Raw genomic sequence first — 60,948 nt, forward strand, 5'->3', positions numbered from 1 at the left:
GTAGGGTTTTACACTCCTTTACTCCTTTTGGTAGGGCATTCCACATTTTTGATGAATAGCATGAGAACGAGTTCATTCCCTTTGTTGAGCCAAATCTGGGTTGAACATGATTCGTGGAGCTGCCTCTGGTGTTATGATCGTGGACTTCATTAACGTTTTGGAAGTATTTTGACAAATACAGGGGGATTCCAATGTTGGGGTGTATCTTAAAGATCAGAAGTTCATGAGATTTAACCAAGAAAATCCAACAGCTCTTTGAAATTGTCAACCACCATAACAACTACTTACCTCGCTAGTCGCTACATATAAAATCAGTAAAAATCAGAACAGAATACTGACCTGCTTCAACCCTGTACAGATTACTCTCTTACCTGGAATGATTACTCTAATTGTTCAATAGTGTTGAGGGAGAACTGCTAAGAAGGAGAAATACCCCTTTGTAGTTCTCCTCGTCCCTCGTCATTCCTGTTTGCTCAGGTGTGTCTCCAGGTGTCCATGCGGATACAATTAAGACATTTGGATCTTGACGAAACCAACAACATGAGTGATCCTGGGCCTTGCTCCTTGGTCGCACACTGACCTGCGCAGTTGGATGTGGTGAGGTGCCACTTTTAGTCCATGGGCCTGGTGAGATCTCGGTACCATTTAAAGAGGAAAAACATCAATTATCATTTTGTTCGTCTGACATCCAGGAGTGATAAAATACGTGTGATGGCAGTTTCAGAAGAGTAGCTGAGTACCGTTTTAGGGGGTATACTCTGAATATGCAAAGCAAAACAACACTTTTCCTCGCTCTTTGTATGTAAATAAGTAAGGAATGCTAAAAGAAAATTCACCAACGCTTTGTTTTATAAATAAAACAAAAAACAGATGACACCAATGGAAAAGCCATATTTTATTCCTGCTATTAGATCAGAGGAAAACATGACACACGAGAAGCCATTGTGGTGATAAGGATTCACATCACCACACATCGGTTTTGCACATATCCCTTACAGCAGTGTTTCCCAAACAGTGTAGGGTCAGGACCCATTTATGGCTTGTGAATAAATATCCCTTTATTTTTCGTTGCCTACATTTTGTTTTTAATTATTTCATTTTTCCCAAATTAAAAACATTTTTTTCCCCAAAATAATTTCATAAATATAAATAAAAAGTCAATCAATTAGAAATGATTTTTTTTTTAAGTAGTAAAAATAGCCACTCAAAAAGGTCACAGCTTGTATCTGCTATATTTTCACTAGTTTGGGTCCTGGGGAGACATCAAATTTCTCTTTTGGGTCTCAAGCTAAAAGGTTTGGGAACCACTGCCTTACAGTGAAATAAACGACACTCAAAACATGGGGATAAACAAGACAGTACACTATTATCAAAAACGCAGCCACATAACTAGGGAAAACTTGGGACTTTCTCTCATTGTTTTTGCTTAATGGTTCTGACATAACCGTATTTCAACTGTGTACTGGTGTCAAAACATAGCATACTGCTGGTGTATGTGTAGTGTTTTATTACATATATTTAAATGCTGGCTTCTGTGCTTTCGAATGCTTGATAGTGTTTTTTTTTTGCATTGGTTCAGATATTTGAGTCCTGCTGCTGATCTACAAGCTCACAACGCGTCGCACTGAGCTTGTAGATCGGCTATTTTCAAATATTTAGTACTTTTACTTTTGGTACTTTAAGTACATTTTGATGCCAATACTTTTGTACTTTTACTCAAGTACATTTTGAATTCTGGACTTTTACTTGTAACATTTTTATATTGCAGTATTGGTACTTTTACTTAAGTAAAGAATTTGAGTACTTTTTCCACCACTGGATATTTGAGTCCTGCTGCTTTTTACCCTGCAATGATGTTGGGTGGAAACCTTGCATGTTGCTTGTTCAGGAAATTAGGGGTCAAAGAAAGAAATCTGTGTTCCAATGAATCCAATGGACTTTCGAGATTAAGTCACAAGATCTAAATAATCTTCATAGGTTAAATATTTATAAAACAGGGTGACAAATTTATGAAAAAAAAAAAAAAAAAGATGGCATGTTAAGGCGAGGTTTCCGCCCGACAGCGACCATGCTACTTGAAAGCTGGTGGTAACGTGTTAATTTCTACTAGATCAGTGGTTCTCAACCCCAGGGGGGTCCCCACAGGTGACAGTTAAGTGACCATTTAAGGAAAAATAGGGAAAAAAACTGAAAATAAAAGAGGAAAGACCATTACTGCATCAAAAGCAAATCAACAAACTATGCTATAAAAACTGGTCAAACATTGGCCAAATTGTCAAATAATGTAATAAAGAGGCAAACATTGTGAAAATAGTCAATCTACAAGCTCACAACGCCTCGCAACGGCTATTTTCACAATATTTATCTATGGAATCGAGTCAAACTGAATGTAATTCAGCCTCAACTCCTACATTCCAAGTGCTTGTCAGGGTGGGGGGGTCCACTTCCTGAAAAGGTTGAGAACCACTGAACTAGATTACTAACCAGTGAAAACCAGTCTGCAGATCCACTGATGCAAGAAGAATGTGCAAACAACCATTAACAAAGCATTCCTGTACACAAACCAGATGACAAGGCAAGGCAAGGCAACAAAATAACACAAAGACAAAAGGTAACACATCGCTGACTGAGTACTGGCCATCTTATCTGAATGACAAATGCCAAATCATGGCTCTGATGACAATTAAATCTAATTTATATGCTTGATAAAAATAAAAACATTTTTTGTCATATAACAAAGTATGAATTTGGCTTTACTCCCTGAATCAAGATACTTTCCCTCAATAAGGCTTGGGCAGAGCTTACCTCAGTAGAGTTATAAACACAGACCAATCAGCAGACATTCAATAGCAAAAAAACATTAAGGATAGAAAGTTAAAAAATAATTTAATTTAGTATACTGTAGTAATTAAGCTCACACTCGCATACAAGTGTTAATTGATAATAAGGAAACAAGACATGTCAGTTGAATGCAGAAAAGTGAGATAAAACCCAAGCTCTTCTCATTTGAAAGGTTTTGTTACACCCGGTCCCATTTGGTTTAAGGTTCCGTGTTAGAACCTCTTAACTAAAGATGCAATGAAACTCAAGGAGCAACGGATGCAAATTAAAGTGTATAACAAAACAAAAAAAAATGTCTTGATCTTTGGCTGTACTGGATACATTCCCAATAAAAAATGTCTTATGTCTTAAACATACATTTACAATCATACTGGAAATAACTAATGCCGAAATGTTACAGTGTGTGTGTGTACAGTATACATACCGTTTATGTATGATTTCATGTATGTGTGAAATTATATAATATAATTTCACAATGCCATTATGTTCTATTCAGATTCCCTGAAAGGCTCATTAGTTAAGAGGATGCCACTCCCACCGTACTTGTTGAAAAAAATGACCTATCACCATTGACAGCAGCACAAACATCAAAGGGAAACATAATAAATACAATCAATAGGAATAAAGAAAATTAAAAAGGAAAACAAATACCTTCCTATTAAACATGCCCATTCAAATTGAGAAACTCCACATTGCGTACCAAACCGTTTCTTTAAGTCGTCATCTATCTAAATGGATAACACTAGACCAAAACAACAAATACTGTATTCAACAGTTTAAGTAATAAATAAAGTTAGCGACATTGCTACGAGTCAACATGACAACAGGTAATGCCTAATTCACGCTCCATCTGCATGGTGGCGGCACTCCGAAAATAGCCTACCTCCAAGCTCGTAGGTATATTTTTGGCGAGCGACGCCACCAGGCGAGCAAGTACGAATCAGGCTTAACCCATTCAAACCGGGAACGCATCTGTGTCATTTTAAGATTTCTTTGGCCATTCAAAAATAGCAGATCTACAAGCTCATAGCGCGGCATTTTTTTTTTAAATCGTGCAAAACTTTGAATATATTTTTTTTTAGAGCAAACATTTGTTAAATGTCTCAACAAATGTCTTCATTTTCCTGAAAAACTATTGCTGCTATATTAGTGGTGCTCAAACTTTTTCATGTCAAGGACCCCCCAAAATTATATTTTTTTGCCCGCCGACCCCAATCAAAATGTTTTGTTCCAGGAACCCCCCCCCAGAAGCAAAGATTTCAGTTACAAATGTTCGCTTTAAAAATATATATATTCAAAGATTTAAAATAGCAGATCTATAAGCTCATAGTGCGGCACTCGGTGCCGCGCAATGAGTTTGTACATCTGTTATTATTTTACAGCCAAAGTATAAAATAATGGTTTAAGTAGTTACACAGATGCGTCCCCGGTTTCAATAGGTTAAGGAGGATGGATGGATGTAGGTATGTATGTAGGTAGACAGACTGACGGAAGGCGGTTGGGAAGGAGGAAACGTCTCTCTGTGACAACTGAAGCAACGAGAGATTAACCCGGTGCAAAACGGCGGATGCTTCACTCGGGAACCCCGTCTATCGTCCCCGTCATCTTTTCTTCATCCTCACGTTTGCCGTGGTGCAGTCTGGCGTAGGTCACAGCATCACCCCTGAGGATACGAGAAGTGTGTGTGTGCGTGTGTGAGTGTGAGGGGTGGGTTGGGGGTTCAGGAGCAGTGATAGTAAAAAAAGAAAGAAAAAGGTTATGTAGAAGGAATAAATAAAAGGTGTTAACAATAAAGAGCATGTACGACAGCTTTGGTTAAAACACAATATTAATCATTATGTTATTACTGGCTCCTGCTTTTCAAAAGTTAAAATGCATGTTGTAGACCCATTAGGCTTGTTATTAGAACCTCCAAGCATTACAGGGTATTGCATGTCTTATTAATTGATATAGGGTGTGTTTAGGATAGGAACCCTCAGGGGAAAAGAAAACCAGGAAGACCCAGAAACAGCTGGAAAAGGTCTGTCGAGGCGGACCTCAGGGAAAAAAAGGAACATCTTGGAAGGAAGCAGAGAAGATCGCCCCAACACCGAACTAGCTGGAGGAAATTCATAAATGACCTATGCTCCCCTAAGATCAAAAGGGTTTAAGTCAGGTAAGTCAGTGTTTAGGATTAGCCATTATAACATTTTAGAGTGGGATTTCTTATGCAGGAGGGGGAATTGAGAGAATGGGAAATTCCAAAATCATTAATTTGTTTGAAAACACTCAGATAGAAAATGTCATGGCACAACTGCTGATTTTCATGATAACCACATGGATCCTGAGGTCCCTATTATGAGCATGTCACATTAGGCCAACATTCGGTGACGATAGGTGATCAATTTTACAAAAATAGCAGATCTAAAAGCTCACAACGCGTCGTGATGTGAGCTTGAAGTTCTGCTATTTTAGCTATTTGATGTACAATGAAGGATATACCGTTTAAGTGGTTACGATCTAATTGAATTATTGAATGCGTTTAATTAAGCAGAGCACTCACTTTTTGCCCAGAGAGGCAAGGCCATACAGGACTCCTGTGGAGAAGGCAATGGCATTCCCAAACAATGTTGTCAAGGAGAAACTCAAGAATATGGGGAACACCGCCATTCTGCAAATGAATGACAGTCAGACAGATGGACAGACAAGAACAGAGCAAAACAATTATGTCAATTCACGTATCATGCTTCAAAAATTAGTCATAACTCACGTAATTTGTCATATTTTGAGTAAGAGGCATGAACCATGGCCATTGCAAAAGGTGTAGCAGGGTGCAACAGTAAATCGAACTATCGAAAAATTATCAATAATAAAATAAAAATCGATTAATAATCAATCCCTATTTTGGGCAAGTCATAGATGAAAAGTAAAATAAATAAATAATACAAATTGTGAAAATAGCAGATCCACAAGCTCATACAGTATCTTTGAACGACACCATTGTGCAAAACAAAGAATTAAGTAACAACATTAAACTTTATTTTTAAGTGCTTCTCGATTATTCGAAAAAAGTAATCGATAACATCATTGCTAAGAAAATACTCGATGGTTGCAGCCCTAAAAAGGGCGTGTTCTTCTTCTTTCTTACCCACAGTAGAAGATGGCTTTCTGCCAAGGTCTGAGTTTGTCTGCACGCGCTGCTACTGCGTTAGCAAACTCTATGAACTGGCAGCAGAATGGCACCTCACACAGGAACAGCACACATGCATTTAACCTGCAAACGGGAGAGGACAGGAGAACAACTGTGAACCGTCTTCTTGTGCAAACATCCCAAACGTGCATGTGCACTCAAAACGAGACTGAACACGTGCATAGGGCATTGGTTCTCAAAGTGGGGTCCGGGGACCCCCAGGGGTACTTGAGGGGGTTCCAGGGGGTCCCCAGCTAAATGATGGATAGGAACCAAATGGACCCTTATGGGTCTGTAACTCTGAGTGTACAATCCATTTGGTTCCATTTGTACACTCTGAGTTAAATTAACATTGATTTTATAATATGAATTGGGGTTCCAGAGGTATAAATGCCATTACATGGGGGTCCGTAGCATAATGCATGTTAAACTGGTGGTCCTTGAAATTAAAATGGTTGAGAATCACTGCTAGAGAGCCGTAAAAACCTTCTCTTATTGGGGTCCCTGGCTTATATTTTCAAATGGGGGTCCGTGGGGTAATAAGTGTCAATTTGGGGGTCCTTGACATGAAAAAGTTTGAGAACCACTGGCATAGGGCATAGGCAAATCATCAGAAACGGTGTACCTCCATATTTCATAATTCTTTATTTATTTATATATACATATAAAAATGTATGCCCTATTTTATACTCGTCATCTCAGTGTCGCATAAAAGTAACAAAAATAGCAGACCTACAAGTTCAGAACGTGTCGCAGACTCACATTGTGAATTTGTGATGCGTTGTGAGATTGTATTTTTTTTTGGTGTGTGTGTTTCAATGACAAGTCCAAAATAGGGATGCCAGGTTGACAGTGGTAAATCCAGTCTGTGGGTTTCATAAATGTTAAACCAATGTAAAGTATTAACAAAGAGCTTGTGACTAAATAATAACTACATTGGATCCCATTAACCCATTAAGACCTGGAACTGTGTCCTTTTTTGATTTGAGCTAAAAAGCATTATTTTACACTTTGGGCTATTCAAAAATAGCAGATATACAAGCTCATAGCGCGGCACCGAGTGCCGCGCTACGAGCTTGTAGATCTGCTATTTTTGAAAAATCGTGAAAATGTGTGCAAATCTTTGAATATATATTGTTTTAAAGCGAACATTTTTAACTCAAATCTTTGCTTCTGGGGGTCCCTGGAGCAAAATATTTTGATGGGGGTCCGCGGCCAAATACATATCATTTTGGGGGTCCTTGACATCAAAAAGATTGAGCACCACTGATATAGAAACAAACGTTTTTCAGAATACTGCTGAGATTTAGGAGACATGTAGAATCGGCTTCAGGTCTCAATGGGTTAAAACACAGCCCCCTCCCCATGGTTTTGGATATACAGTACAGGCAAGGTTTCTGGCCAACAGTGATGAAATATAATGTATAGGACAGATTTCTACACATAAAATTAGCCCGCATGTTAGCATTTGAATGTTGTTCAATGAAATAGACAATGAAGAACTTACACCATCCAAACTCCAGCAGCAATGTTTAAGGGGCTGAAGGTTACACAGTTCCACACTCCAGAGGTGGCACATGCTATGTGGTTTGGATACAAAATATATATTAGCAATCCTCATCTGAAAAGACTAACACAACTTTTTTTCATGTACGGATTGTCATTACAATCAATTTGGCATGAAAAGAAAGGTTGGAATCTTCAGTTATTTTTTCTCTTCAGTTATTTTTTAGGAGTTTTGAAAGATGTGGGGTAGTTTCAATACTTAATAATAACAAAACCCAATGTATAATCAAAACTCTGCACTGAGTCTATATCTAACACATATATGATCTAAAACTGTTGCACAGGTCAAAAAATCTCATGATTAGCAATGGCAATAACCAATCACTAGATGCTGCAACATGCATAGATAAAAGTGTTCGAAGACATTTGTGCTGAAATAGTTCGTAATAAATCAGGTTGAATATGCAAAGAGGAAACAAAAAGCTACTACGCATTACATTAGCATCTCCTCAACACATGGCCAGGTCTCTCTCTTGTAAAAGAGAGTTATGATCTTAATGGGATTTCCTAGTAAAATAAACAAATAAAATAATTAATTAATGGAATACAAGCAACGTTACTCTGGTGTCATATGGGAGTCCAGATCATATAGGATATAGCAATATATATATATATATATATATATATATATATATATATATATATATATATATATATATACATATAGCAAAAATAGAAGATCTACAAGATCTTGCAACGCGTTGTGAGCTTGTAGATCGGCTATTTTTGTCGAACATTGCCCCCAGAATAGGTATCAAGTGGTTAACAAAAGTGGCATTTTAAGTTTTAAGCATATTTTGATTATCGCGATAATATCATTAATTGCAATTATTTTTGCCACAATAATCGTGACATGTAATTTTCATATCACCCCATCCCTAACAGGGAGAGGCATTTCCTAGCTCTCGGGCACACAGAAAACTCCTCAGTGTTAATTAATCCATTTGTAACACTAAAGACTGTAAAGATTGGTTACAGTTGTTACAGTAAATACACTGTGACTCATACCATGGATACCAGAGCTCTTGAAACAGAGCAGCTGTGTGAAGCAGAATCTGAATTTCCCACGGGATTAATAAAGGTCTGCCTTGGTGATGTGCTGCCTTTGTCTGAAATACAGCCAGTGGGGTTCAATTAAAGAACTATGACATGCTTTTCCCATAAAACATCTAGTAGGATACTAGATGTTTTATGGGAAAAGCATGTCATAGTCTCTCGCTCTCTCTGTTCTCATTTTGTCACATCTTGTCACAAGATCTTTTGAGGGTGACTGGCACGCCAGCGTCATAAACATTAAAAAGGCCATGTCACCCATGACTAACCTCCGGAAAAGCCTTTTTTCTATTTACTGTTCAGTGCTGATATCCGGTCTACAGTCCACCTACTGTATCTGGTCATCTCCACACACACACACACATATACAGTATACATGCACAACCAGACTGTTTCCGTATCCGCTCTAGACCGGAGATGCACAATTTGCACATTGCAAAGTGAATTGGTCCCAGTCTACATAAGACTGACCCATGACTACTACTACATCAAACACATCTTTATTAGCCGACCCAGGGCCAGAGAAATGCAATAAAATACAAGACCTGAGATTATAATAATGAATTAATAATAATACAAATACACTGCTGAGATACAAAAATACAAATACAAATACGTATTCGACAATACATATTTAAGATTACTAGCCAGTGTTCCCTTTGGCACACCCAAGGGTTAGGTTAGAGAGCACCAACTATGGTGCCATTTACAGTTTCATATAGATGTTGCATGAACATAAATAAAATGACTTAAAAGTGCTTGAAAAGAAAGCACATTTTGACATTTGACATCGTTATAGAAATAGATGACAAGCCACAAACTAGCACTCTTCTATAAATGAACAGGCGTGGTAGATAGCAAGCAGTCTAATCTTTTTTGATCACAAATCAAGACAGGAAAAAAAGAAAGTACACTGGGAATGTAATGCTTAACAGTTGACATGTCAGATTTTTTGCACTGTGAATAAACACAAAAAATATATATAAAAATATATATTTTTAAAAAATGAACTTTTGTTTTTGGTCAACTACTACTTACATATTCCTCCCAGAACTCCAGCTATCTTGCAGAGCCATCGGTACCACCATGTCATGCCATCATCATCGATGGCCACAGCAGAGGCAGCAGAGTCGTTGGAGGTGCTCATGGTGGTGATGGTGGTGGCTGCAGCAGCCTGACCTAACGCTAACTGTTAGCAACACTATGGTGGTGGTGGCGGCTGCAGCAGCCTACTGACCTAAAGCTAACTGTTAGCAACACTGTCAATAATTCAGATGTCACACAGACAGTGTCAGACACTGTAGTCACAGAGAACCACCCAGAAAATAGCTAACTCACTGGGTCTGTGTGAGCTTTACATTAACCTACTTTTCAAGGCACTTTATATTATATTATAATTTGATATATAAAACAAATAATATATAACTAATAATATAATATTTATATTATTTTAAAATAATATAAAATAAACGCCTGGCAGTAACGTCGCGAGGTGTTAAGATAAATGCTCTAAAAATAAATAATTAATCTTTTGTTTTGCTAAACAAAGAGCTGCTGTCAGTCCCACCCACCACAGCTGGTACAGTTGTGGCTGCTATGCTAACGGACGTTAGCTAACCAGGCTAGCATTAGCAACGCTACCCAATATTAAACTACAAGCGGTTGTTTTCACTGACGACACGTCGAAGCCGTAAACGTCTCCTCCTGCTCTCACGCACACAAACATGCCCTGATGTTACTAACTAACCACTATTAATAATATGTCGTTGGCATTAATCCTACTACGAGCGGTATTTGGTTTTGTGGTAGCTAATGCTAAATGCTAACGGCTCGCTTGTTGTTGTCTAGTTGGGGGGGTTGGTTGTGACGTTCTTCTTGTTCCTGTGTGGGAGGAGCTTCGTGCACCACGTCATCGTTTGTTTACATGTGTGAGGTGTGGCGCAGGAGAACAGGGGCACATGGGAGAACTTCTGGTGGAAGAATAAAGTACTCTGATTTGTTTTACTTAAGTAAAAGTATCAAAACTACAATATATAAATATAAATACTATATATTAGTATATAATAGAATGATTAGAAATGGGTTTTACTTTTACATATCGTCGATTCGTCGCTATTAGGTAGAAACCAATGTCCAAAACTGTTACTTTTCATGAAATGGAAAATAAAGAAACTGTGTTCTTATGGATTGAATGTAGTTATTTAGTCACATAAGCTCTTAATAAAATACATAATACATAAGTGAATTGGTTTAATTATCTATAAAACCAGCAGACACACTTAACCAATTTTGTCCAATCTGTATGGTAGAGTATGTTAATACAATATAACTTGTATGTTGTATGTTGGTTGTATGTTGTCTCCCTGCTCTTCTATTGAGACATTTAGATCGTGTCAAAGGTCATGGCTCACCTAGACACAGGATTTGACACACATTTTGACCTGATAGTCAAGATTCAATTTATCCCCTGAGCAAGCAAGTGCAGCTTTAACTAAAGCTGTCAAATAATTGCAGAGTAAAAAGTGCAATATTTACCTCTGAGATGTGGAGTAGAAATATACAGTACCGAAAAATGTACATACTAAAGTAAAAGTACCTCAAAATAGTACTTACTGTAAGTACACCACTGCTAGTAGGACATAAGGTAAAAAAACAACAACTTTAACTACTTCTTTACGGGCAAAACATTTTGGTGCTGGGAAAAGGTCATTATAAAACCAAGAGTGCATCAGTCAGAACAGAGTTTTCCTCCCTCCTTTTTTATTATTAAATATATTATACAAGTTTATTCATTTATTTACAATCTAACACACATTTCCCCCAATCACTTGCTGCCATTATTGTATCATCTTGCAAATTTTTGTGCAGAGTGGATGCCAGCACCTGCTGACCACTTATACAGTAAATAGGTGCATTTCCAAATCTGAGAAAAGGTGTAATGATTTTTAAGGTTTCTGCCTTTGTACAATCGTACATTTAGCAGCACAGCCGATAATACCTTTGAGAGATTGTGCAAACTTATTGTGTGAGGCCAGAAAGAAAATAGATGGGTAATTTCTGCCTAGAGAGGTAGATAGAGTTGGAAAAAAGTCAATTACGGTACTGCTACATCTCAATGATCAACTCTTTTCAGTCCTGTATGCCAGGGGACTCCATGGTTCTAATTGTTAGAGTCAAGCCTCCGTCGAGTGATGGCGTCTTACAAGGGGAAAAATAGACGATCTACAAGCTCACAGCGTGTCGCACTGCGACACGTTGTGAGCTTGTAGATCGGCAATGTTTTGCATAAGACCCAGCAAGCAGCCCCACTTCACTCAGACATAAGACTGGATCGTAATGGCGTCAGAGTCCTTCGACTGATCCTCCTCTCCTCCATTACTGGTTGTGGCTTCCTCTTTGTGGTGGGTGTGTGACACAGCATATAATCCAGACTTTTCCCAGTCACCTGACCAGCCTGTTCGAGCTGGGACACGATCTGCGCCACTCTTTCCATGTGCGGTCCATTCTCACTGCGCAAACGCAGCAGATCCACCTGGATGGAAGACAGAAGTCATCAATTAGCCAGACAGACATTCTTCTCGCCCACCCTGGCCATTCTAGGTAAAAAATCACAGTTAAATGTGACCCAGGTCTTTGACTTTTGGGTGCCATGGGTTTTGGAATACCAGTGCTTGCATGGGCAACTTAAACTTGCATCTTAATCAGTTTTGGGCATCATAGTTGGAGACATTTTAGAAAAATTGAATGAATATTATTATCATCATCATTATTATTGGTTAAAAGATCAATGACCTTTCGGTAGAGTTTTGGGTTGTGTAGTTACCTTGTCGATCAATTTGTTGATTTTACTATTGGGATTCTTAATGTTATACTGTCCATTGTCAGAGTCCACTTTGTTTCCGTTTGTTTATGTGCCAATTCTAAAAGAGTGACTTTGAGAGCTGTTTCACCATGCAATGTAAGTCAATGGGGAGAATATTTGAGAATATTTTTGGATTCTAAAGCAACAGAGCAACTATTGAAGATAACGCGCCAACATTTTGAGTTGTATATCATGGCAAGGCAACTACACAACCTAAACTTCTACCAAACCTCTACCAAGTTTCACTTACAACTTCCTGAGAAAATTCAAGCTTCTTCACAAAAGCTGGACTTTTGGGCGATAAGGCTGCATGCAAGACAGAAACACCGTCTCTCACTGCACCCGACATTGCTGAAATCACCACCTGTTCAAAAACAAACAAAAAACAAACAAAAAGGAGCTATCAATAATGTTGATTACAAATCAACTAATATTACCATTACATGATGCACCCTTACCTTCAGATTTTGACATACTTTGCCCTCTGTACTTATTATCTGTGAATATAGTGATCGTGCCTGTTCAACATCATTCTGGGGAGGAAAGAAAAAAAAAACGGGGGGGGGGACATTTTAGTATTCCATATATACATAATATTTCATGTATATATGAACACCATGAAAGAGGATGGACCCACCTGTCTAAGTGCTAATGCCACAGAAAAAGAATAGGCATGTCTGGGGATAAAGAACCCTTTGGATTGTCCCTCCTCTAGTAGAGTAGAGCAAATTCTATAGGTTTCTGGAGAGTTCTGAGAAAAATGGAAATCAACTCATCAATCAATGGACAAACAAAAGATAATACTTAAACAAAATTATTTCACTGGCTGTTCCCAGATAGGACATGGTGAGGCAGTGTCTCACCATAGTTATTATGCCACACATAGTTGGAACAAATCCATAATGTCATACTTTGTCCCACGGCGGTGTCTATCAGCGATAATAGCCAACCTACAAACTCACAAACGCGCCGCTTCGCACCACGTTTCGCACCACGTTTCGAGCTTGTAGATCTGCTACTTTTAATGCTTTTGTGTGATGCTGTAGTATGATCAAGTAGCGCATTCATTTACGAAAAAACACAAAAAGTTAAAATATGGAGATAAGAGGTTTTCTGCCCGACAGCAACGATATATAAGCATCATAGTTTTTTCAGAAAACTGTTTTAGACTGATTTAGAAGGCATTCGTAGAATCGGCCTCAGGTCTTAAAAGGATCCCAGAAGTAGATGTTACCATTTCAGAAAAAAACAAACAATTGACATTACTTGATTTACCAGTTTATAGCAGGTGGCACAGGCCAACATGTATGTGTCCTTGTTGAATAACACACCTTGGTTCTTCATCTCTTTTACAACATCAAGTGCCCCTGCAATGAATATTGTTCTCTTTATTATACAGTACATAGAATCACATGAAGTATAAATACTGAAGTAATGAAGTACTATTTCTATTATGCACTGTTCAGTGACCGTTAGCCTCTCACTTACTCTCGTAACATTCTTTTGTGAATAACATGTCTATGGCAATGTTGAAGGAGGTTGGGTCGTTGAAGAATCCTTTCATACTCTGTAATTAATAATATATAATAATAATACAAATGTATTTGTATAGCAGTTATCTTAACAAATGTTACACAGTGGTTCAAAGATACATTAAAAGAGAATAAGCAGACTTAATCAAATACAAGTCATAAAAATACAGTATACAGGGAAGCTAAAACCAAAATAATTACAAATCAGGACAGGACATAAACAAAGGTTAGAAAACAGCAATAAATTGTTGCATTATCCAGCATCAGCAAACATTAGCAAGTCATTTGTGACCCTGAGGAAAGTGGTAATACTGTGTGTCTGTGTGTGGGAGGCACGCTCACCTCAGTGTGTACTATGTAAACAAATGGGCCCCTACAATGGATTTTACTGTACATTAAAGCTGCAATCCATAACTTTCATGTCCTATGTGGGATTTAAACCCAGGTTCTACTGTTGGGTTGTAAGAGACAGCACCAGTATAGACTAAATTGCATTTTGACTTTGATGCAATACCAAACATCTAAATAAGATTAGAAAGATTAGACTACTAAAAAAAGAAAAACGTAGCAGACCTGTCGATCTAAAAATGTCTCTGAACGTTTGCACCCATAATAGGGATGCTAGGCTTCACGTGGTTAAAGTTGCGATGTACCTGATCAGTAAGTGTTGCGGCTGCCATCTCCTCAACTCCCAGCTCATAACACAGTCTCATAAAAAGTGGACCAAACTTAAATTCTCCAAATGCCAGGTTCCGGTTCTCTTCATGATACCTGGCAAAGGGAACATAAAGGAAATGTTTGCCCCATAGCAACAAAAGATCCACAGAGAGGCATAGTCTTAAAGTGCCTCCATCCTCATTTTCACAAAGTCAAGAAATCTGAATCTCAAGGTTTACTGTAGTATGATCCATGCCTCTGCTTTTGATATCCCCCCTCTGGTCATTCATTTTATGGCTAGCAGGGTTTCATTTTTTAACAAATCGAACCCTGATTATTATCAACCTGTTAGCAGTACTGGCAGTCTCTCTCTCCATCAGTTTGCAGTGTATGCATACCTACCTATAGATGGCGTCTCTTGCTGTCACAACGTCCTCTGCAGACTGACACAAGTGAAGGAGCAGCTTCAGCTCATCTTTAAGAATCAGCTCATTTTTCTGTAGTTTCTGGTTGATTATCTCAAAATAGTTGCCTGTGAACATAGGTAACATGTCAGCCTTTCTACTTACAGTTCTTATACATTTTATAAGACACATTTTAATTGCAGCGTCCAAAAGTTGCTGGGTTGCAACGAGTCAACTATCTTCATAGAACAGCTAGTTACTGTACCTTTTGATCCGGTGACAAGATGAGCAACAGCAAGTTTCCTTTGTTGAAAGTCTTGTAGTTTGACGACATCTTCTGACAAGAGATGCCGTTTGGCTGGGGAAAAGTTATAGTTAGCCTACAGTAGTTAATGATACGCTGTATGCATAAATACAATAGCTGTGCTACGATGAGTGAAAACTGCAGAAAGCTTGGATACTACTTGTGTTTAAGTCTGGTAGTGGTACTGTGGCCCAGTGGTTCTCAACCTTTTCAGGTCGCGACCCCTCAAAATAATCCTATTTGAACTGGGAAACCCTCCAAAAGTATCATATTTGAACTAGGACCCCCCAAAAAATCATATTTGAACTGGTGACCCCCCAAAAGAATCATGTTTGAACTAGAGACCCCCCAAAAGAATCATATTTGAACTAGAGACCCCCCAAAAGAATTATATTTGAACTGGAGACCCCCATAAATAATCATATTTGAACTGGATACCCCCCACCCTGACAAGCACTTGGAATTGTAGGCATTACATTTAGTATGACTTGGTTCCACAGATAAATAAAATAGCTACAAATATCTACAATGATATTATAGCATCTCTATCTCTGGGACCCCAATTCATATTGTAAAATCAAGGTTAATTTAACTCTGAGAGTGTACAAATGGAACCAAATGGACCCGTTACCATTTGTACACTCTCAGAGTTACAGACCCGTAAGGGTCCATTTGGTTCCTATCCATCATTTAGCTGGGGACCCCCTGGAACCCCCTCAAGTACCCCTGGGGGTCCCCGGACCCCACTTTGAGAACCAATGCTGTAAAGAGAGAAAGTGCAAACACCAGGTTGAAGTTCATCCATGACCATGACAGTCACGTATCAGGGCAATGGCAGGCAGCCCAAAGCTGCTTAAAGTCTCTTGATCCAAAGGCTACTATTAGCCAATCTTCAAATCAAGATGACTAAAGGCTCACATACCTCCCGTACAACGTTCCAGCCAGCTTGGCTGTACAGATCCACGGAAAAGACCTTTAGAATGATGATGTATGAAGGATTTTAGGGCATATCTGCCCACTCTTCCCAACGCCATTGTGCACGACTGAACCATTACGATGAAAACAAGGGGATACTGTTATATTTGTTAAGCATACTGTGTTAGAGATCACGGTATCAAGATCATCAGATATATTAGACACTAAATATATGCATGGAAATCAAATATATAATTCGCTTTTATGGCACACATTAAAAAAATAAATAAGATGAAAGGTAGAGATGCAGTTTTGATCATGTAATAAGCTGTACATTATTGGTTTATTCCAATATGGCAGCGCCCTAGAGCGCATGATTTTTTTTAACCGACGCACCCACCCACCAGACATTTAATTCCCGCTTTTAACCAGCAGGCGGTGCAAATGTATTTTTTGAATTGTATATCAGGCAGCAGCAAGTGTATGAGCATGATTGTGTTTGTCACAGACACAGAGGTGGAATAAGTACTAAAATGTTTTACTTAAGTAAAAGTATCCATACTGCAATGTAGAAATACTCTGTTACAACTAAAAGTCCGGAATTCAAACTTACTTACTTACTTGAGTAAAAGTACACAAGTATTGGTATCAAAAATTCAAAATATACTTAAAGTACAAAAGTAAAAGTACTCATTATGCAGAATGTCCCATTTCACAAGTTTTCAATTGTATAAAAATCTTTTGAAAATAGCTGATCTATGCTCACAATGCGTGGCATCGTGATGCATTGTGAGCTTGTAGATGTCTATTTTCAAATTGCCGAAATGTATATATGCAAATGTACTTTTTGAATTGTATGAGCATGATTGTGTTTGTCATCATAGAATACTTTTATGTTTTTTTTTCTTTTTTTCAAATGTTGTTATATTTTGGACAAAATTGCCAATTTTACATTGAGGTGCCCAGTCTGCCCAGATGTCCCTAGTGCCCAGCCCACCTATGCTGTGTCTGTCCTGATGACCTGATCTGCCATCAAGCCATTTAGATATCATGTTGTGTATCCTGTTTGCCTTGCACTCTATTAATATCTATATTAAAAAGCCTGTCCTATATGTAAAAGCCTGTCTGGCAAGTTTGGCTAGCTTTTAGGAATTTCCCCCATGAAAACATCACAGATGTTGTAGTTTGAACTGTTTGTTGGTTTTCATTGTAAGCTTAAAGAAATGAAGAAGCAGCTATGGACAGGTTCCTCAACTTGGTAGAATATAGCAACTTTTGCCTAGCAGTAAATTACACACCTGAAAGGAGAGCATCGTTATCGACAAAAATATTTCATTTTAAACACAGTGTATAGATATCTCATACAGAATGTCCCTTCTCCTGGCCTATATGAACTATTCATTTCAGGGTACATACATATTTCTTTTTACTGTTTGTTCATTATCTCCTGTTTGCCATTTTGAAATCAGATGTCAGTTTATCTTGTTACCAGAATGTGTTTTTACTTCATACACAACATGCTGACTGGGCGATCTATACTGAGCCATGTATTAGTGTATTCCTCAGCTGTCCTGTCTTCCACAGCTGTGACTGTGCAGTCTGTTCTGTTCTCTCTCTCTCTCTCTCTCTCTCTCTCTCTCTCTCTCTCTCTCTCTCTCTCTCTCTGTGTGTGTGTGTGTGTGTGTGTGTGTGTGTGTGTGTGTGTGTGTGTGTGTGTGTGTGTGTGTGTGTGTGTGTGTGTGTGTATGTGTGTGCGTGCGTGCGTGCGTGCGTGCGTGCGTGTGTGTGTTTCTTCATGTACAGTATGTGTATTTTCCATTGTCCCCCCCTTACAAGTGAAGTCTTTGTCATTTATATACCATATTTCACTGCGGAAAGATGATGTAATCTATACCACTGTTTCCCAAACAGTGGTTTAGATTTTATGAGAAATGTGCAGATACCCTGTATATACACTTACACTTTATGTTGGTTTGTTTACTGTTGAGTGAGAAAACAACGTTGCATAGTTACATTAAGCTAATAATCTGGGGACCTCCCCCCCGCAAAAAAATAATTTGGGAGACCCCCCTGGGGGTCCCGACCCCCAGTTTGGGAACCACGGGCCTACTCCATATCGCACAGCGGGTCCTTGAAATTCAAAAGGTTGAGAATGAATCACTGATGTAAGCCTCCACTATGCTATGAGTTAGAGGTACTGTGCTGTCCAAGAGCACATGGAATGATGGATGGATGCAGGGAGGGTCTCCTCTGTTACCATAGCAACACAAGCTCAACCCATTTAGCTGAGCTTTCCCCATGGTCCATCAGATAAGAGTTTTTGAAATGTTACTTTTTTTTTTATCTTTCTTTCTTTCTTTTATTGCCACATGTATACATGATATACCATTACATTGTGTGAAGTTTTCAAAGGGCCCAGACATCCCATGACAAACAACCTGCAGGTTTTATCTGCATCCTCTTTCATGTATCTCTGTGTGGACGGGGTGTTAGGCATTGCTTGGGGTACATCATCATCATTAATACATGCATGTCCCAACTGAAAATAATAATGTGTGATATAGTTACATATGTCTTTCAACAATATACTGTCCATGTCTTTTCTAATTGTTCAGTTTAGTCTTTATACAAAATTAAATGCTGTTCTCAGGGCTCGGGAGCTGGCCAGATAAATGCCTTGTAACGTCCCTGGTTTGTTTCTGGCTGGAGATCTGTGTTATGTCTTTCAGGAATATTCTTCCTCTTCCTTGGTCTCTTGTCTCTGTTTCCCGTCTAAATAAAGTAAATCTGACTAAATAATCTCTTTCAGTGTCCCAGGGACATCAGTTATCGTTGTTGTGAGAGGTGATATAACTTTATTTATAATTATTAAAACAGTCTTAATTTGGCACAACTGGACCAGTTTTATATCGTTAACCATACTGTTAAGCCCAATTAACTGTATACACCATCGTATGACAGAGCATAAATTAGACATAGTCTAACTGTTGCTTGACATTATCATGTGTATGCCATGACAGCTCTAAATCTGTTCTATTGTTACCTCATGTCTGACTGAGTTGGATGAAATCTAAGGGAGCATTCATTATCATAGCCATGACAAAGTTTTGTGCGTTTTAGGATACCTTCCCTGACAGTAAAGGGCCATTCACACTGAGCACTATAACTATACCACCAACTATATCAAATATTATACAATGGTGAACGATATAGCTATCTAGTTATATTTATAGTAGTGCTCAGTGTGAATGGCACTTAACACCTACTATCCTTTTCCTAATAAACATGGAAAAGTTAACAATAAATTACAACTACCACTCTGTTTATTATAGCAAACAATGCAGTTTTCATGAACTTGTACGTTAGCCAACTGTTACCATAACCATACCTGGTTAATATAATTTGGTGAAAATAGCGAGCTTGTAGATGAGCTATTTTTGGTGACTGATGACTGAACATTGCTAATATCCTAGAGTTCTAGTTTGAGGGAAAAACAAAAGCAAAGACACAAAATAATATTCCATATCAGATTTTTATTGTGGTTGGTTTTGAAGGTTTATTCATTTTTTTTTAGTAGGGGGTCACTTTACATCAAATTTCCCATTAAGGGTAGATGAGGTTTTGCACACAACATCAGAAAAGCACTAAGTCATATTTTCACTTGGAAACTAATCGCTAGAGAGGTTAGATATGAGTTTGGGAAAGGGAAGGGAGGATGCAAGATCACAAGACAAATATACAGTATACCACACACAGCTGCAGACAACCATGGTTAACAATCGCCCAAGAGAAAGAGATAAAGAGTGATTAATAAAGATTTATATAGACAGATTGTTGATAGAAAAGGGAGAGAGAGAGAGACAGCTTGTAGGTGTGTTATTGATTTGACGTACATGCTATAGAGATTCTATCGCAGGAAAACTGGTATATGGCAAAAAACCTGATCAAGGCTTTCCAACCAATCTCTCTCAGCGCTGAGAACAACTGTTATTGGTCCTCAACACTGCAAGCGTGGCTGGAATCCCTTGATCCTATTTCTGCTCTAGAGGATAATTCCATGTCAGTACAGGTGATATTTTGCTCAGAACTCCTTCTCAACAGAAGGCAGAAACCTGATATCGATAAATGAAATACATGGCCAGTTCTACGAGTAAACTGACCAGTGCATAGTACCAGAACCTGCAACAACTTTTTGTTAACTGCTTGCGTTTGTCGGTTTGGCTGAAGGTGCTGCAAGTGGCTGGCCTGCTAAAGTCGATCTGTGGGCCCTCTGCATTGTCACCCGTTTGCGTCACGTTGGTTTTAAAGTGTATTCTCTCTTCAATACAAAGCAGTCAGTCAGTCAGTCTTGCTTCTTCTGTTCTACTGGTTTTCTGAATGCTTAATTTACTCTCCATCGTTCCAATCGTTTCTGCATGCCGAAAACAGCCGATCTGCAAGATCACCACACATTGCACCGCAGCGCAATGTGAGCTTGTAGATCATCTATTTTCGGCACACGGCACCATCGCATGACAAAGTATAACTCAAGCTTTAGAGGCTTTCCAGATATATAAGAATGTTAAGGGAGAGACAGAATAAAATGGACGATATTACTAGCAGACTGCTTGTACTTTTAACTAATACAATGCCATGGACAACAATAGCTGGAATTAGCACACAACGCTGCAGTACAGCTCGTGGTTGCTGAAATGCTCCGTATACTTAGTCAAGTTACTTAGTCAATGCTTAATATAGTTTCTCAAGCCTATAATTGTGGAGTCCACATGGCAATTCTGAGCAAATTTGATTTCCTTTAAAAAAAAAAAAAAAAAGAAGAGAAGAGAGAAGAAGCAATCCAGCATCACATTGCTCATGCGCATTTCTTCCAACCATTCACCCTGCCACAAAGCTATTTATAATTATAGTACAGTGCTTTAGAAAACAAGAAGCCATAGTAAAATATTCTGCTTGGGAAAATGCTAGTGGCCTCATAGCTCGGCAATTATACACAAAAAACATGGTGTTAAAAAGATCAGATCTGGCACATGGCTACACAGTTGAAAAGGAGTGTTCATTTAACTCTGAAAGTGTAAAAATGAGCCTGTTGTTCGTGGGAGGGAAGCCAGTCGAGGAGGGGCCATCACTGTCACTGCACCAAAGACTCCTACAGGCTGCATGGGGCAGTGCCAGTCAGCACAGGGCATGTTGAGGTGGGTGGTTCCCAAACAATGGGTCGGGACCCAGTTTCGGGTCACACAACCATATTTAAAAAAGGAAATGTAATAATTTTAAAGAGTTTCCCTAAAAAAGATTTTTTTTTCAGAAATTAGAAGAAAAAAAATCTGACATTTATTCTAACAAAGAATGAATTAAATAAAGTGCATAAATAAAAATTAAAAATCGACTAAAATGGATGAAAGGGGGGGGGTTAATTGGCAACTCAAAAACATTTTATTGAATAAAATTAAACCTGTAAGGATCCATTTGTACACTTTCAGAGATAAATCAACATTTTCTTTCCTGTGTAATTGCGAGTTCTGAAACAACTCTGAAGCAACAAATTAAAACAAAACTAGAAAGTTATCTTCTACAGTATAAGTTTGTTTTAAATCAAGCCTAACCTTTGGAAATAATAAATACATTTCACAGATGTGATACAGGCAAATCCTACCCTCATAGCTACAAGCTATCTCGGTATCGGAGCATAATAAATTAACATATTAATCAACAGTCATACACTATAAAAAAAGACCAGAAACAACATAACACACACACACACACGCGCACACACACACACACACACACACACACACACACACACACGCGCACACACGCACACACGCACACACGCACACACACACACACACACACACACACACACACACACACACACACACACACACACACACACACACACACAGACAAATAAATAAAAACAACATAAGGAACAACTGTTTCCCATAAGAAAGCACATTGCCTTGCACATAATATAAAGTCAGACAGCCATAATGTTTCATGATAATAAGTTAAAGTATCCCATCGATTTAATTTAATTTCCCACCGCTCAACCATACGTGTACATCCCGCTGGCATTCATAATATTAAGCATGGCATCTCTTACATGGTGCTTCGTTTATTACGTTCTAATTAGATCTAAGCGTACGTACGTGACTGCTATACTGCCTGCTAGATTAAGTGCATCAACTCTTTTTACATTCATTTAGACTCTAAGGCAATAACAGATAAACAGGTTAGTTGTGATCCTTTGGTGTGAATATAAAGGATTATCCAAACATATTTACGGTGTTTATTATTATATATTTTAGTTTTGGAGGTCAGATTCATTGTTGTTTACACACTAACAAACATTTTGATATTCATTCCATAGAGTCATGTCCAGTCTACGTGGGAATAGATGGAAGTAACTCGATTTAGGGCCTTAAGTTAAGTGTGCCAGCGCTAGTATAACCAGATCAGTGTTAGCAATACAAGATTATGAGGCCAGGATCATGTTTTAGTTTTCATTTAGTCTCCCCCCCCAATACAATCCATTTACATCCAAAACATCTGATTCCACCATCAGGAGATGGTCTTATTTAATTCTCTTCTGATGTCTTTATCATCGTATTATATAGTTAATTCATAGGCCAAACTAAAGAGAATAGGCTGTCCTCATTCAAGTTTATCTATTTGTATACTTTGCTCTCAAATAGTATAATTTTTCTAAGCATATACGTTTATCACATGTCCCTTCTAGTTTTGCATTATGCTGTATGAATCATAATTAACATCAGGAATAACGGTCCACTGTCACCTGTTCTTTGCAGTGGTTCTCAAAGTAGGGTCCAAGGACCCTCTGGTGGTCCTTGAGGGGGTTCCAGATGGACCTTTACAGGTCCGTAACTCTGAGAGTGGACAAATGGTGTTTTGCCGCCCCATACCTTCTTCTGATTGGTTGAAATGAAAGAACAGGAACTGGCTGTTTCTACCCCTTTTTTTTTTCGCCGACAAAGTACAGTTTTTATCCGCGACGGAGGTGTGCCGCCTGAAGCCGACTTGAGCCAAGCGAGTCGCCGTGCCGAACGTTGCGAAGTCTGCTTCAGCCGACTCAACGCCGTTCGAGCTATGTCCCGATAGGAACAGAATCATAAATCATGTTTTAGGGGTGAGCGTTCAGCAAACAACTGCCAATCAAGGGGACTACTAGCCAATCACAGCGCGTATTTTCCGGGACTTGTCAAAACACCGTCGTAGATTTGTATACACGCCTCTCAAGAGTTTATGGGGGTCTGTCTGTACACTCTCAAGAGTTTATGGGGGTCCTTGCAATTAAACCGTTTTGAGAACCACTGGGGTTTAAAGGGATCCCTTAACGCATGGACAGAGTTCTTACAGCTCTATCTTACACGCTGGGAAGGACTCGTCCTGCATCACCACGGTGCTGCTGCTGGCCAGCACCATGATGTTCAGCTCCTGCTGCTTGTCGTGGGTCTCCTGGTACCACTCTCTCATCACGTCAGAGTCGTGGGTTGGAATGAGGGTCACCTGTGTGCGAGGGAGAGGGTGGTGGAAAACACACACAGGTGTAAGTGAAACATATTTTTTTTCATGATATGATTTAGGGCCAAAATGATTAAGTCCAATGAATGTTTATTCATTCGAGTTACTGACAAAACAGTGGCGGAAAAAGTATTCAAATGTTTTACTTAAGTAAACTAGGGGTGTGCCGATACACTCATTTCACGAAACGATACGATACGATATTTGGCTCACAACTTCGATACGATTTCGATACGATACGATACGCACTTTTTTTATTATGAAAATATATGGAGGAGAAAAAAAGAAAATGCAAACAAATAATTCTGTTTTTGCATTATTCAGACATGCAAACTTGTAGCTTTTCAGCTCCAATAGCCGTTTTGAATCCAAATAGTATGACACCTGACCCGAAAAAAAAACATGTTGTCACTCTTTTCACTTCGGGGCCGTTTGCATGCCTGATTATTATGATTGTAAAAAAAAAAAAAAAAAAACAATTTTTTTTTCAAAAACGATATTTTTTTCTTCCCAAAACGATACATATCGTCGCGAAAACGTATCGCGATATATCGCGGGACGATATATCGGCACACCCCTAAAGTAAACGTATCAATACTGCAATGTGGAAATACTTTGTTACAAGTAAAAAGGCCTGTGTTCAAAATGTTACTTGAGTGAAAGTACAAAAGTATTGGCATCAAAATATACTTAAAGTAAAAAAAAGTAAATGTACAAAAAGGTTTGAAAATAGCAGATCTACAAGCTCACAACGCGTCGCATTGCGACGCGTTGTGAGCTTGTAGATCGGCTATTTTCAAATAGCCTATGTATAAAATAGGGCTGAAGTGTATGTTTTATAATATAATCCTTTATATCTGCAAAGTAGCAATTAACTAAAGCTTTCAAGTAATTGAAGTGCAGTAAAAGGACAATATTTGCCTCTGAGATGTAGTGGAGTAGAAGTAAAAGTACAGACAATTGGAAATACTCCAGTAAAGTAAAAGAACCTCAAAATTGTACTTAAGTACAGTGCTTGAGCACATGTACTTAGTTACTCTGTACATTTTACACCACTGCTGACAAAGATATTTGTACTGCAATGTCGTTCCTACGACACGCCTCGCTACTCGGGGGGATCAGGCTTTTGCGGTCCGGTCCCCTGGGCTCTGGAAGGCCCTCCCTGAGGATCTGAGGCTAGCACAATCTGTGCTTCCTGTGTGTTAAGTGTTTCTCTTAGGTCTATCTGCCTTTAATTGGCACCTCTACTGCTGTATACCGTTTATGCTGTTGACAATGTGTTGTTTATTGCTTGGTTGTCTGCTGTTTTTAACATGTCTCTAAAGCACTTTGTAGCATTGTTTAGAAAAGTGATATACAAATAATTCATTATCATTATCATTATAAATGATGATGTGCTTTCACATGCATGTGCTACCGTACATTCTTGCTAACGTACACATTTTTTAATAAAAAATAAAACTGTTCATCGTTATCCACCTACACTGAACATTCTGTGCATCTCAAAATGAATGCCAAAACTTAACACTAAATTAAATTCAGAGCGCTGCTTTTACTTTTACATTGTGCTCCATTCCTGGCAATTAACACATCAATAACTGTCAATAACCGGACGATCGTGTACATTTTAAATTGTGGGAAGACAAATTCATGATCAAGATTAAAATTCAATTGATTGTGCAGCCCTAAAATTATGTATAAAGAATAGGTTGTGGCTCCTGAACTGGCATCGGCACACACGCTCTGAATCCATGTTTGAGGTCACACAGTGTCATTGGCTAATCCGCCTCCCAGATCTTTACTCTGACCTTAACCGCAGCAACCCATACCTAAACATACCATCTCTAACCCAATGCCTAAAACACAACAATTTAACTTTATACCTAAACTTAATATCTCTAACCTAATGCCTAAACATAACCTTTTATAACCTTACGTTATACCTAAACGGAACGATCTCTAACCTAATGCCTAAACACAATCATTATTTAACCTCACACCAAAACTCAACCGTCTCTAACCTTACTGCATAAACAAGACCTTTATTGGCCTATACTGGGGGTGCCTGGTGGCTCAGCCAGAAAGTGCACAGACCATTATGCTCCTTGTGAGCATGATTTTTCATTCTTAAATTCCTCTCTCTGCCCTTGATTTACTCTCTTTACACTGAACTATCAGAAATAAAGCATACAAGGTTTTCCTTGCAGCTGTCGCTAAGTGCTTGCTCATGGGTGAATTGTTGGGTTCCTGTAAGAGTGCTTATGGTCTTGGCCTGTTCTGTATGTGACTTGAGGCAACTTGCTTTGATATCATTTGGCACTATATCATTTAAAAATGACATGACAATACTTTTTAAACGTATACCCAGTCAATGTTGGTAAACAAATAATTGGTCTATTTACAGAAAACCCCAGATTTGCTGTGAAAGCCTGAGTGTTCAAACTGGGGTATTTTTGGGGATAGAAGAGAGGTAGGGGAGACCAAAAACACACAAAAAAGGAGAAAAAGTTCAAATTCATGGTGTAGTCCCTTTAAGATGACCGCCAATAATCAGCTGATGTAAAGGTGTACCGACTGTGAAAGGTCATTGGTACAATGTCCAAATGTTACAGTTACATCCCAGAGTGCACCATAGACCTGTTTTACTGATTGTTTTGTTTGCCCCACAAATAAACCTCTTTGAAATACCAAAAAAAAAACAAAACGTATACCTAGACCTAATTTAATGTTACTGTACATCACATGACTCCAAAAACAGCTCTGCTTGGCACTGGCTGTTTTGTGCAGTGAATCGTGGATATGGTTCTGCCAGTTCAGAAGCCACTAAATAAAGTTTTATCACAGCGTGACATATTAGATCACATCACATCACATCATATTGGCAAACATTTTTTTTAGGATAAAGGAATAATATTTCATGTAACCGAAACACCATGGGAGATGGCAAGATGTTTTATCACACCATCACGTCATGGAAGTGATAATATGGATTTTCCCGACATCAAGAAAAACCCATAAACAGTGAAACTGAAAACTCAGCCAACAATAGTCTGCCTAAATTATTCAGATGAAACTCTATCATCATGATGAAACTCTATAACGCCAAAACAAATCTGCCGTTATGCTTTGTGAATAAACCATAGACTATTTTGTGTAATTTTACATTCAAAATAACAACAAAAATGGAAGCAGACAAAATGTGTTTCGGTCCTTTTACTTCTACTCCACTACATCACAGAGCCAAATATTGTACTTTTACTCCACTACAATTATTTGAAAAAAGTTACCAGTTATTTTGTAGATTTTGATTATTATAACAAAACCACTTTAGCCCTATATACATTTCGTCCTTTGAAAATAGCCGATCTACAAGCTCACAATGCGTTGCGATGCGACGCATTGTGAGCTGTAGATCTGCTATTTTCAAAAGATTTTCATGCATTTTATACATTTGAAATCTTTGTGAAATGGGACATTCTGCATAATGAGTACTTTCTACTTTTGGTACTTTAAGTACATTTTGATCAAGCACATTTTGAATTCCAGACTTACTTGTAACAGAGTATTTCTACATTGCAGTATTGATACTTTTACTTAAGTCAAAAAAAATTGTACTTTTTCCGCCACTGCTGGCTTATCTGGCTTACTTACCTGTGTGTTGTTTCCCCACTGGGCCTTTCCTTCCAGCAGAGCGTCCAGGACGGCCTTGCTGGGCTCCTGCGCGGTCTGGTCGTTGCCACTGACCACGTAGTAGGAGGACCGCACCCGCTTGAAGAACTCTGCGTCCACATTTTTGGCGCTGCAGTGATTGGGGATGTAAACCAGGTCCATGTACATAGGAGGGCAGTTGGGCACGGACGCACCGCCGGATGCCTTTCCACTGCCTGAACCTAAGGCACAAAGAAATACAAAAATAATAACATAATGGAATTGTTTAACCCATTTAGACCTGAGGCCGATTCTGTCTTCTGAACAGCTTTCTGAGAATACTTATGTTGCTGTTGCTGCTTAAACCTTTTCCTGTCAAGGACCCCCAAGTTATAATGTATTTGACCCACCATCTGAAAATATTTTGTTCCAGGGACCCCCAGAAGCGAAGATTTCAGTAAAACATGTCTGCTTTAAAAATATATATATATATATTCAAAGATTTGCACAAATGTTCATGATTTTTTTTAAATAGCAGATCTACAAGCTCATAGCGCGGCACAAACTGACACGCTATGGGCTTGTATATCTGCTAGTTTTGAATAGCCAAAGTATAAAATAATGGTTAAAGTGGTTCAAATCTAAAATCACACAGATTCTTTCCCGGTTTTTAATGGGTTAATGCACTGGTTCTCAACATCGGATCGGGGAACACCAGGGGTCCAAATGGATCCCTTACGGGTCTGTGACTCTGAGGGTGTACAAATGGAAGCAAATGGTCCATTTGGTTCCATTTGTACACTCTCAAGAGTTATTAACACTGAGGATTTTACAGTATAGATTGGGGTTACAGTTATAGTTTAGGTCAGTGATTCTCAACCTTTATACCGTAATTGCAATGACCCTCAGTTTGATATGCCAAGGACCACCATTTGATAACATTTTCATCTCCGGGACCCGAATCTACACGGTAAATCCTCAGTGTTAATTTAACTCTGAGAGTGTACAAATGGAACCAAATGGACCCATATGGGTCCATTTGGTTCCATTTGTACACTCTCAGAGTTACAGTACCCTACATTGAGAAGCAGCGATTTTAATGTATTTTATAGCAGTGGTTCTCAAACTTCTTCACATCAAGGACCCCCAAAATGATATATATTTGGCCTCGGACCCCATCTCAAAATATGTTGTTCCAGGGACCCCCCAGAAGCCATGGTTTGAGTTACAAATGTTTGCTCATGATTTTTCAAAACTAGCAGATCTACAAGCTTGGTACGTGCTTGTAGATGTGCTAGTTTTGAATAGCCAAAGTATAAAATATGGTTAAAATGATTGTGAAGCTATATTAACACATTTCGCTGGGGACCCCCTGGTATCCTCCCCCCCCCCCCCCACTTTGAGAACCAATGTTTAACAGAAATCTATTCATAATCATGAAACTTCATTGGACGCAAAGCTCACCCGAAGTGGCACTCTTCACACCCCTGGAGGCGGAGGTATTGGTCGCGTTCTTTGCGTCTTTCCCTTCTCCCACGCTTTTCTTCGGGGAGGAGGCGGTCTTCGAATCCTTGACTTTGGACAGTCCCCCCTTTCTGGCCGGCGAGGAGGCCTTCTTGGTGAGCTTCTTCTTCTTGGTGAGCTTCTCCGCTGCGTCGGCTTTGGCGTCCTGGTTCTTCTCCTCGGCCTTCAGGGCCTCCGGGTCCACCATGCAGGCGTCGGGCTGGGCCGCGGGCGGGGCGGGGTCCCTGGCCGCCATGGGAGGAGGATCCGGATGCCTGTAGGTCAGGGTTCTGTCCGTGGGGAGGGTCTCGGAGTCGTCCTCGGAGTCGATGTTGGCGTCGGCGGTGATGGAGGGGCACTCCTCCGTCCCCGGGGGAACGTCGGAGTCCGTCTGGGTGGGCGCCGACTCGCTGATGGAGGTGGGCGGGGTCTCGTCGCACTGCTTGGCGGGCAGCTTGCCCCCGGGAGGCGGGGGTCCTCCCGCGGACTTGGTCAGAAGCTTCTCTTCGTCCAAAGGATTCTCCGCGTTCATGAAGTACTCCAGCGGGCTGGGGTTGATGAAAGACGGGGATAGCTCTGTCTTAGGATGACGGTACTCACACGAGGAGACCAGACAGAGGTCCACGTCTGTCCTAGACTGGGGAGAGGGGCTTTTCTTGGATGAGTCCGGGTGCCTGGAGTCTGGTAGATTGGAGGATAAAGGCAGATATGATGGGGATGGAATATTACGGCCGGTAGGGGATTTGGCCTGAATAGGAGAACCCTCACATTTAAAAGGATTAGTCTCCCGTGCTGGGGAAAGTGCCTCTCCGTTAGATGGGGAAGGTGAATGGGAGAAACCTTTTGGAGGTGAGGGTGACTTATCGTATTTTTGCTGTGGGTCAGATGTATTTGCATTATCCTCAACAGACAGCAGTGTTGGGCTGGCCTCAGTTTTATCTTGGGGACCTCCTAACACTGGTGATGCGTCACCGGAACGTGAAGGGGATGACATTTTTGGAGGTGAGGGTGACTTATCATATTTCTGCTGTGTGTCAAATTTCTTTGAATAATCCTCCACAGATAACAAGGTTGGGCTTGCATCGGTTTTAGCTTGGGGACCGCCTACCACCGGTGATGAGTCAGTGGAGACAGGGGAGTGGGTCATGGAGGCCATTTTAGGTGTGACTGGAGACTTCTCTGCCAGCTGCGCTGCGCCGGGTGACATCGCTGCCATGTGGCAGGGCGTGGTAACAGAGGGAGTGGACTGGGATCCATCGGAAGGGGATGCAGAGGCTGCACGGCCTGAGTCGCTCTCTTTAAATAGAATTGAACTATGCAGGGCAGCTGGTGTTTTAATTTCGCTTCCGTCTGAGGGGCTGTAGTCCACTTCAGTGGGGCCGTTCTCAGTAGCACGTATGCTGGTTCCCAGAGACGGGTGCTCTGGCGACTGCTTACTGAAGTCAAGAGCTAAGGAATGGTCAGGGGACTCCTGTCCAAACTCTAGGGACATGGTTGATTGCTCTGGGGATTTTGTGTCCTGGCTCTCTGGCCTGTTTTTTGTCTTTGGTGAGATATCTGGGGAGATGGACATGGGCCTGGGGCTGTCCTCTTTGGATGGGGACCCCTCAACCTCATGGAAGGTGGTCGGGGTCTGAGCCACAGAGACAGAAAAGGAGTCATCCACCTCTGTTGAGTGAGGAGAGCCCACCTCGGCATGTAGGGAACGGGAATCTGTTGCGGGCTCTGGGAAGGAGTTGGTAGCCAGAGAGACAGTGGATGCTGCTGAGGCTAGATGTGAGAATGTGTCCTCTGCTACTGCCTCCTCCAATGGGGTGCCTGACTTGTCGGATGTGGTGCCCTCTGATATTGACATTTTACTTTCTTCTTTGAAACCGGCAAAAGGATTTGTGTCTGGTTCATGCTTTGTTACTGATGCAGAGGACAAAACCAAATTACCGTTTTCTCCATTCGTCTTGTGATCGAAATCAAAAGGTGACCCTTCTTTCTTTGTTGGGGATTCTGCACAAGGTACAGTGGGGCTTTTGGGAGGGGACCCCATCTTCGCCCTAGGGAAGAGAGGCCCATCTACCGGGCTCACTCTGCTCGAATGGTCCTCTTTATCACTTGTGACCTCTACAATTGTGGGACCTTCATTTCCCTCTGTCACAGATGGCATAGCCCCAGCTTTCTCTTCCACTGGGGATTGATAGTAGGGCGTGTGACCAGAGGATCGGGGTGAGTTTCCCCCGTCTAATGCCCTGTCAATTGGGCTGTGGGGGGAATCGGCTGATACCATGGCTGCTCCTGCCAGTGTTGTGCACAGTTCTATTGGTGCAGCAAAAAGTGACGGAGCCTCAAAAGTCCTCTTGTGATCTCCTGAGGGAGAACGAACAAGGGGTGTCGTGGTGGAAAAGGAGCTGAGTCTGGTTGTGTCATGGACATTTGTTTTAGATGTCTCCTGATCGAACTCCAGGTCCCCCACTGTCTCGCCTGGCCCTGGGGGAAACGCCTTGCAGAATTTATCCTCCTCTAGTGACGAAGGGGGAGATATTGTGGAAGCAGAGTGCTGGTAGTCCCCGCCCTCTGTGAGAGCACTTTTTGAGTGGTCTGACTCAGGACCATCCTGGAGTGGAGAGAGACGCTTCCGCATGTCAAACTCCCTGACAAGGTCCTGGGAGGGAGAGTCAGTGTCATCATTGGTGGTTTCATCACTAATGTCCTTGGGAGTCAACATCTCATCCATCGGTGTAGGCACGCTGGAGATCTCCATAGTGGAATGGGTAGTAGCGGTGAACTCTTCAGGTGGCTCGTCTCGATTCTCATCATCCGAGGCAGTTTCACCCTCAAAGCCAACTGGGAACATTTCATCATGAATAGATGCAGCTGGAGAAACAGGTGAGGACACTTTCAATGCGGTCGATACCATCAGAGCATTTGTCTCTATCTCCCTTTCATCAATGGTCTTATCAGCTGTGTGTTCATTAGCCTTGTTATCAATGTCTGCACCTGCTTCTTCATCATGTTCAGATTTGACCTCAATGCCCCTTTGTACCTCCTCTTTATCTTCAATGTTGGCAGGTTTATGTTTGTCTAGCTCTATTTTCTGCATCTCATAAACCTCTTCTGACTCGCCCTTTGCCTTCTGTGGCTCATAAACCTCTTCAGTCTCTCCCTTTTCTTCATAATCGCCTCCCTCTAATGTCTCCTCCAGTCCAGTGCCCTCATCCTCAAACTTTTCACTTCCACTTCCGCTCAGTTTTGCCTTCTCTGGTTCATCTGGAGTCTCCTCGCCTTCTCCTTCAGCCTCTGTGGTTGTTATTCCCTCGTCCACAGACTCTCCCGCCTCAGGTGACTCTTTGGTCTGCATTATTTCTTCACAGATCATCTCAGTTTCTTGCTGCGGGGTTTGTTGCACTGTGGCCTCATCCTCCACCAACTCCTCAGCCCTGAGCTCCTCAAAGTCCTTGGTGAGATCTTCTGGTGAGGACATGAGAGATCTCTCTGCTTCTAGAGCCACAGCAACAGCACCTGCAACAGCACCTGCGACAGCACTTGCGCCGGCTGCCAATTTAACTTCATTCACCTTTGTGTCCTTCTTTGTTACTTTTGACTTGACCTTTTCTCTTAATTTCGAAGGACTTCCGGTATCTTTTTTTGAGGCATCATCCTTTTTCAAAGGCTTTGGTTTTGGTGCCATTTTCCTCTCCTCTCCAACAGTCTTTTTTATGTTAGAGGTCTTTTTCACTTCTTTCTTCTCTTCCTTCTTTTCCTTCATCGGAGAGTCTTTTTTGACATCCCTTTTGATGTCCTTTTTAATGTCTTCTTTCTTCACTCTCTCATCCTTTTTGATTTCCTTTTTGGGTGTAAGCTTTTCATCTTTCTTTGTTACTTCATTTTTCTTTTCCACTGATTTTTTGGGTTCCTTCTTAGTAACATTGTCCTTTTGAATCTTGGGTTTGATGTCAGACTTCTTTTTCTCTGGAGTCTCATTTTGTGAAGCTTGCTCCACTTTCGTCTTGGTTTCCTTTTCTGATGCCTTTGCCTTTTTAATTGGGGCCTTTTCTTTTTTCTCTACCTTTTGAGTTTTTTCTTGGGATAATTCTGCATCCGTCTTTGCCTTTTCCGGGACTTCCTCCTTTGATTCCTTTCTGAAGCTTTTGCTCGGTGATGCCTTGGGGGTAGACTTGAGGCTCTCCTTGCTGTCTGTTCTCTGTTTCAGCTTAACCTGCTTAAGGCCCGCAGGGGCCGGGGCCATATTGGGAGACATGGACTTCTGAGTGACGACTGCCTGCTTCAAGAAGTCCAGGTGCTTTAGCTTTTCCAAACCTTCGAGGACGTGATGTTGCGTGGCATTTCCAGGAAAGAGAACACGCACTACCTTCTCCGAGGGGTTCGCAGGGTGCCACACAATGAGAGAGGAGATGGACGCCAAGAACGAGACGGGGAACTCTGATTCTTTTCCATTTGGCAGCAGAATGGAGGCTTTGTCCTCGTCACTGCCCGTCCACTGTTTCATAAAGTGCTGCAGCTCCTTGCTGTTCTTTGATGGATTAAGCACGTACATCTCTAGTTTTCCTACACCCATTTTCTGGAAAAGTATGATAGGCTCTATCGTGTTTCCAACGGGTCTTTGTAAAGACTCTATCCTTAGATTTAGCTTGGTGAGGAACTGCTGCGTGAACGCCGCCTCCTCAACATTCCTCCGCACCCTGTAGTTAGGGTCAGGGCTACTCAGGCTTTCAGGGAGGTTCACAAACACAACTCCGATGTCTGGCGAAATCTGGTTCTTCACCCAGTCACCGTTGACTCCGTTGGAGCCCTGCGACTGCTCCTCCTCCAGCTCTGCAATCTTCCTCAGCAACATGCTGTTGATGCCCGGCAGGTTGTCGTCGCCGATGTGGGTCAAGAGGATGGAATCCACCCGGTCCAGGTGTCTCACCAGCTTCCAGAAGCATGACTTCCTGTCCGAGCCGCCGTTAATCAGCATGTTGAACCCGTTCACCGCAAAGAGAGCGGAGTCACCGCGGCCACCGGGGAAAATATAGCAGCATGGCTTTGACAGCTTAAGAAAACCGCCGGAGGTGGGTGGTTCTAGCATGTCAAATGGGGATGGGATCTCCACCGATTCTGATAGGTACTCCGTAAACTCAGAGAGGCCCTCCATTTCTGGGAGTATGAGAGTGGAGTTAAGTTTCATGTTGATGAAATCCTGCAGGTTGTGTTTGTCCAAGTTAGAGTTTTTCCAGTCGCCTTGTTCAGGGCAGGAGAGGGTAAGATTAGCCTTGTTCGCTGGATGAATGGTGCTGAGCAATTCACCAATCTAGGAATGGGTAAAAATGCAATATCAAGTTTATGTTTAATGGCAAAATACAGCAACCAGTAACAACATGTAATAAATACAACGTCTAATGCTGGGTAACAATTGTGAGAATGTGTTGAACATTGAAGCCTGATTTATACATCGTCGCACGCTAGTGTTGTGCGAGGAAAATAGCAGATCTACAAGCTCACATGTCGCATCGCGACGTGTTGTGCATTTGTATATCGGCTGTTTTTCAGTGCGTGACACCGTCGTACGACGGACTATAAATTAAAGCACAAGAAATCACGACTCACCTCTTGGTCGGTGAAAATGTCTATGAAGTTGAAGAAAGAAAAGGATCCAGACTGAAGAATGAGCTCCCCGGTGTTTTCAAAGCATTGTCCAGAGAGGACCAGCAGCTTGTGTCTGGCAGTGTCTGAGATCATCAAACGAGCCTTGAAATTAAAAGAGAACAAAAGCCCATTTATTATTAAAGCCTGTGCTCTGGTATGTTAGTTACAGTTAACAACGAGCGGTCAACAGATCGGGACAATAAGACATTCAGACACAACAAAGGATATCATTTTCTAATGTTAGTTACAACTAATGTATATGGAGAATACATACTATTTGTTTGTCTGGGACCAATCAGTCTCTGGGACTGTCTGGACTAATCTTACAGAAATGTCTTGTGCACACTGTCAGTAGGCCAAGGAAGTACCTTCATACTTCTTGTATTGTTTTTCCACGTATTAATTCAATGCATTGGAAGTCAATAGCGGTCGGAACAAGCTGAAACCTTGGAGTCATACAGATACGTCATAGATCAGTGGTTCTCAACCAGTGGTCCGGGGACCACTGCAGTGGTCCTTGGGGGGGTACCAGGGGTCCCCAGCAAAATTAGTGAACGTAGCGTCACAATCATTTTAACAACTTAGCTTTGGCTATTCAAAAATAGCAGATATACAAGGCAAGCTCATAGCGAGATCTGCTATTTTTGAAAAATCTTGAAAATGTGTGCATATATATATTTATAAAATTTTTAACTCAAATCTTGGGTTGTCCTTGGCACAAAACATTTTCAGATGGGGGTCTGCGGCCAAATATATATCAATTTAGGGGTCCCTGGCATTAAAAAGGCTGAACACCACTGACGTACATCACAGACTGGCCTCACGAAATCCAAGATCAACCGGGAAGTCACACCGTTATTACATTTTAACTGTCTCTCATTAAATATGCATTTAAAATATCCCCACATTCACTTCAGTCAAGTCCATTAGTTAATTATAGCTGAGTCACTCCGTCTCCTCTGAACCCCTTTCGTCTCTCTCTCTCCGTTTCTTTCTCTCTCGCCCTCTATTGCTGATGTTCATTCTCCCAGCAATTTCATCCACTTCAATGTCATCTAGTCTGTTCCGGGCTGCTGGCCAGGTCAAACCTGCAGCGCTGTGAGCTGTTATATATGCACAGCTTGACCGCAGATACAGCTGGGTTGGTGTTAAAGCAAAATGGTGACAGGCGCGGGTAACAAAGAAAATGAAAACCCCAACCCAATCTCTCAACCAATTTCATCCTGGCATCGCTATTTTGGGCTTGTCTCTATACTGTAGGTGAAAATGTTGAGAAATAATCTATCAGCTATATCAGTGGTTCTCAACCAGTGGTCCGGGGACCACCGGTGGTCCTTGAGGGGGTTCCAGGGGGTCCCCAGACAAATTAATAGTTAGGAACCAAATTGACCCTTATGTGTCTGTACAAATGAAACCAAATGGACCCGTTAGGGTTAGGGTCAGAGTTAAATTAACACTGATGATGATGATACTACAGTGTAGATTGGGACCCCAAGAAATAAAAATGGTTGAGTCCCTGGCATATCTTTTCAAATGGGGGTCCGTGGGCTAATATGTGTCAATTTGGGGGTCCTTGACGCGAAAAAGGTTGAAAACCACTGAGCTATATGATCAGCAACTTGTCATACAATGAAATATATAGGATTTAAGTGGATAATAAATCTGGAGTTTAGTAAAGACTACAAAAACACTGGTTTATGGAAACTTAAGATGGTGTCTAATAATGGCGTGGTTTCCTTGTGGATCTCTGACGTCATGTTGATGACATCATAATAATGTTGTCATATTGATGATGTCAGTCTTGCCCAAATATGGAGGGACGGTGGGATGGTGCATCTGAGATTATGAAATCACAGAATCTGTAAATAACTCTAAACACTAGAGTTTCTTGTCCCTTTTATGAACATGGACACATCCCTGATGTCATTAGTATATGCCCATATATGGGCATGTGACAGGGTTATGTCTGAGTCATAGTGACGGCCCGCCGGCCTCTTATTATTTATGTCTGAGTCATAGGTCCTCCTGCCCGCCCCCCGTCCTCCCATTAGCCGATTTTAATATAGGATACATACAAATCAAATATTGACATTATGCGGAAAAAAATGTGGGCAGCTGGCAGCAGTGGTGTAAAGTAACTAAGTACATTTACTCAAGGACTGTGCTTTAAGTGTTTCGTTTTTTTTTTTTTTACTTTACTGGAGTACTTCCAATTTTCAGTACTTTTACTTCTACTCCACTACATCTCAGAGGCAAATATTGTGCTTTTACTCCACTACAAATATTTGAAAACTTTATTTACTAGTTACCCTATTTTATACCTAGGCTATTTGAAAATAGCAGATCTACAAGCTCACAACGCGTCGCAAGCTTGTAGATCTGCTATTTTCAAGCATTTTAGTACTTTTACTTTTGGTAGTTTAAGTACATTTTCATACCAATACTTTTGTACTTTTACTCAAGTCAATTTTGAATTCCGTACTCTTACTTGTAACAGAGTATTTCTACAATGCACCATTGATACTTTTACTTAAGTAAGAAATGTGAGTACTTTTTCCACCACTGGCTGGCAGCGTGCACAAGAGAAACTCTGCAGTCTCTGTGTTCTTCAGAGCTTCTAATTTTTCACATCTTCTTGTTTCGTCTGGCAGGCTCTCTAAGCAGCAGTTTGTATTACCAAGGCTGCATAGTTCTGCTGATTAAGTTGTTTCAAGCTGTCGTCCTTTTCAAGTAACGAGTCACATGCATGCTTATTTAAGACCCCGTGATTGACTGTGTCTGGGAGGAGGAGAGATGAGAGCGCGAGCAACGGAACATCCCAGTGGAACGACCTCGAAACCCACTGTCAAACTGACAACCAATCTGAGGTTCTTTTAAGCAGCAGACAAAAGCATGTCTATTAGAAAAGGTTCCCCTATGAGGGGTCATTAGACTAGGGAAAGGTAAGGGAGCGCTTGTTTGTACTGTATGTATGTATTGCATATGCAGTGGTGGAAGAAGTAAGTATGTTGTATGCTGGATCAAGTATGCTGGATCATTTTGTCTCATCTGTTTAAGAAAGTAGGTAGCTGATATATAGCACTTTTACCTTGGCGCTAGGTATACTCTTGGTTGCTTGTTTTTGCAGGAAATACACTTAAGACTTCTGGTGATTAGTAGTTTCGTTCCCACCTATGTTGAATACACTTATTGTAAGTCGCTTTGGATAAAAGCGTCTGCTAAATGACTGTAATGTAATGTAATGTAATGTATGTTTTACTTAAGTAAAAGTATCAATGCTGCAATGTAGATATACTCTGTACAAGTAAAAGTCCGGAATTAAAAATTTCTTTGCTTGAGTAAAAGTATCGGTATAAAAAGGTACTTAAAGTACCAAAAGTAAAAGTACTCATTATGCGGAATGTCCCATTTCACACGTTTTCAAATGTATAAAAAAGCTTTTGAAAATAGCAGATCTACAAGCTCACAATGCGTCGCATCAATCCTCAAACTGCTGCAACTATGTCGTTTTTGGCTTTTCAAATAAATCAAATAAAAAAATGGAGGAAAGAGATTTCTACTAGAACGATAACTCTGAGACAGCGTTTTTTTTTTACCTCCGTGCTGACGGCGTCTTCTGATGGGTTGATAAGCACCACGGTCTCCAGGACGGTGCTTTTGTGGTGAAGAATCCTCTGGCCTGTAAGGACGACAACAAAAACAACAAAAAAGATTAAGCAAAGACTTCCGTACAACTATATCACAAATGTTCTCTTTGCACTCCATTCAACTTGTGGGCCAGGACCCCTAGCGGGGTCCCCACATGATTTTGGGGGGGGTCCCCAGATGACAGTAAAGTGACAATTTAAGGACTTTTAAGACCTTTTTAATACCTCAAAAAAGAAAGAAATTAAAGAAAAAAGACCATTACTGCATCAAAAGTAATCAACAGACTATGCTATAAAAACTGGTCAAACATTGGCCAAATTGTCAAATAATATAAGAAAGAGACAAAAAAAATGAAAATAGCCGAACTACAAGCTTGTAGATCTGCCATTTTCACAATGGTTATCTGTAGTCAAACAAAGTGTGATGCCTCAACTCCTACAATTCCAAGTGCTTGTCAGGGTGGGGGGGTCCCCAGTTCAAATATGATTATTTGGGGGGGGGGGGGGGGGGGGGGGTCGCGGCCTGAAAAGGTTGAGAACCAGTGGACTATAGGGTTCATACTCTGATCTCGCACTTGTTAGTCGCTCTGGACAGGAGCATCTGCTGCATGCCTAAATTGTGCGCGTATGTGAGTGCATAGGCTATGCACTGGATCTAATCTGAGCAGCCGAGGATGATTTTTCTTGTTTCCTGTCAAGCTGATCTGGCTTTTCTGACCAACAGATGACCTTTCCTCTCCATCATGCTGGATCTGCACATCCAATTATCGCCCCACCATGACCTGACATCCACTGGCCCCCACCAAGGCCTGCATGCTCCGTCATGCTGTGTCACCTATACCCGTCCTGGTAATGGATGAGGCTACATCATTACAGAAAAGGAGAAAAGGTGCGGTTCATGTTCATTTCTCTACAAGATGCACAATAGGATGGATGCGCTTTACAATCTATTTAAAGGGATAGTTCACCCCCAAAAGGATTTTTTTTCCTATCGATTAGTCACCCCACGGAGACTTGAATTCATGACCGGCATGACTGGCAGCGGTTCCGGTAGAAGACACAAAGAGTCTCCTTTGTGTCTCCTACCGGAACTGCTGCCTACCGGCAGAGAGAGAGAGAGAGAAAAAGAGAGAGAGAGAGAAATAATTTGAAATGTGTCTGAATTGCAGTGATAATAATAATAATAATAAATGCTGTCCTGTTTTCTTTTTACCGGCCAGGATGTCCGGAGGGAATAATATTTTCTGGTCTTTGTCATAATAAAGAAAATGACCCAAAACCGGTAATTACCGGCCTAACACGGCCATTGAGATACCGTTTTTCTTTAATTTCACCGCTACAGAAAATACACACAATGCAGCATGGCCCATAACACCGTGGTATTTTCTGTGAGACTTCCAACAAACAACAAACAACCAGCTCAAACTGTCAGGACACAGGACTGTAAACATTCATCACAGTGACAGTCCAATTTGTATATTCCTTCAATTCAACCAGACGGCAATAATACAACATGCAATGCTCAGAGAAAGCACAATTACAGAATCGTTTGATTTCTCTGGTAATGTATAGTAAACACCGGGATCAAAGTAAACATTTTCACTAATAGGTGCGTGTGTTGTTTCTGGTCTTTTTTCATAGTGACTGTCGATTAATATGTTAATTTATTTTCTTTTTTTTTCTCGAGGGATGACACAACAGTACATTTCTGCCTGCCTGTTTGTCTGTCTGTCTGCTGGGCCAATTTCTCCATACATATTTATATAGCCGACAGTTTCTCATGATGAAGGTGTAGCCATTAACCCTGTAGGCTTTTCCCAGAGGATTCTGTCATTCCCCATGGAAGAAATGTTTCATTTGCTACTCTTAACACTGAATTGGCTTTGACAGTGTAGTGTAGTGCCATTGCACTGAGGCAGTTATGATTCAAGATATTTACCACAGACCGTTTACAATAACAACAAGGCATTTCAAGTGCAAAACTCTGTCTCTCTAGTCTATCTATACTTATAACTTGACCTGCTGGGAGTTCATTCTGCGGAGTTTAATAACATCATCAATGATCACACTCGACCCCACTCTGTACAAACTGGACTGCCGCGGCAGCAATCTTAAAACTCTGTGCTTTTCTTAGAAAAGGCCTCGAGGAAACAGCTTTTAGTATGACCTCAAACGAGGTCAAAGCATTTTTCCACCTGCTAATATCACAGTTATTAGAGGTAGAGTGGTATTATGTTGATGGAAGTGAAATTGATGTTTTTCATTTTTTGGTATCTGCCCTATTAAAAAGGACAGAATGTGAGATGTGAGAATATGGAATCATATAGTGATGGCTATTGGAGCATGCTTTATAGTCTGGCAATCACCTTGGATCAATATAAAACCTCTAACCAGTAACTAAGCCCCCATTTTATACTTTACTCAAAACCGTTCTGCCAAGGTTCAGCCGATCTACAAGCTTACAACACCATGTCGCGTCATGTAGTCCAGTGGTTCTCAACCCCTTCAGGCCGTGACCCCCCAAAATAATCATGTTTGAACTGGGGACCCCTCAAAATAATCGTATTTGAACTGGGGACCCGTCACCATAATCGTATTTGAACTGGGGACCGCTCAAAATAATCGTATTTGAGTTGAGGCAATACATTTAGTTTGACTCTGTTTCACAGATAAATATTGTGAAAATAGCCGATCTACAAGCTCACATCGCCTCGCAGCGATGTGAGCTTGTAGATCGGCTATTTTCACAATATTTTCCTCTTTCTTATATCATTTGACAATTTGTCCAATGGTTGACCAGTTTTTATAGTATACTGTAGTTTGTTGATCACTTTTGATGTAATAATAGTCTTTTCCTCCTATTAAGAAGGTCTTAAAAGTCCTTCAATTGTCACTTCACTGTGATCTGGGGACCCCCAAAAATCATGTGGGGACCCCCCTGGGGGTCCCGACCCCCAGGTTGAGAACCACCGGTGTAGTCGAATAGCCAGACGATCAGAGATCCTCGCCTGCCGACACATCGGGGGTGAAATCTCATCTCATTGAATGTGCTTTGGACGCCGGAGAAAACCAGCGCTAACAAACCTACTGTGTGTCCATCTACTGCGTTCATGTCCAATCCTGATATCATTCCAATATGAAGGACTGTGAAGTAGAGTTGTTTCCGATACCAATACCTGTATCGTTTCACTTTGTGAGCTTGCCATTTTGACATCTTTGGGGGGAGAGGAATTTTCCTTTTATAATGACATGCTCAAAATAGCAGCGCCAGGTTGAAAGTGGTTAAATCCCTGCATGGCATAGCTCTCTCTCTCTCTCTCTCTCTCTCTCTCTCTCTCTCTCTCTCTCTCTCTCTCTCTCTCTCTCTCTCTCTCTCTCTCTCTCTCTCTCTCTCTCTCTCTCTCTCTCTCTCTCTCTCTCTCTCTCTCTCTCTCTCTCTCTCTCTCTCTCTCTCTCTCTCTCTCTCTCTCTCTCTCTCTCTCTCTCTGTGGGAGGCGAGCAAATGTCATATTTGCTCCCATCACTATGAGAACTGTCCTAGACGTCAGACATAACACCACCAACCACGCAGCAGCTGAAAATATACTGAACCACCATTTAAGGACAGTTCTGCTTTATAAACCCATTAAGACCTGAAGGCCGATTCTACAAAATAATAACTTCTGAATCAGTAGTTCTCACACTTCCAAGATAAAAAAAAAAAAACATAAATATCAGATGTACAAGCTTGCAGCGTGGCACAAAGTGACGCGCTGTGAGCTTGTAGATCTGCAATTTTTGAATATACAACGCTAAAATCTAAAATGACACAGATGCTTTCCTGCTTTTAGTGGGTTAATTCCAAGATCCACACAGGAGCCACACTGTTTCCATGTACTGTAGATACAGAGATGAGGTCCACATATTTCACACATTTTATTTCAACAGAAGAAATGTTCATAAATGTAGTTGATGATAAATGCTTATTTATGTACTGTTTATTTTATGCTTAGTTTATTTTCAGAGTGCTTTCTTTAGTGGCTCTGAGCTCTTTGTGTTGCTGTGTTTCTCCCTCATGATATTCAGCTGACCCTGAACATAATTTTCGATGTCACTTGACCCCGTCTCCAAAATACAAAACCAACACTGTCAAGGGAAGTTCCCAGTGGTGGAAAGTAACTAAGCTAATTTACTCCCATACTGTACAGCAGTGGTTCTCAAACGTTTTCATGTCAAGGACCCCCAAATTGACACGTATTACCCCACGGACCCCCATTTGAAAATATAAGCCAGGGACCCCAATAAGAGAAGGTTTTTACGGCTCTCTAGCAGTGATTCTCAACCATTTTAATTTCAAGGACCCCCAGTTTGACATGCATTAGGCTACGGACCCCCATTTAATGGCATCTCTATCTCTGGACCCCAATTCATATTGTAAAATCAATGTTAATTTAACTCTGATATACACTCATACATTCTCAGAGTTACAGACCCATAAGGGTCCATTTGGTTCCTATCCATCATTTAGCTGGGGACCCCCTGGAACCCCCTCAAGTACCCCTGGGGGTCCCCGGACCCCACTTTGAGAACCAATGCTGTACAGTACAATTTTGAGGTACTTTTACTTACAGTATGTCCAGTTTTCAATGCTTTATACTTCTACTCCAGTACATCTCAGAGGCAAATATTTTAGTTTTTTACGCCACCACAATTATTTGAAAACTTTCATTACAAAGTATTTAGATTAGTATATTATTACAAAACATACATTAACCAATCAAGCCCCATTTTATACTCTGTCTATTCGAAAACACCCACTCTAGGAGCTCACAACATGTCACAATGTGATGCCATGCGTCTGCAGATTAGCTGACACATTTCTAAAACTCTCTGGGGTAAAATAAACAAACTAAAAACTTGTGAAATGGGACATTCTCTATACATTATTAGTTTTGGTAATTTAAGTATAATTTGCCAATACTTTTTTTACACCTTTACTCAAGTAAAATCTTGAATACAGGACTTTCACGTGTAACAGAGTATTGCTACTTTTACTTGAGAGGAGTCCCTCAGGGCGCTATGCTAGTGTATTCTGGTTTTGCTCTACGCTAAATATCTACGCTGAAAATAGCAGATCTACAAGCTTACAACGCGTCGCACACGACGCGTTGCAATTTTCTGCAAAGGTTTTCCCTCAGAATATGGATCCTTAGCCTGGTAAACCCTCCGGAAATCTCATTTCCATTTCAAATGGAAATGAGATATCCGGAGGGAGGGTTTAGGTTTACCAGGCTAATGGATCCTGGGGTGTAAGTGGTTAAAGGACGACTTCACCCATTTTCAACCCATCTTCATATAATTTGTCCTCACTAATGCTCAATGCTTTAAGTAAACAAGAAATGACTAAAGTCATAATATAGCCGCTCAGCCATTCCAATGCAACCAAAATAACTCAACAGAGAGGTTCATCGGTTGGCTACCAATATAAAGGATGTGTGTGTGTGTGTGTGTGTGTGTGTGTGTGTGTGTGTGTGTGTGTGTGTGTGTGCGCGTGTGTCGCAATGTACTTGTGTGAAAGTACAATAGTATTGGTATCAAAATGTACGTAAAGTTCCAAAAGTGAAAGTACTAAAATGTTTGAAAATAGCAGATCTACAAGTAGGTATTATACTTGTAGGTGTAAAATAGGGCTAAAGTGTTAAATGTATGTTTTATAATGTAATGCACAATATTTGCCTCTGAGATGTAGTTGAGTAGAAGTAAATTAAATTTGTATCAGCAACAAAAATAGTTAGCCTAGCCTACTTATGCTTAGGCTATGAAAGTTAAGTGCAACCCTAATCCTTAGTGAAACCACCTTTCAGGGTGAAAATGATGCAGCCTCGCTTCTCCATCTAAACGTGCAATACAGGGGAATCCGCAAAAGTGTGATGTTATGTGTCACGTAGGCTGACTAGGCTCTCTTGCATGAGTGAAATAAGCAGTCAGTTCTATGAAAAAGCCAAAAGAAGCGACTAGGCTACATGAGCAGTAGCACAGACTAGTACATTGGCTATTTGAAAATAGCATATCTACATGCGCGCAAAGTGTTGCATTCACAACGCTTTTTGAGCTTGTAGATCGGCTATTTTCAAAAAGATCTTGAAAAGAAAAAGTTAAAGAATATTTGGAATATATATATATATACATATATATAGATATATATATATATATATATATATATATATATATATATATATATATATATATATATATATATGCACATACGAGCAGTAGCACAGACTAGTACATTGGCTATTTGAAAATAGCAGATCTACATGCTCGCAAAGTGTTGCATGCACGACGCTTTTTGAGCTTGTAGATCGGCTATTTTCAAAAGGATCTTGAAAAGAAAAAGTTAAATAATATTTGGAATATGTATTTATATGTATTTATATATATATATATATATATATATATATATATATATATATATATATATATATATATATATATATATATATATATATATATATATATATATATATTCTGTCAGTCATTGCACGTATATTGTAATGAATTGATTACTGCAACAAAGTAAGGATACAGCACTATTGTTACAACTTGTGCAACTTATTTCAACTTAACCACAACAACAATATCATTATGTGCATGCAAATATGCACTGAAGGGCAGAGCAGATCACTCACTCCAGACCGTTCTTTGCGATCCGGGGCGACCGTGTTTAGGGGCGAGGCAGAACGGCACTGGTCGCTCACCCCAGACCGTTGCGATCAGGGGCGACCGTGTTTAGGGGCGAGAGATAGTGAGTTGTGGCTCGTTGAGTTTTTCGGAGCCTCAACACGTATGTTCGTCTGTTAAGAGGTGTAAAGTAACTAAGTACATTTACTCCAGTAAAGTACAATGATTGTGAGCTTCGGCTGTTTTCAGAGTATTTCAGACAGTATGCGCGTGTGTGAGTACTCTGTGTGACGGTGATTGAAACACACGTTTCCTTTGTGCTAATGCACGCAACTGTTGCGCCAGGTTGTATTGTTGTTGTTTCGCATAAAAGCGTGCATCTGTTGCCAGTGGGGTGCTCCTTCCATTCCGACATCTCACCACTCCGACTAGTGGCTTCCGCGTGCGGTTAAGGTTAGGGTTAGGTATAGGGTTAGTCAACGTCGGAAAGGCGACATGTCGGAAAGGAGAAATGCACCCGTTGTCAGTCAACAACACAGCCAGGCTCTCCCCAACTCCTTTCGCGTCTCTACTGGTTTGGGTGCCTCGGAGGCGAAAGGAAAACTCGCGTGCTCAAACATGTTCATGGACCCCCAGATTAATATGTATTGGTCAACAGCCCCCCCCCCCCCCCATCTGTTTTGAGCCAGGGAACCCCCTTCCCTGCGGGGACGGGCGATGTGAAGTCGGCGAAAAATAAATGTTCTAAGTAACTAAGTACATTTACTCAAGTACTGTATAAGCGTGCATCCGTTGTTTGGCCGCTATTAGACCTTTGCAGTCAGAGGTAAGGGGGAGTGGGAGGACAACTGCCCGGCGTGCCTGCGCCGCGGTGCTGCGAGGGGAGGCGGGTGCTGCAAACGACAGCCGTCCATTGGCTAGGACGGCCGTCCATTGGCTTTAAAGTAGTGTCTCCCCATTGGCTGTGAAGTAGTGAAGGACAGCCAGGACAGCCAATAGCAAAAAAAGTGTCGAATACATGTCGGAAATCTGTCGGGTCCGAGTCATAGTGAATACAGAGCCGCGCTTTCAGCTAGCGGCTAAAAAGCAAACGAGTACTTTTTCCACTACTGGCAGGCAGCTCCACTAGAAGCACAGAAGGAGGCATCCTGGAGCAGAGACAACTGGGTACTAAAAATACCAGCAGGTCCCTGTGCCTGATGCCTCTGCTGTCAACCCAGCTGACATTTTCATTTATTCAGCCACCTGTGTCATCGTTGCACTAATAATGTCACACACTATAATGTTGATTGGTGATTCCGTTACCCTGATTAAACTGCCTGCCTGTGCCAAATAAACCTACAGCCTGAGGATTCTCAATTATCATGAATACGATATCATATTCTATAAACTGCATATTAGGAAAATGACTCACACAGACGCACGAATACACCACCTACTTGCGTGCTCGCGTGCTTGCGTACACACACACACACACACACACACACACACACACACACACACACACACACACACACACACACACACACACACACACACACACACACACACACACACACACACACACACACACACACACGAAATGTGATCTGTCATTCTTAATCGCTATTGATCATTACCTGGAGTCACGTCCTGAACCATTCCACATGGGAGGGGGCGCGCATAGATTTGTGGTTTCAAGATGGGACATTTTAATTCTCTAGCTGCCTCTTATAGGCTATAGTGTGCCGTCTGCAGAGGAGAGAAGATGGGCAGGAGAAACTATAATATGCCCCCCGGAAGATAATTTAGCCATCTATACGACACAGGGAGTCTCGGCTTCTTTCCTTGAGCCATCTCTTCTATAGCCTCTCTCTTCTATAGCTCTCCTTTGCTCTGTTTTCCCATCATGATGTGTGGGGCCTGGCGCTTACCATGGCCCACAGAGGAGTCCTAACTCACTGTGATGTATGGCATATCATCTGTCAAGCAGACAGGTAATTGCAGTCTTCCTCCCTTCTATCCTTCTGTGTACTAACAGGTAAAGTAAACAGAAGGAACATCAACTGCTTGCCTCGTATTTTCTATTTTCCCCACAAGAATACAATCCTTACACAGTAAAATTATTAGTGTTTATTTAATCCCTCGCGAAAATAAATGAACGACTTTACCGGGTATTTTCTAGTGAGCAACACACTAAACCCCAGCCCCTAGCCCTTCACTCTCCTTATATCCTTTCTTGACGTATCTCTTGGTTACTTGTTCTCATGTTTAGTTTTTTAGGTTCGTTTTTTCTCAACCACAAAATGTTAAGAATGTGATTTAGATAGCATGTTGTTTAGACAGATGCTAGGTTTATTGTTGACCCGGTATCCAAGCTTCTTCGAGGCACCACACTTTAAGTGATTATTTACCTTTTTTGTATTATTATTATTGACAAGGGCTTACTCTTACTTTGTCTATTCCAATGTTGCACTTGTAAGTAGCTCTGGGCAAGAGCGTCTTCTAAATGCCTAAATTGAAATTGTAACATTTAAATTACCAGCTTGCCTTAAGTTAAAGATGAAATTGGAAGAATTGCTTAAATGTGTTATATCATCCTAGGTACACACGTCCACTGATTTCATTAGACAATGCTGTTTTAGAAACACGGCTTTCGAACAGCGATGATCTACATAAACACTGACAGCCTGTCAGTGTTTTTACCATACATCTGAGGCTGTCAGTGACAGCCTCAGATGTATGGTAATGTACAATTTACCATCTAGGCATTTAGCAGACGCTTAATCCAGAGTGACTTACAGTAAAGCAAGGTAAACACGAGGCAATACATCAAATGCATAGAAATAGTATAGGATCATAGGTAAGCCAAGAACCTATCATCAGTCTAAACAGTATGATATCAAAAAATAAATAATCTGTACATTGAAACTACATACACAATATAAAGCATGGTTCTCAAACTTTTTCATGAGAAGGACCCCCAAATCGATATGTATTTTGGCCGCGGACCCCCATCTGAAAATGTTTTGTGCTAGGGACTCGCAGAAGAGAAGATTTGTGTTAAAAAAAAATCTAAATTATTAAAAAATCTTTCAAAACCTTTCTTGGATTTTTTCACATGTTTTCAAAAATTGCAGATGTACAAGCTTGTATATCTGCTATTTTTGAATATCCAACGTATAAGTGGTTAAAATGATTGTGATGCTAACACATTTTGCTGGGGACCCCCCTGGACCCTCCCAGAGGACCGAGGTTTACAAATGAACCTGGCATCTGTCTACATAACATGCTATTTAAATGACATTTCAACCTTTGCATAAGCCTGCAAGGTCGTCAAGTGCTACGGGCTAAGGTGGAGTCTCAAGAGGTGAGTCTTCAGATGTAAAGCACAATGTGCTGTGGTGCTGTCTGTGATTAAAATAAATCCCATGTCAATATCGGCAAGCAAAGAGCATTTGCTTGCTTCTAAATAAATGTCCAAACAGTTTTCTGAAAAAACCTATGTTTCTATGTCAGTGGTTATCAATCTTTTTCATGTCAAGGACCCCCAAAATGATATGTATTTGGCCGTGGACCCCATCTCAAAATATTTTGTTCCAGGGACCCCCCAGAAGCAAAGATTTGAGTTAAAAATGTTCACTTTAAAGAATATACATATATTCAAGATTTGCACACATTTTCAAGATTTTTCTAAAATAGCAGATCTACAAGCTCGTAGGGCTCTTAATGGGGTAATCCCTGCTTCTGGTCAGACTGAATTACATAAATGCATTTCCTTTTGGGGAAATATGGACTTTCTGATACAGTATGTTTGATAATATCACAATGTAACAATTTAATACAAAAATATGTTGTTAACCACATTAACCCTGGAGTCCATACTTTGGGCAAAGTTGACAACATTGATCAAAATGTTTTATAATAAAATATATAGCAAAAATCGAGCAGATCTACAAGCTCACATAGTTTATTGGCTATGTTAACTATTTGTCATATGAAGAGGTTTAAAGTGGTTATAAGACAATGTCCCCCGCTCTGTTTTGTTTTTTTGTTTTGTTTTTACAAATCAAACCCTGGGGAAGAGATAGGATTCCACCATACCCCTGATTAAGCAATTTGTGTATGATTTAAGTTGCAGAGAATAGGGAAAACAGTGAGAGAGCTGAGAAAGCAGTAGAGTAGCAGCAATCCAGGGCGTGGAAGTGATAGTGAAGAATAATTGCTGCTTATTTGGCACTCAAGAGTCTATCAAGTTTCACTTTATGATGCAAGCTTAAAGGACATTTTCACAGCTGGAAGAAGCTGCAGAAAGTGTACTCATATTTTAAATTGGTGCCTTATGGCCAAAATAATAAGAAAATGCAGTCATAATGATAAAAACAAGATGAGCGTGGCTTATGGATCTCAGTCAAGTCTGTGACGTCATACAGCTAAGACATATGTATCCATCTATAACTTTGACTCCATATCTGGGCAATGTTTTCGACCGACCATCATCCACTTCCAAGCCTCCCAAGTAGATGTACAATTGCACAATATAATTGTCGTTGTCGGGCAGAAACCTCCATATTTCAACTTTTTTCTTTATATTTCTTTTCATAAATTGATGCCCTACTTCATCATACAAGAGAAGGGTGTTAAACAAAGGTAGTGCAAATCTCTGAAGATCAGCTATATACTGTATATATATATATTATAGCCTGGATTATGGTATTATTGTGGCCCACAATAATTTGGGTCATTGTCGCTGCAGCCACCTGGCGACAATCAGGTGACAGATGTGGATTGTATGGAGTTCAGCACCATGGACAGCGCTGGTAGTTGTGTGTAAGGGGGGGCGGGGGTGTTTGCTGCGTGTCCATGACAGAAAGAAGTAGGTTAAGGTTAGTGAAATAGAGTAGAGCAGACAGACAGAAAACGCTACATAGGTTGGTGAGTTCGCTTTCTTAGCTTGCTGATTTTGACAGAGAATAGTTCATAAATCGTACTACTATTGTGCAATGTGTTCTGATTAATAAACGTAATCTTTGATTTTGAAACAAGTAGCTTTATGTTGTAGTTATTTTGTCTTCCTGAGGCTAAGGCAGGGTTAAATCGATGCATTTTATTTCACGAAGGTCAGCCACACATGCCTACATACTGTATGTAACTTTTAGTCTGCCCGTACATTTACTGTGTTGCATTATTAGCTGTGCATTAGCGGTTTGCGGTCAGTGCATCAGATTGTGCGTAAAAAACATTGTCCTCCACGGACAAGCATAAAGGTTGGTAAATAAAAAGTAATAGCCTTACTGATGCTCTCTGGCTCATCATCCGCCTATGCTCACTTCCATAATAAAATAAAAGCAAAAACAAAAAAATATATAACACATACTTCCTCGGCCTACTGGAAACGTGCTCAAGACATTTGACGCAGATCGGCCCAGCGGTTTGCGAGAATAGCTACACAGACACACAGGCTCTATAGATAGCTTTAAAGCACAGCTCAAGACCTATTTCTTCACTTTTGCTTTTAGTTGATTTTTAAATCTCTGTGTTGTTATTCATGTCCTCACTGTTTTGCCTGATTCACTGCCTTTCTGCTATTATTTTAATGTTTTATGCTTTTGCTTTTCTTTTTTTGTACATTTTCTGTAAAGCTCTTGTGCTTTATTCTTGCTCTGTAAAGCACATTGAGCTGCATTTCATGTGATGAAAGGTGCTATACAAATAAAGTTTATTATTATTATTATTATTCGTTGTAGACAACTGGCCTCCTACGGAGCCACGCCATAATAATAATATAAAATAATAATGGATTACATTTATATGCAGCACTTATCTTGATACCCAAAGTGCTTCGCAGTGAATGGGGGAACTGACCTCATCCTCCACCAATATGACCTGAGTCATGCACGGCAAGGCAGCCATTTTGCAGCCAAACTGTTCACCACACATCAGTTTGAGGTGGAGAGAGAGAGGGAGGAGGGGAGGGAGGGGAGGGGGGTAGGTAAGAATCATCAAGCCAATTACACTGAGAGATGATTAGTTGGCCAGATGGAGGTAGCCAGGTTGGAACTGTTTGGCAAGACAGCAGGGGACACCAGGGATCCCCTATATACAGTACTACTACACCTGCTCTGCTGTCCATGCATCTATATCTCTATTAACTACCGTATGTCTCCTTCCCCGTCTTCGTCATCTCAGCTCAGTTGACTGTCACAATTTTTACATAATCGCCTGATCGCAACTATTTGAGCTCATCGCAATTATTTTTGCATTAATCATTAGAATCGTTTGTCATTCATCTGTATAAAAACAGCTGGATAAAATGAACATGTGTTCATTATAATTCCATCATTATGTCCATGTCGCTGTCCACGCTCTTTTAACCACTTTGAACCTGGTGTCCCCATTATGTTCATTTAGGGCAAAGCAATTATAAAATGTTTTGAACATTAGGGGAAAGTACATATAGCCCGGGCATTGCATTTAAGTTATTTGTCATACAGTATCTGCCCTGCATGTGCAATTTGTGTTTAAAAAGCATAAAAGGCAAGCAGAAACGTAATTTTAATTAATGTGCTCCAATGTTCAATGCCTAAAACACAATTGAATCACTAATTGCAATTATTTGTATGACAATTAATCAACTAAAATGCCATGATCGTGGCAGTCCTAGTTGCCTTCAGTCTTGCTCTCTCATCTACATCATCCTCCATGGCCTCTTTCTCTCTCTCTCTCCCTTTGAATCATCCTTCTCTTCTGTGTCTCTCTCTCTCTCCACACCCTTTCTTCTTTCCCCGTCCTTTGTGTTCTCCTCCTACCGCTCTTTTCAGGGACAGAGACAGAAGAGACGTCGGGGGAATTCTAAGATCTGCTAATTACCTACATCTCTGTGCTGCATCTACGCTGCGTCGCAGGGCAACCACCACCACGCACAGGAGGAGGAGAACAGGAGGAGGAAGGAGCGGAGGAGGAGGAGGAGGAGAGAGTACAAACAGGGTGGGGTGACAGCCAGGGAAGATGTGGATTTGGTCTAATGAACCTGGTATATTTCCCATGCAGGTTTGCTGTGGTTCATGTAAAATGCTGTCGCTGTCAGGCAGAAACCTTGTATAATGTTTTGATTTTTTTTCTTTTTTTTTCATAAATGAATGCCCTATGTCAGTGGTTCTCAAATATTTTCATGCCAAGGACCCCCAAATTGATATTTATTTGGCCGTGGACCCCCCATCTGAATTATTTTGTGCCAGGGACCCCCAAAAGCAAAGATTTGAGTAAAAAAATGTTCGCTTTACAAAATACATATTCAAAGATTTGAACACATTTTCAAGATTTTTTTTGAATAGCCAAAGTATAAAATATGGATTAAGTGGTTAAAATGATTGTGACGCTATATTAACTAATTTTGCTGGGGACCCCCTGGTACCCCCTCAAGGACCCCTGGGCACTTTGAACAGAACAAATTCCCCATAATACTTTGTAACTAAAGTCAAACAAAAGCAGCAAAAGAAACATTGTAGATTGGCTATAATTTTTTTTTTGATTCTGGCAATTTTTCACCTATAATGTGCCCAAAATAGGAACGCCACGTTGAAAATGGTCTGTGGGATTTATACATATAAATGAAAAGTATGAACAAGAGCTTGTGGCAAAATAATATTTACATTGGATCCATTGGAACAAAGGTTCTTTTTTGTCCATTAACGGAAAAGTAACGGTTTTGGCCATACAGGGTTTTAGCCCCACGGCCACAATATGCAAACAGAGGAATCATACTGGATCATGTTTCATGTGAAAAAGGCAATGGACCATGAATCTAAAATCTATAAGAACAGTTTCTCCTTCTTTAGTCTTTCAGAGACAATGCTTCATCGACTGCGCTTTAAAAATGATTCTTTACTGTATCCATCAGCAGTAATAACTCAAAGACAGTGTACAGTAGGTAGATCTTCCGGCACATAAAAATACTCACACACACACACACACACACACACACACACACACACACACACACACACACACACACACACACACACACACACACACACACACACACACACACACACACACACACACACACACACACACACACACAGGTAAAGGCAACAATATGGGGTAATAATAACAAAGTGGCTTTCCTGTGGCCAGTCTGTGAGGTCAGTCATCTTTCTATGGCATCATCTGTGACGTATGACAGGTTTTTAGCCCGATCTGAGCCGCATTGACTTCCATTATAAAATATTTAAAAGATAATATAAAACATATGTTGGGGGAAAAAAGTGGCACTGGGAGCTGATCGGTCCAGAGGTTTGGGGGACACTCACACAGACATACAGACAGTATAGACAATATTTGCCTCTGAGATGTAGCGGAGTAGAAGTAAAAGTACTGAAAAATAGGAAATACTCCAGTTAAGTAAAAAGTACCGCAAAATTGTTCTTAAGTAGAGTACTTGAGTAAATGTACTTAGTTACTTTACACCACTGCTGTTACTTTACACCACAGATCTTATCTCATCTACAGTACGGTGGCTATGAGCATGGCGTTTCTATTGACGGCCTGAGTCATCACCATTGAATGAAGACAGTCCTGCTGTCTATAACCAATAATGGAACCCGGCCAGGCAAGAGACCTGTATGAGATGAAGGTCATACTATCCCCCCCTGACTCCCCACATGTCCTGCTATAGATGCCTTCCGTCCCCCTATATAGGGTCCATTCTTTACCTGGGCTAAAATCACTGCCCATAGGCAGTGTTGCCAGATTCTGTGAGAGAAACAAGCAACCAGGTCTAGGAAAACCAGCCCAAAAGAAGCGACTATGGGCCACACAAGTTCACTTTAACATATACATCAGCTATTTGAAAATAGCAGATCTACAAGCTCACAACACGTCGCGATGCGACGCGTTGTGAGCTTGTAGATCGGCTATTTTCAAATAAAATCTTGCAAGGAAATTATAATAAGCAGATCTGGCAACCCCTGCCCATAGGGGCATTAGAAGAAGCTGATAGCCAACGACAGGGCACATCCGGAGATAAGGTAATAAAGCACCATGCAGTGCTTAGCGTAGGTCTGTGGGGAGTTCTGGTGGTATACAGCTGACTATGATCTGGCATTGTATGCTATTATACTGTATGAGGTAAGATTTTAAAGATTTTAAGGCTTTATTTATGAGGTATTAAAAATGGACAACGCTGCAGCTGTTAATTTGTTCACGGAAGGCAGAAGCACTTTTCTTTACACGGTAAATATAAGTGCTTATACTAAGAGCCAGAGAGAACGAGGCAAACAGGTGCTCACCGGAGACGTAATAGTCAAAAACTCCTGGATCAGATAAAACATAGATTTAAAAAATGGGACCAGGGCCCTGATGAAGACCGCTTTTGGTCGAAATATGTTGGTTTAAATAAAGGCTGTTTTAACCTCGAGTGCCCGGATCTTCCATTTTTTAACTTATAAGAGCCTATCAATGAAATCCGCGGTGTTCATTTACCCATTTGTAACTCTGAGAGGGTACAATTTGGTCGTATGTATATACCCTCTCAGAGTTAAATGAACACTCAGGATTAAAGGGAGTAGTTCACCCCAAAAAATGCTTATTTTCTATCAATTACACACCCCATGAAGCCTTGAGGTCATGGAGATTGTTTAGTTTTTGTCGCATTCCTAAGCCAATAATTTGATGACCTGCGGAGTCTCCGGTAGGAGACACAATGGAAACTCTTTGAGTCCACTGGTCATCTAATTATTGTCTTAGGAATGCGACAAAAACTAAAAAATCTCCATGAATTCAAGGCTTCATGGGGTGTTTAATTGATAGAAAATGTGTCATTTTTTGGGTGAACTATTCCTTTAACAGTGTATAGACTTGGTTTCTCTTCCAATTTTTGTCTGTCTTTAGGGCCGCCACGATCACGAAAATAGTTGAATTGTGAAAGGCCTGTATGTCTTACCTTTGACATCGGCAGAGAAACGAGCTGAGTGTCGGGACACAAAGAGCTTGAGTTCCTGGTCCAGGTTACAGTCAATGAGGTTGGTATCCCATGAACGGATTCCTGGATGGTATGAGAAAAGAAGAGGATAGACAAATCAATAAAAGAGAGAGAATAACAAGGAGGGGTAGCCTGACATGGCCAGACTAATATCACTGCCTAGATATATTAGTCTGGAATCTCTGTGTGGAGCCTGCATTTCCAAGAGGCGGATTAAAAAAATGCCTCAGTTGATAAACCTGCCCCATATTTGCATGCTGGTTCCTGATTGGTGCCCCACAACTTCGGGGGCAGCGAAATCCAATCACAACCGAGCGGGGCCAGACTAATCTGCCGAGTGTTGTGTAGTCTTTTCACTGGCAGATTCGTCTGGTTTCCACGCTAAAGGAGGGGGAATGGCAACATGAACAGGTTGATTTTGTCTTTTCATCCATATAATTGCTGTCTGGGAAATAATCGATATTCTTCTGACTAAATTCATATCAAAACGTTTGGAACAGGTCTAAACGTTCATAAATGAATCACACATTTTTCATTATAAATCCCACACACCTGCTTGAGCCTGGTCAATAGACTCCTTGCCATTCAATAAGGCCCTGACCGAACAAGTACGTGTTCTATTTTGACATGAGGGGAAATCGATACTCAGAAATATGTCTTTAGTCGTTTCTGATTCGTCCTGCATGGGGGCCAGGCCCAACACCAGCCTTCTGAGATGAGTGATGCTTATCACCCTGCTATTTATTCCACAAAAGAAATCATGCCCAGAACAGCTCTCTGTTAAGTATGTTGCGGGGATTAAATGGGAAAAGAGACAAAGAAAACCTGCAAGTGTGCAGGAAACCTCAATGTTTTTTTCCCACCTGCAGGTGAATTTGCATTGAGTGAAAGTTCTTACTTTGTGCGCCGTATGCACATTTCATTTTAGACACAGCAGCAACCACTATATGCACACGACGGGCGTCCATATCGTTTCACCCAGCCCTCGTTTCTAAAGAGTGTTTTTGGCCAGACTCTAAGCTACTCTAAAAGCGCGATGAAACCATGGGCTGATTTTGTAGTTTGTGTTTAACCCATTAAGACCTGGGACGCATCTGTGTCACTTTAGATTTCTTTGGCTATTCAAAAATAGCAGATATACAAGCTCATAGCGCGGCACCGAGTGCCGCGCTATGAGCTTGCAGATCAGTTAGGATTTAGATTTTTTTCAAGAATCGCCTCAGGTCTTACCTGTTCAGGTTAAAAACTATACAGCAGCGTAAAAACAAAGCAGGCTAAAGTCTGACCTTATAGTGCACTGTGATGTAAGTAACGCTGCATCTGCAGCTAATGAAGTTCATAAATGGAATGTTTTAGATGCAGGTGTTGTGATGAATCTGCAATCATTGACCAGTGACACACCCATGTCTTTGGGGCCTGGGCACAGCTAAATCTATCACGCCCATTATGCATGTTATTGGCTGCAACTGCATTGTTCACTAGCCTAGCCTATTGGTTCTCAAAGTGTGGTCCGGGGACCCCCAGGGGTCCTTGGGAGGATATCAGGGGGTCCCCAGTAAAATGATAAAGCGTCACAGTCATTTTAACCCTTTTATCCATATTTTATACTTTGGCTATTCAAAAATAGCAGATTTACAAGCTCATAGCGCGGCACCGAGTGCCGCACTATGAGCCTGTAGAACTGCTATTTTTGAAAAATCTTGTAAATGTGTGCCAATCTTTACATCTTTTTTTTTAAAGGAGAACATTTTTAACACAAATCTTTGCTTCCTGTGGGTCCCTGACTCAACATATTTTCAGGTGGGGGTCCGTGGCCAAATACATATCAATTTGGGGGTCCTTGGCACTAAAAAGTTTGAGAACCACTGGCCTAGCCTACATCAAACCATTCCTGTAACAGAACTTGTCTTGTCTTTTTAATATTGCATTACTTTATATTGCATTTTATTTGTTTGTATATACTGTATCTGACTGTGTGCTTTGTTTTTATACATTGTGGACAGGTATTTTGTGTGGGGTATGGACACTTATGTATATGTATGTATACATTTTTGTGTTTTCCTGATGGCCACATAGGAACAATAATAATGGCTGATCTATGCATCTGTTGACTCTGACATAGACGGTTGATTCCAAATACAAATTGGGGCGTTGTCCCCGGGTGTCTTCATTCAGTGATTTGTGAACTCTGCCCTCTATATTGTCTCTTTATATACCTGTCTTCTCACTCAGCTCAGGATACCTGACGAAGGCCACATAGGCCGAAACGTTAATGTTGTTATTTATTGACCGCTCTGTTTTAAATTATGTTGGGAGCATCAAGACGGTGTGCGGACCTTCTCCTTGTGTTCACTAGCCTAGCCTAGCTGCTATTATTTTTAACCCAAACTGGAAAACAAACCACAAAATCTGCCCACGGGTCCATTTGGTTCCATTTGTACACTCTCAGAACTAAATTAACCCAATCTAGGATTTGACATCGTAGATTGGGATTCCACAGATAAAACTCATGTCAAATGGTGGGGTCCGTGGCCTAACGCATATCAAACTGGGGGTCCTTGAAATTAAAAGGGTTGAGAATCACTGCCCCTATAGTTTATCAGTAGCGACCGTGCATCACAAAATGGGATTTTGAATTGAGATTTAATATTAACCTTACATCGTATTTCAGAATACACAAGTCAATCTTTACCATGTGATCCTGTTTTCTGATACTGAGGCATGCATAATACAGTAGTTATAGGCCTATTAAAAAATAGTCCAAGCCTAAAACAAAGGGCGTGGCAAGTAGAAGTGCCCATCACACAACAATCCAGAAAATGTGCTATGCATTTCATGTAGGCTACAGTTATGTCACTGTATGCTCTGGTTCCAAATAGTGGTGAAAGGTTTGGAAGACATGCAATGAAGAAAATGGGGCTCTACAAGACTATGACTTGTTGCTTATAGATGATGATTAGGCTATAGTTTATGATTATTTACAGCATATTCAGGGTTCGGGGGCAACAATGGCAGGCATCACACATAAATACATCATATGTGACGATATGGTAATATTGATTCTTAACAAATAAATCATGGAAAGTCCTACACAATAACCTGAATACGATATGACTGAAAGCAATCTGTAAATGCACAGGCTTAAAATTCCTTTCAAATTCCCTTCTTTTCATCAAAATCTGCGACATGTTACTTCAATAGCCTACTTCTAATTAAAAAAGAAACCATCCACTCAAGCAAAAAATATAAATATAACACTTACTTGGGCATCAACAAGTTTGCATGATATTTTTCTTTTTTAGATTATTAGTGAATATAGGGCAGGGAAGTAAACAAACTGTTCCTCCATAAAAGAAAGGCTATCTTATGGGCTACCAAATATTCCTTCTATTGTGTAGCTTAGGCCTACAGCTGTCACCCACTACGTCACAATTTTCCAGTCAAACAAAATAGCCTTAAGCTGGCATGCACAATCTTATGTCTTGTGTCAAACAACCTGTAGTTTATTATAGGCTACACTTGTTGGGCGCAGACACCAGTGTTGCCAGATTTTGTGAGAGAAATAAGCAACCAGGTCTATGAAAACAGGCCCAAGAGAAGCGAGTAGGCCACATGTGCAGCACGTCGGCTATTTGACAATAGCATATCTACAAGCTCACAGAGCGTATGTCGCGTACACTTTAGAAACAAGCCCAAAAAAACGCAACCACCAGCAACGTTACAGAAAAAGAAGCCCAAAGTCGCTTATGATAAGCGGACATGGCAACACTGACAGACACACTGCTCTCTGGCTCTACGTGAATAGCGTTCCTTACGTACTTTCCGTAGGGACCGCAGTGCGGACCGAGCCACGCCCACTAGCCGGCATCGGATGAGAGACAGCTAGACAGCTGGATGCAGGATGATGATGGTGATGATGCGCCCTGAAAATAGCAGATCTACAAGCTCACAACGCGTCGCATGCGAGCTTGTAGATCAGCTATTTTCCAGTGAAATATATAATAAATTAAACATAATGGGCTGGGTATTAGGCTATATTCTGAAACCATAGGCTACTAATAGAGGTATCATCATTTGAAACACAAATATTTGTAATTATATTTAATTATATTATTGATATTATCATTATTATTTTATTATTTTATACTCTTTTCACTGAAATATATAAATTAATTTAAGCATAATGGGCTGGGTATTATACCCTATTCTAAAACCATATACTAGAGGTAACATCATTTGAAACACACATATTGGGGAATAGGCTACATTCTTCAGACGATTTCAGGACAAAACGCACTTTTGCTATAATTATTGTGAAACAGAAAACGTAAAAGGATTCTTTCTTTAATTCCCCCTGAAACAATAGCCCCCCCACCAGCCCCCTAGACCCGACCCTTCCCAGTGCCCACCCTCCACTACTACTGGCAGGTGTTTTACAGGGAAAAGCCCAATTATTCATCTTGGAATGCGGCCAAAGAAAGGCAGAGCTACGGCCTGTAAGTGTATTGACGCATAGATAAAAATAAATGCTGAATCATTCTTGTCAGCTTTATCATAGAGGACTTAGATCCACGTGTCTGGGAATTAATGGATGACAACATTGGCCTAAAGGCTATTATCCCAATATATGAACAAACAAAAACAAAAACAAATGGTGACTGTTTGGTGATCATTTAGGTGCTCATAGAAACGGGGGGATTATAAGGTCTCTGCCTCTGTGAAGACAAACTAGAATTGATGACATAGGCCTAATAATAAAGGGAGGGGCTGATCTCAGATCAGATCAATAATAGCTCCTGTGTGGCAACAAAGTATCCAATATCTCCCAAACGTGTCCATTAAGAGATCTTATCCATTAACGGGCGCTGCACGTTTAAATGGGCACAGATTGACAGAAAACGAGTGATGATCAATTAATTGAACGTTACAAACGTTGGAGGGAGGCAGTTTGTGAGCTTGTAGATCTGCTATTGTCTGCTTGCAACACCGTGTAGGCTACGACAGAGCAGGCTACAGAATACAACATTATAGGAGTAGTTCGCCCAAAAATGTACTTATTTTCTATCAATTGCACACCCCATTAATCCTTGAATTCATTTAGATTTTTGGGGGTTTTGTCGCATTCCTGTGCCAATAACTTGATGACCGGGTCATCGCCGGTCATTAGGGGACTCAGTGACCCGCCGGTCATCAAATCATTAGCTTAAGAATGCGACAAAAACAAAGAAATCTCTATTGATTTAAGTCTTTATGGGGTGTGTTTTGATAGAAAATAAGTATTTTTTTGGGGGGGGTGAACTACTCCTTTAACTTCAACGCAGCTTCACCATATAAAACGCTACATTGTAGACAGAGTTGTTTGCGCCTGGTGTCTGATGTTGTCGCCACCTGACAGCTCTGAGTCTGAACCGTTACAATGTAACCGTTACTCCATCCATTCCATTCCATTCCAGCCCGAGCCGCTTCTTCTCTCAGCCCCAGCCTACCTTTCTCAATGTCCGCAATGGCACACTTTAGGTGCTCCTCCGCCACGATCTCCCCGATCACCACCAGCAGGTAGAATTTACTGTCGACAAAGTGCTGCGAGAGGCTGGCGGACGTCGGCGACGCCATGGCGTTGCTGTTGGTGCCCGATGTTAACGTTTCCATCATCATCAGATCTGCTGCTGCGGAGGATTCTACGAGAGTCGCCATCCTCTATGTCTGTGTTGTTCCACCACCACGCACGGCCACACACACACGCGCGCGCGCTCACACACAGACACACACGCACGCACTCTCACACACTCCCTGGGTTAGTGAGTGTTTCGGGGAGGTGTTGGATCTCCTCCAGACATGGGCTACAGTACTGATAGGAGTGGCTCAGTGGCCCCAGCCCTTTTATACCCGCAGACTGTGTGTCATAGACTCATATTCAGTAACCGGGGAGAAGAAGAAGAGGGTGGAATTCGCACACTCACAGCTGATGTCATCCCTGAGCGAACTCAAAGCTACTGGAACAAAAAAGAAAGAAATAATAATAATATTTTTATATTATTTTATTAACT

General features: G+C 40.8%; 3 protein-coding genes across 6 annotated transcripts; all 3 read right to left on the minus strand.

Moving 5' to 3' along the window:
- Positions 1–882: 882 nt before the first annotated feature.
- On the minus strand, positions 883–10,476 carry LOC311038342 (calcium channel flower homolog). 2 transcript variants are annotated; one of them, XM_084047811.1, is made up of 5 exons: positions 9,668–10,476; positions 7,518–7,590; positions 5,969–6,094; positions 5,384–5,491; positions 883–4,504 (listed from the first exon to the last, which is right to left on the minus strand). In XM_084047811.1, exons 1-5 carry the CDS (start codon positions 9,774–9,776, stop codon positions 4,414–4,416), a joined length of 507 nt encoding a protein of 168 aa, XP_083903937.1. In that variant the 5' UTR covers positions 9,777–10,476; the 3' UTR covers positions 883–4,413. The 2 variants fall into 2 exon arrangements, with proteins under 2 accessions (XP_083903937.1, XP_083903938.1); XM_084047812.1 differs by lacking the exon at positions 883–4,504 and adding an exon at positions 4,520–5,045.
- Positions 10,477–11,402: 926 nt separating this feature from the next.
- Positions 11,403–15,206, minus strand: ptcd2 (pentatricopeptide repeat domain 2). 3 transcript variants are annotated; one of them, XM_084046759.1, is made up of 9 exons: positions 15,083–15,206; positions 14,677–14,794; positions 13,980–14,058; positions 13,767–13,858; positions 13,129–13,242; positions 12,950–13,024; positions 12,742–12,855; positions 11,922–12,161; positions 11,403–11,851 (listed from the first exon to the last, which is right to left on the minus strand). In XM_084046759.1, exons 2-8 carry the CDS (start codon positions 14,734–14,736, stop codon positions 11,940–11,942), a joined length of 756 nt encoding a protein of 251 aa, XP_083902885.1. In that variant the 5' UTR covers positions 14,737–14,794; positions 15,083–15,206; the 3' UTR covers positions 11,403–11,851; positions 11,922–11,939. The 3 variants fall into 3 exon arrangements, with proteins under 3 accessions (XP_083902885.1, XP_083902884.1, XP_083902886.1); XM_084046758.1 differs by having other exon boundaries at positions 11,403–12,161; XM_084046760.1 differs by lacking the exon at positions 15,083–15,206 and having other exon boundaries at positions 11,403–12,161; positions 13,980–14,056; positions 14,677–14,751.
- A 7,820-nt stretch (positions 15,207–23,026) lies between these two features.
- Positions 23,027–60,610, minus strand: map1b (microtubule-associated protein 1B). The gene is made up of 8 exons (XM_084046136.1): positions 60,388–60,610; positions 54,863–54,964; positions 38,230–38,312; positions 34,595–34,735; positions 29,969–34,298; positions 28,958–29,821; positions 27,497–27,735; positions 23,027–23,830 (listed from the first exon to the last, which is right to left on the minus strand). The coding sequence occupies exons 1-8, from the start codon at positions 60,593–60,595 to the stop codon at positions 23,675–23,677; spliced, it is 6,123 nt and encodes a 2,040-aa protein (XP_083902262.1). The 5' UTR covers positions 60,596–60,610; the 3' UTR covers positions 23,027–23,674.
- Positions 60,611–60,948: the final 338 nt, after the last annotated feature.

This window comes from Gymnoscopelus microlampas, assembly GCF_963454915.1.
Source record: "Gymnoscopelus microlampas genome assembly, chromosome: 21".
Lineage (NCBI taxonomy): Eukaryota > Metazoa > Chordata > Actinopteri > Myctophiformes > Myctophidae > Gymnoscopelus > Gymnoscopelus microlampas.

Coding starts and splice junctions, on each gene's coding strand:
- LOC311038342 (XM_084047811.1), bottom strand. CDS start 9,776: ATGAGCACCTCCAACGACTCTGCTGCCTCTGCTGTGGCCATCGATGAT. Junction 6,095..7,517: donor GCTGCTGGAGTTTGGATGGT/GTAAGTTCTTCA, acceptor TCCCGTTTGCAG/GTTAAATGCATGTGTGCTGT. Junction 5,492..5,968: donor AAAGCCATCTTCTACTGTGG/GTAAGAAAGAAG, acceptor ATTCATTTGCAG/AATGGCGGTGTTCCCCATAT.
- ptcd2 (XM_084046759.1), bottom strand. CDS start 14,736: ATGAGACTGTGTTATGAGCTGGGAGTTGAGGAGATGGCAGCCGCAACA. Junction 14,059..14,676: donor CCGCAACACTTACTGATCAG/GTACATCGCAAC, acceptor TATTAATTACAG/AGTATGAAAGGATTCTTCAA. Junction 13,243..13,766: donor GTGCCACCTGCTATAAACTG/GTAAATCAAGTA, acceptor CATTTTTCTCAG/AACTCTCCAGAAACCTATAG.
- map1b (XM_084046136.1), bottom strand. CDS start 60,595: ATGGCGACTCTCGTAGAATCCTCCGCAGCAGCAGATCTGATGATGATG. Junction 34,299..34,594: donor ACATTTTCACCGACCAAGAG/GTGAGTCGTGAT, acceptor ACCCATTCCTAG/ATTGGTGAATTGCTCAGCAC. Junction 23,831..27,496: donor AGTGGGGAAACAACACACAG/GTAAGTAAGCCA, acceptor CCTCGCACACAG/GTGACCCTCATTCCAACCCA.